At 37.5% G+C, this 72,089-nt stretch overlaps 4 protein-coding genes across 5 annotated transcripts; all 4 read left to right on the top strand.

Annotated features, from left to right (window-relative positions):
• The first annotated feature begins 16,564 nt into the window (after positions 1-16,564).
• LOC107801534 (uncharacterized) lies at positions 16,565-34,067 on the top strand. Of its 2 annotated transcripts, XM_075226431.1 has the most exons (17): positions 16,565-16,704; positions 17,487-17,575; positions 17,662-17,741; positions 19,153-19,247; positions 19,956-20,113; positions 20,539-20,690; positions 26,367-26,485; positions 26,906-27,066; positions 27,143-27,217; positions 28,304-28,375; positions 29,836-29,973; positions 32,092-32,247; positions 32,908-32,960; positions 33,053-33,231; positions 33,440-33,518; positions 33,612-33,727; positions 33,817-34,067. In XM_075226431.1, the coding sequence occupies exons 5-15, from the start codon at positions 20,005-20,007 to the stop codon at positions 33,498-33,500; spliced, it is 1,275 nt and encodes a 424-aa protein (XP_075082532.1). In that variant the 5' UTR covers positions 16,565-16,704; positions 17,487-17,575; positions 17,662-17,741; positions 19,153-19,247; positions 19,956-20,004; the 3' UTR covers positions 33,501-33,518; positions 33,612-33,727; positions 33,817-34,067. The 2 variants fall into 2 exon arrangements, with proteins under 2 accessions (XP_075082532.1, XP_075082533.1); XM_075226432.1 differs by lacking the exon at positions 19,956-20,113.
• Positions 34,068-41,201: 7,134 nt separating this feature from the next.
• LOC142167133 (uncharacterized) lies at positions 41,202-41,549 on the top strand. Its single transcript, XM_075227290.1, has one exon. The coding sequence runs from the start codon at positions 41,202-41,204 to the stop codon at positions 41,547-41,549; it is 348 nt and encodes a 115-aa protein (XP_075083391.1).
• A 2,264-nt stretch (positions 41,550-43,813) lies between these two features.
• Positions 43,814-48,029, top strand: LOC107801533 (uncharacterized). Its single transcript, XM_075227289.1, has 4 exons — positions 43,814-44,042; positions 44,130-44,318; positions 46,951-47,192; positions 47,778-48,029. Exons 1-4 carry the CDS (start codon positions 43,814-43,816, stop codon positions 48,027-48,029), a joined length of 912 nt encoding a protein of 303 aa, XP_075083390.1.
• A 19-nt stretch (positions 48,030-48,048) lies between these two features.
• LOC142167131 (secreted RxLR effector protein 161-like) lies at positions 48,049-48,765 on the top strand. Its single transcript, XM_075227288.1, has one exon. It carries the CDS (start codon positions 48,049-48,051, stop codon positions 48,763-48,765), a length of 717 nt encoding a protein of 238 aa, XP_075083389.1.
• Positions 48,766-72,089: the final 23,324 nt, after the last annotated feature.

The following is a 72,089-nucleotide window of genomic DNA, read 5'->3' as shown; positions in this document are numbered from 1 at the left end:
TTCCTTACCCGGTCTTATGTATTTGCAGACTTTAAACAGAGTCAAATTTTCTCGATTTGGGATTTAAAATAATCCGGTGACTTGAGACACCATAAATTATTCCAAGTGGTGACTCTGAATAAATAAATAAATAATCTCATTTTGAATCATGTCACTTTAAATTGGAAAACAAATCCTATACCTTCAGGAAAAGGGAGGTGTACCACATGTGATTCCAGACATGGCAATAACTAGTGCTCAATATTCTACCTTAGTGCTTGACTGCGAGATAATTTTTCGCTTCAGAGAGGCCTAAGAAATCAAGTGCAAGCCAACAAGAAAAAATAGCAAATCCAACAGTGGACCTACGATCATCAACGTTACCTCCCCAATCTGAATCACTATATCCATAGAGTAATATGGATGACGCACGTTCAAAAATTAAGTCGTCATCCATAGCTCCTTTTGTCTCGCTATTAAATTGTGAACTGTGAAGAGAAGAGACAAAAAAAAATATTCAATAACTTGCTCTGATACTATTTTAAAAAAATCCTCTCTTTCATAAATTCAAACATGAAATATAACAAAATATATAAACAAAGATTTCTTGGAGTCTAAGTCTCATAATACTATAAGAATATAATTCCCGTACGTACATGGACTTCGTAACAATATTAAAGCATATCTCCTCATATCCTAATTCACGAAAGTTATCTTTTACATGTTGTATTTTTGTGTTTGTTTTGCCTTTTTGTGTTATAGAGATACAAATATTTGAGTGGAATCTTTATTTTATAGATAAATTTTGGATTTTGATAATCATAAAATGAAATTGTTAGAGATTCTCATCTCATGATACAGTATTAGAAGCAGACTAAACTTATTGAGTTTCATTGTAGTCTTTTTTACTATATAAAATTATGATGTTATATAACCATGATTTATTCTGTAACTGTGCAAATCCATATTAGAAAGCTGGGAAATTACAGTGTGGAACGAGATAAATTTTATGAAGCGCATCATCAAAATCAACAAATTGATATTTATAAAAAGATATGACAAGAGTGTGTTGCTCTAGTAGTGAGCACCCTCCACTTTCAACCAAGAGGTTGTGAGTTCGAGTCACCCCAAGAGCAAGGTGGGTAGTTCTTGGAGGGAGGGAGCCGAGGGTCTATCGAAAACAGCCTCTCTACCCCAAGGTAGGGGTAAGGTCTGCGTACACAATACCCTCCCCAGACCCCACTAGTGGGATTATACTGGGTTATTGTTATTGTTGTTGTTGTTGTTGTTGTTGATATTTATTAAAAGAAGGTAGCTCTAAAAGCTTCTCCATCTACGATCCCTCTAGAATCATACACTAGTATGTTTTATTCTCGATCCCTTTACTGCATGAGCTTCAGTTTTTCTCCTTTAACATTTTTTGAACTTATTTGACCGTTTTGTATTCTCTTTTGTGTTAAGGGGAGGAGGAGACATTTAAGTGAACTTGCATAGTTATGAAAAGCCACAATAGTTATTCTATCATATTAACCTCTCTCAATCTATTGAGGTCTTTTACAATAAAAAATCTATAGCTAATGATATTTGGTGTTGATATCATGTTTTCATAATTTTTTAAATATTTTTTCACAACTTTATAGATAATTATATTTACGTTATAATTATTTTGTCAAGTTATTGTGCACCTACTAGATAGGGTATTAATTGATGATTAAATTTAGACCTTATCTCTTTATTTAAATGTAACGACCTGACCGGTCGTTTTGAGCATTTACATTCCGTTTAAAAGTTTTGAGTTGGAAGAGTTGACTAAGTTTGACTTTTATATATTTGATCCCTGATCGGAGTTTTGACAGTTCTATTAGATCTGGACGGTGATTTTGGACTTGGGCGTATTCACGAATTTGCATTTGGATGTTTCTTGAAGGTTTTGATGTTAATTGACGAAAGTTGGCAATTTGGAGTTTTGGAATATTCATAAGTTTGACCGGAAGTTGACTTTAGTGATATTGGGATCAAATTTTGGTTCCGAGAGTTGGAATAGCTTCGTTATGTCATTTGGAACTTGTGTGCAAAAATTTGAGGTCAACCCGAGTTGATTTGGTATGATGCGGCACGAGATTTAGAAGTTGAAAGTTAAAAGTTTATTAAGTTCGATTTAAGGTGCGATTTTGTAGTTTTGATGTTGTTAGGCATGAGTAAGTCTATGTTATGTTATGGGACTTGTTGGTATGTTTGGACGGGGTCACGAGGGGCTCAGGTGCGTTTCGGGTTGATTTCGGACCATTTTGGAGTTTTCATGCATTGACGGTTTCTGCTGTTATCTGATGCCCCTAGTGTTCTTCATGATTGCGAAGGTCCAGTCGCGATCGCGAAGAGTAATTTGGTCTACTGGTGGATTTTTTCATCACGGACACGATAAATGTTATGCGATCGCGAAGGGTTAGATTGGTTACAGTTCACGTTCGTGCATGGGGTATCGCGGACGCGTAGGGTTGAGCGGGAGCAGGAGCTGGAGAATTCTTCATCGCATTTGCGCAAGTCAGTTCGCGTTCGTAGAGATTTAGCGCATGTGGTCATCGCGTCCGCGTGGCCAGTATCGCGAACGCGTAGAGTATTTTGATGGTAGTAGCATTTGTTCTTCGTGATCGCAAAGGATGTCCTGCGATCGCGATGTGTATTGCTGCCCAGTTATTATAAAGTACTATATTTTCAAACTCTGAGTTATTTCATAACATTTTGAGTTGGGGAGCTCGGATTTAGGTGATTTCCAACACATAGATTGGGGTAAGTATTCTCTACTTGGTTTTGATTATATTTCATGATTCCATCTTTATTTTTAGCAATTGATTGATGATTTCAAAAGAGAAATTGGGGGTTTTGTCTAAATTTTTCTAAAGTGAATTTTTGAGTTTTGAACATTGATTCGTAGTCGGAATTGAGTGAAATTAGTATGGTTGGACTCGTAATTAAATAGGTTATCAAATTTTATGAGTTTTGTCGGGTTCTGAGGTGTGGTCCCCAGTTTGAATTTTTTGTTGACTTTGAGTAAATATGTAAATATTCGACCTTTATTGATTGGGTTTGCTTCCTATGGCATTATTTGATGATTTTGAGTTGCTTTTAGCTAGTTTCGAGTCGTTCAGGGGATGATTTGAGCGGGATGGCGCTTCTAGTGTAACGATTGGGCTTGTTTGATGTAAGTGTCTGGCCTATCTTTGTAAAGGGAATGATGAGCGCAAAATCGGTGTATAAAATTTAGGCTCACTAGTCAAAGATAGTATAGTATTAAATCGTCTCCACATGGATTGGTTTAAATAATGTTCTAATAAATCTTCAGCTCAACACTATTCGAGATAATAAATCTTTGATTTGTGTTATTATCGACTACTAATAAAACTAAAGTTATTGATTGTAAGAAACTAATGGCAATCTAATGACTAAGTAGCAACGATTGAATATCAAGGTGAGAAGTAAGGGCTGTGACAAGATATGTGATCAACTATTATTCCGGGTAACTTTGTGTTAAGTTCACTCTTAACTTCTATTGACTCATTCGATTTCAACAGACGATTAGGCTACCTTAGGGATTCAAATTCTTCTTCTGAATGAACGAGAGTTCCCTTAATCAACCTAATAGCAGTTGCTATGAACATATGCACAAATACAGTGAATGAATGATCTTTCGAAGAATGCCTCTCGACTATTCTTCTAACATGGGTTAATTTATAACTCTCTAAGCTCTTTCGATTACCTATGAGAGGCGTAAAATCAACCCAAACAATATGCCACAAAGCGAATTGCAGCAACACTTCTCTTTCGATTAAAGTAAAACCATAATTAGCCTTACAATTCAATTAATAACTCATTCAATGAATTCGGGCAATGAAGAGAGAGTAAAACCCAAAATAATAGTCAAATCACGACATCCGTAAATAACCCTAAGAAAGATTACTCCATAATGGAGAAGTTATTCATCACAAGGGTATTAGAAGAACAAGAAGACATTACAATTCCCAAAATCAAATAAACTTCTGTATTGAATGAATTGGATCGAGTATTTTGTGTTCCCGTTGTTTCCTTTCTTCTTCTCTTCCAAAAGTTGCTCTAAAATTCCAAGATAACCTGTTTTTAGATGAGCTAGGATTCATATAGGTCGAAAGGAGGCGCCTCAGAGATTACAAAAATAGGCTTGGGAAAAGTTTCCGGAACTGGACGTGCGCGGCCGCGCACCTGTAGGTGTGATCGCATATATGGACACGCACCTCTGGCAGTGCACTGCTTTAGTTGTGCGCTCAAGTGCGCGTTGGAAGGGTCTCATGCGCGGTCGCGCATCTGGGTGAGCCTCCTGCTCAACTCTTCGTTTCTCCCTTTAAGTGCACTATTGTCCGTTGATCCCCGAACACGATTCCAACTTAATCCTTTAGCTTTTACTCAGACTTCAAAGCTCCACAATAGCTCGAATTAGCTCCACAACCTCATCGTAACTCAAAATCGCTCCTACAAGGTATAAAACACATACGTAATGCCAAATAATATCATTTAAAGCTCAAACACTAGTAAAGTGCAGCGAATTAGAAGTCAATTAATGGCCAAAAATACGCAATTGTAGCCTACCATCAACACCCCATACTTAAACCATTGCTCGTCCTCGAGCAATCAAACTACACTTCACCTAAAATACGACCTTTTTCAACAACTCTCATGACTCATCATACCAAGACTCTTTAAAATAGATTAAGTACAATATCGTACATCTTAACCTCAAGATTTGACTCAAAAGCACCACACATTATTTATAACTCACTCACTTACTCTAACACAGAGGTCAAGCATTACCTTTCCTTCGTGAATCCAGTGCCCTCCCACAAAAATAGAGAGTAGTTCCACACAATAAACATTACAAATAATTAAGAACTCAAGATAGAAAGAATTCACTCACTCTCAGAAACAACATTCATATGCCACAAAAGATGAACTATAGGCTTGCCCTTAGTGTACTACTCTACTAATCGAGTTCATTCAGTCAAGGATCAAGTAGGACTTTAATTGGTTGTAATGTAAGCTATGGGATGGATATGATACATTTAGATATAAGAGTGACTACACCTCTCTAAGCACTTTAATACATACAATTTACCTTCCAAAACCCCACACTTATTTCAAACCATTACTCCACTTTCACGTCAATATACATTAACTCCCTATTTCTTTAAGCACAATTACATCAAGAGATACCACTATCAAGGAATATTTACACACCCATACAATATATATTTTTATTTCGATTCAAGTGGCTCTTACTTTTTCAAACTAGTGCACCTTTCTTCTTATTTCATTAGTTCCACACAAAAGCCAATCCAACCACCCCACACTTCAACTTCTACAAAGTTCATAACAAATTCAAGTGCTCATGAGAGGTAAAAGGTACAAATAGATGGTCAATTCAAATAACTGGGCAAGACTTGTAATGTGGTTGCCAAATAAACTAGATTACATGCTCAAAGAGGTTAACTAACATACATAACAGTTAGGTGGGTAGAACATATAACTGGCTTTATGTTCTATCTCAACATGTAGGTGACATAATTTTTCATACACTAGTTTGAACGGTGAAGTCCCTATGGTTGTTTTGAACGCAGTTCTGTACGCCCATAGAGCTTCTTCCAACTTTACAGAAAAATCCTTATGAGAAGCACTAACCATCTTTTCAAGAATTCGTTTAAGTTCACGGTTAGCCACTTCAACTTGCCCACTAGTTTGGGCATGGCACGGGGTTCCTGTTTTATGTGTGACCGCATACTTAGACAATAGTGTAGCAAACTGCTTGTTCACAAAGTGTGACCCACTATCACTGATAATCACTCGAGGTGTCCCAAAGTGGGTAAAGATGTTTTTTCTTAAGAACTCACACACCATCGGAGCATCATTGGTCCTAGTAAGGATTGCTTCGACCCACTTAGAGACATAGTCAACGACTACTAGGATATACTCATAAGAATGGGACGATGGGAATGGACCCATGAAGTCAATGCCCCACAAATAAAAAATTTCACATACTAGAATTGAGTTGAGAGGCATTTCGTCCCTCTTGCTAATATTACTGTCCTTTGACACTTGTCACATGCAGCTACATACGCTCTTGCGTATTTGTACAAAGTAGGCCAAAAGAAACATGCTTCCATGACCTTTGCTGCAGTGCGATTTCCACCATAGTGTCCTCCAGCTGCTCCATCATGGTAATGAGACAGAACGCTTGCCATCTCTCCTTCAGGCACACATCTTCAAATCATACCATCTATACACAGTTTAAACAAGAAAGGGTCATTCAAAAAATAAATTTTTACCTCATCTTGAAGCTTCCTTCTTTGATCACGAGAGAGGTCATGAGGTAATCATCCACCAGCCAAAAAGCTGGCTACATCAGCATACCAAGGTGGCCTTTCGGAGACCGCAACAATTGAGAAAATATGCTCATCAGGGAATTCTTCCCTTATTTAACTGTTTCAACTGGAGGTCTCTCAAGTCGAGATAGATGATCGGCAACTTGATTTTCTGCGCCTTTCCTATCTTTAATCTCCAAGTCAAACTCTTGGAGCAATAACACTCACCGCATCAGACACGACTTGGACTCCTTCTTGCTCAAAAGATATTTCAAAGCTGAGTGATCCGTGTGTACAATCACTTTGCTCCCCACCAGGTATGATCTAAACTTGTCAAGAAGAAAGACCACAACAAAGAACTCTTTTTCAGTAGTGGCATAGTTGACTTGAGCATCATTTAATGTCTTGCTTGCATAGTAGATTGGCCTAAAAATTCTATCTTTTCTTTACCCCAGAACTTCCCCTACAACTACATCACTAGCATCACACATTATCTCAAATGGCTGGATCTAATCAGGTGTCACCATAATAAGAGCACTTACAAGCTTTTCCTTTATCAATTCAAAAGCTCTTAAGCACTCCACATTGAAAACAAACTTGACATCTTTTGCTAGCAATACAATTGATGGTTTGGTAATGCTAGAAAAGTTTTTGATGAACCTCCTATAGAACCCACCATGTCCCAAGAAACTCCTTATGCTCTTCATAAAAGTTGGTGGAGGGAGCCTAGCAATCACATCAACCTTCGCTCTATCAACTTCAATTCCTTGTGCAGTCATTTTGTGGCCTAAGACCATTCCCTCCTTCACCATGAAGTGACACTTCTCCCAGTTAAGGACCAAGTGTATGGCTTCACAACGTTCAAGCACGAGCTCTAAATTCTTCAAGCAGTCCTCAAAGTCATCACCAAAGAGGCTGAAATCATCCATGAATACTTCTAAACACTTTTCGTTTAAATCAGAGAATATAGACATCATGCACCTCTAAAAAGTGGCAGGTGCATTACATAGCCCAAACGACATCCTTCTATAAGCAAAAATACCTGACGGGCAAGTAAATGTGGTCTTCTTAACATCTTCTGGAGCAATGGGTATCTGATTGTAACCTGAGTACCCATCCAAGAAGCAGTAGCATCCATGTCCAGCCACTTTCTCGAGCATTTGATCAAAAAAAGGGGAGTGGGAAGTGGTCCTTCATTATTGCATCATTCAACCTTCTATAATCAATACACATTCTCTACCCAGTGACTGTTCTTATGGGGATCAATTCATTATCTTCATTTTTCACTACTGTCATGCCCCCCTTCTTAGGTATAACTTTTACTGGACTAATCCACTTGGTATCAGAGATGGGAAAAATTACTCCTGCATCTAGCAATTTGATGATCTCCTTGTGCACTACCTCCTCCAAATTTTTGTTCAGCTTGTGTTGAGGCTGCATCACTGGCTTGCTATTTTCTTCCAACAGAATTTTGTGCATGCAAATGGCCGGACTGATTCCGTGAATATCAGCTATACTCCATCCCATGGCCTTCCTGTGCTTTTTCAGTAGCTCCACCAGCTTTCGCTCCTATGTACCTGTCAAGTCAGCAGAAATAATCACAGGAAAATTGTTATTTTCAAGAAAAGCATATTTTAAGTGAGTGGGGAGGACTTGCAATTCCACATTAGGCTTAGCATCCTCCTCTTTTAGTTCATCCTCATCAACCACTTGATCCTTAGTCTCAAGAGCTTCAACCTCTTTCTTTATTTCAAGATCTTCATCCTCCACTGTGCTAGACTGAGTAATACACCTCTCTAGGGTATCCCCCACAAGCTTGTCAAAATTATATTTTTCGGTCAATTCTCCAACAATGTCTAACTTGAAACACAAGTAGGCGGATGCCTCATCACTAGGGTATTTCATCACCCTCTTCATCTGAAACACCACATTTTCATTGCCCACTCTGAGCATAAGCTGCCTTTCATAGATATTAAGGATAGCTCTACCTGTACATAAGAACGACCTCCCTAGAATTAGAGGTACCTCCTTGTTCACCTCCATATCCACCACAATAAAATCTATGGGGAACATAAACTTGTCCACCCGTACTAAAATATCCTCGATGATTCCCTCAGGTATAATGATAGTTTGGTCAGCCAGTTGTAGGGACACTGATATTGATTTGATCACTCCAAGCTCACCTTCCAGTTTTATGAATATAGATAGAGACATTAGATTTATAGACGCACCAGAATCGTAGAGGGCCTTGTAGAATTTTTCACTCCCCAATGAGCATGGTATGGTGAAGCTTCCTGGGTCCCCACACTTTTAGGGAATTTTATTTTGCAAGATGGCACTGCAGTGGGTGTTTAGCTTAACCACAATTGTTTCCTCTAATTTTCTCTTGCTCGACAGGATATCCTTTAAGAACTTGACATAAGCAGGCATCTGAGTGAGTACCTCTGTGAAAGGAATGTTTACATAAAGTTGCTTGAGCATCTCCAGGAATCACCCAAAACATTTGTCAAGTTTCTCCCGCTTCATCTTTTAAGGGAATGGTAGAGCTAGCATATGTCTACTTTCTTCAATCTCCTTTTGTACCCTGCTACTCTGGCCATTTTGCTCTTCACTCTCTTTTTCTTCTATCTCTGAATATGCAATTGTTCTGAATGGTCTGGATGACTCCCTGTTTGAGTTCAAAATTATTGGCATCAATGGGTGGGGGCCTCACGCTAGACTATTGTTGGTTGTACACCGGTCAGGCATAATCTCCTAGTGACCTCCCAGGCCAAGGGGATGCATTTTCAAATTTATCTTCGATCATGGTTCGGTTGAGATTGAACCTTCTATCCCCGTCGATTGTTTCATCCACAACTCTACGGGCTGCTTCAACTACTAACCGTGCTTCCTGTCACTGAGCTACCTCTCTCGCAGCTAGGTCCACCTCCTCTTCGTTGTTCACCATTTTATTCTCAGTTGAAGGCTGACCCAACAACAATCTGCTCGATTCTCTCTCCCTTCTCAAATGCCGCAAGTGCTTGTCTAATTTTGGATCGTATGGCACCAATTCCTTAGAAGAGGATCGAGTCATACACCGCAAAACTTAACCTGTTGCCTGCACACAGATAAAAGAGTAGCGTAAAAAAACAAAACAAAATAAAATAACTCCTGAATTAGCACCGAAAGTTAATTCAAACACTATTAATCGCCAATCTCTGGCAATGACGCCAAAATTTAACGAGTGCAAAATCGGCGTATAAAACTTAGGCTCGCTAGTCAAAGATGGTATAGTATTAAATCGTCTCCATAGGGATTGGTTTAAATAATATTCTAATAAATCTTCAGCTCAACACTATTCGAGATAATAAATCTTTGATTTATGTTATTATCGACTACTAATAAAACTAAGATTATTGATTGTAAGAAACTAATGGCAATCTAATGACTAAGTAGAAATGATTGAATATCAAGGTGAGAAGTAAGGGTTGTGACAAGATATTGGATCAACTATTATTCCGGGTAACTCTATGTTAAGTTCACTTTTAACTTCTATTGACTCATTCGATTTCAACAGACGATTAGGCTACCTTGGGGATTCAAATTCTTCTTCTGAATGAATGAGAGTTCCCTTAATCAACCTAAAAGCACGTCCTATGAACATATGCACAAATATAGTGAATGAATGATCTTTCGAAGAATGCCTCTCGACTATTCTTCTAACCTAGGTTAATTGATAACTCTCTAAGCTCTTTCGATTACCTATGAGAGGCGTAAAATCAACCCAAACAATATGGCACAATGCGAATTGCACCAACACTTCTCTTTGGATTAAAGTAAAACCACAATTAGACTTGCAATTCAATTAATAACTCATTCAATGAATTCAGGCAATGAACAGAGAGTAAAATCCAAAACAATAGTCAAATCACGACATTCGTCAATAACCCTAAGAAAGATTACTCTATAGTGGAGAAGTTATTCATCACAAGAGTATTAGAAGAACAAGAAGACATTACAATTCCCAAAATCAAACAAACTTCCGTATTGAATGAATTGGATCAAGTATTTTGCGTTCCCGTTGCTTCCTTTCTTCTTCTCTCCCAAAAGTTGCTCTAAAATTCCAAGATACCCTATTTTTAGATGAGCTAGGCTTCATATAGGTCAAAAGGAGGCGCCTCCAAAATTACAAAAATAGGCTTGGGATAAGTTTCCGGAACTGGACGTGCGTGGCCGCGCACCTAAAGGTGTGATCGCTCATATGGCCGCGCACCTCTGGCGGTGCACTGCTTTACTTGCGCGCTCAAGGGCCTGCTGGAGGGGTCTCATATGCGGTCGTACATCTTGGTGAGCCTCCCGTTCAACTCTTCATTTCTCTCGTTAAGTGCACTATTGTCTGTTGATCCCCAAACACGATTCCAACTTAATCCTTAGGCTTTTACTCAGACTTCAAAGCTCCACAATAGCTCGAATTAGCTCCACAATAGCTCGAATTAGCTCCACAAACTCATCGTAACTCGGAATCGTTCCTATAAGGCATAAAACACATACTTAGTGCCAAATAATACCATTTAAAACTCAAACACTAGTAAAGTGCAGTGAATTAGAGGGCAATTAATGACCAAAAATACGCAATTATAGCCTACCATCAGGGAATTTTCCTACTAATTGACATTGTTTGCTACATGCAGGGGTGATGCATATATGAGGTGACGAGCGTATATGCATGTGCCTAGGTTAATCATGCTCGGGGGTATGTTATACGATTAATTGAGCCTTATAGAAGTATGTGACCTTCTTGCTTCATGTCTCACTTGACTTCTAGATTACTAAGAATATGAAATTAAATGTTAGAAACCAAGATTTAGCTTATTATAATTTGATTAAAATTTGACGGATTTTTGTGAAACTATTGATATGTTAAATTTGGTCATCACCCTTTTTTAATCATTAATACGTCGCTACGACCGTTATTCTTGAGATATTGGATTCTATACTTGAGTTGAAGATCATTTTTGAGACTTACTGAAATACTTGAGCAATAAAGTACTTAAGGTTTATTGAATTGTTATTGGCTTGAAAGTTGTGATTGATGTTCATTTGGAATATTCGCTTAAACACCCTCTTGATGTTATTTATGTTTTCTACCTTGCTTGTTATTGATATACATGTGCTTGGTGAGGAATAGTGTAAAGCACGAAGGGTGATGTCGTGCCATTGCATAAACATTATCATGTGAGGAAGAGGTTAAAGCACGAAGGGTGATGCCGTGCCATTTCATTTACATTATCATGTGAGGATGAGAGTAAAAGCACGAAGGGTGATGCCGTGCCATTTCATTTATATTATCATGCTATCATTTACATTATCATGTGAGGATGATAGTAAAAGAACGAAGGGTGATATTGTGTAATTTTATTTATATTATCATGCTATCATTTACACTATCATGTGAGGATGAGAGTAAAAGTACGAAGGGTGATGCCGTACCATTTCATTTATATTATCATGTGAGGATGAGAGTAAAAGCACGAAGGGTGATACCGTGCCACTTCATTTACATTATCATATTTTTATATTATCATGTATTCATGGCACAAAGGTTGTTTCCGTATAGGCGAGGACGAGGGACATGCATTATGTTGTGATATATTTTCCTTGTGTATATATTCATGCCTTTACCTTGAGTTGTTACTGTTGTACCTATGTTTTCTATGTGGTTGTCATTGTTGTTCTGTCTTTGTCCTCTATCTCAATTGCCGTTATGTTGTCCATGCCTTCTATCTGTTTTAACTTGCAAATATCATGCTTTCCTTCTTGTTATCATATCTACATCCATGCCGTTTCTTATTTGTTGCACTTTCGTATAAGCCTTTTACCATGTTAGTTATTCATGCCTCTTATTTGTTAGCTCATAAAGACCATGTTTTACCTCTTTTTTGTTATATCTATATATAGGCCTTTTACCATGTTAGTTAGTGAAATTTATGTTCTTCTTTCCTAATTGTTGTCATTACTCCCATGCCTTCTACCTAGTCTATTACTGTTGTCCATATGTACTGCCTTGATAGTTATTGCTACTTGTGTATTTTCCACTTTGTCATTACTGATTGGTATTTTTTTTTCATCTGGTTGGTACTGTTATACGTATATTTGGTGAGAAAGAGATAAATGCATGAAGGGTGTTGTTGTGCCATTGATTTGATATCTTGAGTATATTTCTCACACTATGAAAGTTATGAATTTACTACCGTGGTTTGTTGGTTATCGCTCTAAGGAAAGGATTGGTCGTGATATTGAGGAATATTAATCGTGATTTCTTCTAGTAATCATTTACTGCTTCGCATATTTGTTTCTTGTATTCTTTTCTGTTATGTTCTAGTATTGTTCTATTGTTAGTCTACTGCACAGATTATATCAGTGAGTATCATTTAACTAAAAAGCTTCGTCACTATTTCACTGAGGTTAGTCAAGATACCTATTTAGTACATAGGATCGGTTGTACTCATACTATACTTCTGCACCTTGCTTAAGCTTAAAAAAGGCCTGCCTACACTCAAATACTAATATTATTATTTACAAACCGAAAGGTGTTAAGTAGAAGTTCCAAAGAGAACTCAATAAAAACTTATGGTGTATTTATACTCTATAATTCCCATATTTTTACATCAAATGGTAAAAAAATGGTCCTAACATATTGAATTTGGCTTAAAAATACCATCCTTCCATATTATTTTTTTGTCTTAAAAATGATCCTAACCTATTTGTAACGACCCGACCAGTCGTTTTGAGAATTTACATTCCGTTCAGCTATTTTAACTTGAGTAGCTTCATATGATGTATTATGATGTGTGTGAATCATCGGCGTTGATATTCAGGTGTTTCAGAATTAGTTTGGAAGAATGAATTTCATAGTTGAAGCTTTAAGTTGATAGAGTTGACCAAGTTTGACTTTTTAGTATTCGACCTCAGATCCAAGTTTTGATGATTCTGTTAGGTCCGGATGGTGATTTTGGACTCGGGCATATGCCCGGATTTGTATTTGGATAATTCTAGAGGGTTTCAGCACTAATTGGCGAAAGTTAGAAATTTGAAGGTTTAGAAATGTTCATAGGTTTGACTTTACTGATATCAGGGTCGGATTTTGATTTTAGAAGTTATAGTAGGTCCGTTATGTCATTTATGACTTGTGTTCCAAATTTGAGATCAATCTGAGGTGTTTAGGCTTGTTCGCCGTTAGTTTTGAATTTTGAAAGTTCATTAACTTCATTAAGTCGATTTGAGATGCAATTTGTGATTTTGATGTTGTTAAGTGAGATTTGAAACATCGAGTAGGTCTGCTTTATGATTTGGAACTTGCTTGCAAAATTTGGGGTCGTTCAGAGTCGGTTTGATAGCATTCAGACGCTTGGTTGCAATTCTAGAAGTTCTTGAGTTCTCCCTTCAAATTTCATGCGTGTTGATGTCCGATTCATGGTTTCAGGTATTATTTTGGTGATTTGATCGCGCGAGCAAGTTCGCATGATATTTCTAGACTTGTGTTTATGTTTGGCGTGGAACCCCGAGGGTTCGGGTGAGTTTCAGGGTAGTTTCAGACCATTTTTAATTGCTGATTTTTGGCAACAGAGGTGTGCATCGCGATCGCGAACATTTAGTCGCGTTCGCGAAGAGAAAACTGCAGTTTAGGGCCTTGTGAATCGCGATTACGTAAACCTTTTCGCGATCGCATAGGAGAAATTTATGTTGCACAGGGCTAACTTTGGAAGTTTATATCTTGCAATCTATAAGAAACTTGGAGATGATCTAAAAATAAAAGTTGTAGCCCTTGATGTCTAGTTTTCATAAAGTCAAACCATTTATTATTTGGAGGTTTGTACAAAAAGTTATGATTATTATACTAGAGGTTGTCTAGGAAGAGTTTGGAAATTGTTGTTGAAGAATTTGTTCATCGCGATCGCGAAGGGATGTCCGCGATCGCGAAGAAGGAAGCCTGGGCAGTGGATTTAATGTCCAATTTCGGACCGTTGAGCCATTTATCCATATTTTAAGTTGGGGACCTCTGGATTTAGCGATTTTTGAAGCGATTTTCACCATGTGGATTGGGGTAAATGTTCTCTACTCATTTTTTATTTTATATCATGAATCTATCTTCGTTTTTTGCATTTGATTGAGGGTTTCAAGAGAGAATTTGGGGGATTTTGTCTAAAGTTTCATAGAGTGAATTTTTGAGTTTTGAACATCGATTCAGAGTCGAATTTGAGTGAAAATAGTATGGTTAGACTCGTAATCGAATAGGTTGTTGGATTTTGTAAGCTTTGGCGGGTTCCGAGGTGCGGGCCCGGATTTGAATTTTTGGTTGACTTTGGGCTTTTGATTAAAGATTCGACCTTTATCATATAGAATTATTTCCTTAGGTATTATTTGATGTATTTGAGTTGCTTTTAGCTAGTTTCGAGCCGTTCGGAGGTCGGTACGCGCGAAATGGCATTTTAGGAGTATCGTTTGGCTTGCTCGGTATTGGATTTGGCTTGTTCGATGTAAGTAACACTTCTAAACTTGATGCTGAGGTATGAACCCCTGAATATGCGTGATATGTGTTTGGTGCTGAGGTGACGCACATGCTAGGTGACGGGCGAGTGGGCGTGCGCCGTGTGAATTGTGATTAAGTTATTTCTGTAGTACTGCATAGTTACCTAATCTTATTTGTAACCATGAAATCTCTACGTGCTAGAGTAATTGAGCTGTGATCCATGTTAGAAATTATGCTTAAGCCACATGTTGGCACTGTTTGGACCCGTAGAGGCCGTGTTACATTTTGAATTAATTGCTTAATTTGAAATTTATACTTAGTCACAGCTATTATTTACTTATCATATCTCAGTCTTTATTGTCCTTTATTTATAAATCATATCATCACTGTTTGGTCTGATTATCTTGATTCTTGTGAGCCCCAGAGACTGGAGAGATTGATGACTGAGTGAGGCTGAGGGCCTGTTTGTGAGGATATTTATGGGATCGGACTGTACGCCGCAACATGTTTATTTGATTCATGCCATGATTGGCTTATTATAATGATTGGACTGGAATTGCCCTCCGGAGTCTGCACATTCACAGTGGGCGCAAGTACCTCTTGAGTGCGAATGTAAGTGCGAGTGCGAGTGCCGAGCGATTGGGAGGATTGAGTGACTGTGGGGAGTGAGTGATTGGGAGGACCGAGTGACTGGGAGGACTGAGTGGATTGATACTCTGAGAATATGCATATGGTTATTCGCTATGTTGTATTGCATTCGATATGCACACTTGACATATATGCATAGAGATGCATTTTTCTCATGTTGTATGGTATCACGTCATCCATGACTGCTCATACACATTGACATATAGGCATAGAGATGTACTTTCTTCGTACCATTTGATAATGAAACATTTACTTGTTGAAAAGTTTTGGAAAGAAAATCACGATTTTACAAACTTACTCATATTTTGGTGCTTTCAGTAAAAGATTTGGGTTTTACTATTTTATTTGAAAAACATACCTATTTTCCCGTAACTGTGAGCGAGTTGAGCATCATACTTCTGGGTTATCTTCTGGCACTATTTTTATTATGATTATTATGAACTGTTGCTGGTTATTGGAGTTGGACTCTGACCCTTGCCCCAACTCGTCACTACTTTCAACCTAAGGTTAGGTTTGTTACTTATTGAGCACATGAAATCGGTTGTACTCATACTACACTTCTGCACCTTACGTGGATGTTGGATACTGATGTTGCTTCGTACGGCGGGAGTTGGATTTGAAGATGTACTTGCGTTCCAGTTATGGCTATCACTTGTCCTTGGTAGCATTAGATTCGAATTCTGTTCGTTTACATTTCAAACGGATGTTGTAATAATTTCAATTCAGTTTTATAAAAATCTAAATCTTAAAAGCTCATGATTTATACTACCAGTCCTTGGAAAATGTATTAAAGTTCAGTTATTTTATCATTTATTTATCTCAATAAATCTTATTAAATTGGATAGTTATTAATTGACTTACCTAGCGGATTGAGTTAAATGTCATCACGACTAATTGAATTTTGGGTAGCGATACTATTGAATCGTAAATGCCCTCAATATTATTTTTTTGTCTTAGCCCCTGCCGCTAACAGTTGACTAGGTGGGGCTTTATGAAGAGCCACTTTGCGTTGTTCTATTGATACACGACCAACCCACTAATACCTGCTCCATATAATTAACCCGCCCCATTTCACGACCAAAACAAATCAGAAACACACACATACAAAAATACAGACACAAAACGCTAAGACAAGATGGGAATATTTGATTCTAAACTGAAAGAATTTCTTCATTGACGCTGTAGGTATATTTCAGCTCTCTGTGTACTGTAGTACTTTCTTCTTGAATAGAGTAGTTGAACCTTTTATTAGTTATGATGTTGTATGCATAAAATCCAATTGTTAGTTAATTTTAAGCTTTTATTTATGCTTTGCATATGGGCTTTTTCCTCTGTGAATTTGAGACATGTATTCCAGCTTGATACTCATGTTATAACAATTGGAGTTTGAGTTTGATTATGATTCAATTGGTTTGTAAAATAATGCTTCGTATCTTTGCTTTTAGAGGATAAAATTCAAGAAGCTTGTTTCGTATATTTGATAAAAAGTCACACAGAGATATCGAGTGAAAACAAACGAAAAAAAACTTTTATATGTATAGGGATGTACAAATTAAGGCTTAATAACTTTTTTATCAGTTTTGAATATTCTTACATATTTGTGTATGTTTTAACTAGTCAACTGTTAGTCAACCATTAGTGTTGGGGGTATTTTTAAGATAAAAAGTAACATTTAGGACATTTAAGGTCCCATAAGTGAAAAGAGGATATTTTAAAGCCAAATTCAATGGTTTAGAGGCATTATTTGGTACTTTTAAGTAAATGAATATTTTTACCTTAATTCGTTAGTAGTAAATTAATATAAATTGACGCAAACAACACTAAACATCTATCGGAAGACTCCAAGGGCATTGCGGCTGACTCCATCTCTCCAAGGTTAAAAGAGGTTGTTTAGCTACACCGGTTCAACTAAACACTATATATGTCACATCGAGCCGTTCAACAAACCAAATTGCATTTTTCGACAGAGAGAAGGCAATGTCAAAATCTTCTTCTCAATCAACTGAAAATGGAGATCGCTCGGCGAATTTATCTCACACATTCAAGTACTTGCTAGGTCAGTTATTTACCTTCTCACCTTATATTTATTCAATTTCATATTTTTTTAGCATTGTTTGTTCAGTAATGTGTTCATATTTGTAGCAACTCAATTTTTATCAAGGGGAATACCATTCATATTCAACTCTTGGATCGTTCGGCACCTCACTGAAGAAGACTATGCGGTATTATTCTATTTTAACCATTGTTTTATATCATATCCGCCTTCTTTTTTCAACCTTATTTTTGTAGAGTATGTGATCCAATTAGAAGGTGTTTTGCAAATTTAAAAGACAATTTAGCGAGCATTGGAATGAATGCGCCCAAATAAAGTAAATTTTTTTTCTAGAAATATAAAGTAGCATTAATTTAGAAGATTCAGCATCCAAGGTTGTGGCATAGCGGTCAATAAAGTGGGTGCACCTTGGTCCTTGATAGATGACAAATGCTATGTGATTTATTCTCATCCAATGGAATAGTCTAGGTGCACTCAAGCTAGCCCGACACCACCTTTATAAAAAATGAGTATGGAGGATTCTTATAGGCGAGCCCAACTACTTCGTGATTGAAGCTTTGTGGTTTTTGTTGTTTTATGTATATGACTATATTTAGAATCTTGGTCCTTGAAGACCAGTGTTCAAATCCGGTGGACACAAAAACCAAGTGATTTCTTCTCTTCTGTCTAAGACTTGGTAGACAGAGTTACTTGGTACATGTGCTGATAGGTGGTGAGAGATTGCAGGTACCAAATGGAATAGTTGAGGTGCCCTCAAGCTGGCCCCGCCATCACCTTTTAAAAATATGAATATTTGAAGATTCTTATCAGCGACACCAACTAGTTAGAGATTGAAGCTTTGTTGTTTTTTTTGTTTCATGTATATGTCAATGTATTTGTAGGTGCAATTTTGTTAATAAGTTGGTTTCCAGTTGTTTCTTCTTACTTTGTACTCTTCTTGGGGTGAGAATACAACACTTGGAAAGATTACTATATGTAAAAGTTAGAAAAGGGAAATTGTTATTCGTTTCTTGGTATTTCATATTATATTATACTGAATAGAAGTTTGTGAGCCCGAACAGGTGATCAAACTTGAACAAACGAAAGTATGAATTGGTCATTCTATTAGAGTTAGTATTTCGGGTATGTTATGAATAGTAGTTGAAGTATGTAATATTTTTCTGGAGAGGTTCCTTACTAACTTTATTTAGGTATTGGTGCTACTAGGTTGATTTTAATTTGAATTACAAAAGATGGCAGCCTCTCCATGGAATGATGGAAAGGCGAGAACAGGGAGAAGTCAACTAAATTAGGTGGATTAAAGAATGAGAAGAACTCTCTCACTTGTTCTTGCTATAAGCTTTAAGTTGTTTTTCTTTTCTTTTTCTGGTATAAACTTTTGTGGCTGACTGGTTGTGAACTAGACAATACAGCATCTATGTTGACATGTACCATATCGATTCACCATAATTTTGAATGATGTTTGTGGTGATGTGAGTTCAACATGTTATCAATTAACTCGTATGTTTTATTGTACTTTTCAACCTGACTTTTGGTTTTATGTACAGGAAATGTCTAACACTTCTTTGTGCATCATGCAGTTGTATGCTGTACAATTTCACTTGTTCATTACTTGTGTGCTTTTTCTTAGTCGAGAGGGCTTCAGGCGAGCATGCATGAGGGCCGACATTTATTGGTACTATTGGATGTTTTCTTTCATGCTTCTTTTAGTTTTGTTCTTTGTATTTCATTTCAGAATTTCTTTTAGTTTCAATAAATAAAATTATCAAATCAATAGAAGCCTGTTGCAACTCTTTCTCTCTCTTTATATTGAAATTAAAGAGTTCAGTACTCATCTCGTGTAGTAAGCATATATTTTGTGTCAAGCTGTTATGGTCAGTCAATAAAATGTTCTTTTATACTTTTGCTGTGAGATTTTGAAAATCTGTTTTATGTGATCCACATTAAACCTAATTATGCTTGTTATTTACCAATTGGAATAGGAGTGAAACTAATCTCCAGATTATAACTTCTTTAAAAAATCATTACTTTATTTTGTACTATACAAGCACCAGGTAGGTGAATCGCCAAAGATTTCCATTTAATTTGCAAAGAGCTCAAAAAGCCTGAAAAATCATCCACTTGCTTTTACATTTTCCTGTTGCTTTTTCTCAGCATCGACTCAAACAACGTAAAAGTCCTTTCTAGAGAAGGACTTCCATTGTTTGTGACAATGTGGATAAGCATGTGAAACTTTCTAGAGGTCTTTGACAAAGACGAGAACTAATAGGTGGCTAAGGTTTTGAATTCTCAGATTAAATATGTGAGATGAGACAGGGCAAGAGGATACATACATATGGATCTGCTTTTGAAGTTTAAGGAAGTTACTGTCTTTAAATTGCAGTGGCGGATCACTGAGAGAAAATGCAGCAAAACTGTTGAAAGTAGCATGAATGGCCCTCCCTTTGGGAATAATTGTCACATTTGCAGGATGCCTTTTTGTTTTATGGTGGCAAGAACTAAGTTATTCTAGTCAATATGCACAGGCTATATGGATAAATGGTGAGCTTAAACTTTGATATACAGTCTTTTAAAGAATTGTGCTGTGTGCCTATTGTACGAGCTGGTTATCAATGTGAGCTAGGAAAACTAAACTTTCCATGGTTACTTATCAAAAAACAAAAAAAAGAATTATGTTTCCATGATTGCTTCTGTTTTCGGCTTTTGAACTGTTACTTGTGAGGGTTTGTATGTATGCCCTTCTGAAATTGTTATTCATGTGCTGTATGTCTTTGGCTTCAATGTGAGTTTAACATAATCCTGACCTGCTTAGAACCGTTTTTTTTCCTACTTACATCTGGTTGGATGTTCGAGACTTGAATATATCATGTATTGGACTGTCCCTGAAGTTGATTTTGTGAAATTTTCTGGAAAAATTCTCGTCTGACTTTTTCATTTTTATTGGAAATTTTATTTCCATCGAGCAGGTTTTGCATGTATATTGGAGCTACTAGCCGAACCCTTTTACATCTTATCTCAGAATTTGCTTCTCCTTAAGTTGCGTTTGATAGTTGAAAGTGCAGCTACCCTTTCACGTTGTATAGCTACCTACATGCTCATTGTAAAGCTACCTGGCATGGTAAACAACTATTGATCATCTTCATTATTTATCTTTTGTAGTTTTCAGATTTAAATTTTATCTTTACTTACAGTTTAAGTGAGTTTACTGTTAGTCAATCGTGTTCATTGCCTTAAATTATTTATGCAAAGATGGAATTGTTGCTCAATGGCATAATATACCTCTTGAGGATTGAATTATATTATGAATAGTAATTATATTGCCTTAATTTATGAAATTTAGTCCTAAAAAGTGGCTTTGATGAAACACCAATTTGACCGTTGAAAGTGTGCAGAAACAATATTTTGAAGGAGTCTCAAACGTCTGCATAGTTTGAAGACTAATGTTTAGTTAATCTAGTTTTTGGTGTAGTCTTAAACATGTAAGTGATGTAAATCTCTGATAGGGAGAAAATATATTATTGATATTAGATACTCAATACAATACAAGAGGTCCTTATTTATAGCTATACTCTGCAAGGACATATTACTCCTATTCCAATGTGGGACAAGACTACATTATGTACATATCTGTAAACTAACACTCCCCCTCAAGCCGGTGCATACAAATCATATGTACCGAGCTTGTTACATATATAACCAATACGAGGACCAGTGAGGAACTTGGTGAAAATATCTGCAAGCTGATCATTCGACCTCACAAACTTTGTAGCAATCTCTCCTGAAAGTATCTTTTCTCTGACGAAGTGACAATTAATCTCAATGTGTTTAGTTCTCTCATGGAACACTGGATTTGATGCAATATGAAGGGCAGCTTGATTATCGCATACAAGTTCCATCCGACCGATTTCACCAAATTTCAACTCCTTGAGCAATTGTTTGGTCCAGACTAGCTCACATGTTGCCATAGCCATTGCTCGATATTTTGCCTCTGCACTAGACCGAGCAACGACGTTCTGTTTCTTGCTCTTCCAAGACACCAAATTTCCTCCTACTAAAACACAATATCCAGACGTAGAACGTCTATCAGAAGGTGATCCTGCACAATCAGCATCTGAGTATCCAACGATCTGCTCATGACCTTGATCCTCAAACAGTAACCCGTTGCCTGGAGCCGATTTTATACCGAATAATGCGGACAACTGCATCCCAATGACTATAACAGGGAGAATTCATAAACCGACTTATAACACTCGCAAGATAAGAAATGTCGGGTCTAGTCACTGTGAGATAATTTAATTTACCAACCAGCCGCCTATAGCTTGCAAGATCGCTAAACGGCTCCCCCTGTCCTGGAAGAGATGCTGCTTCAGATTGGTAATACCATCCTGATCATTGCCAGTAATAACAATATCATCAACATAGACTACCAGATAAATACAGAGACTTGAAGCAGAGTGCCGATAAAACACAGAGTGATCAGCTTCACTACGAGTCATGCCAAACTCCTGGATAACCGTGCTGAACTTACCAAACCAGGCTCGAGGAGACTGCTTTAGACCATAAAGTAACCGACGCAAGCGACATACAAGGTCACGAGACTCCCCCTGAGCAATAAAACCAGGTGGTTGCTCCATATAAACCTCATCCTCAAGATCACCGTGAATAAATGCATTCTTAATGTCCAGCTGATAGAGAGGCCAATGACGAACCGCAGCCATGAATAGAAAAAGGCGGGCTGATGCGACTTTAGCCACGGGAGAGAAGGTATCACTATAATCGTGCCCAAATATCTGAGTATACCCTTTGGCAACAAGACGGGCCTTAAGTCGATCAACCTGGCCATCGGGACCAACTTTGACTGCATAAACCCAACGGCAACCAACAGTAGATTTACCTGAAGGAAGGGGAACAAGCTCCCAAGCACCACTTGTATGTAAAGCAGACAACTCGTCACTCATAGCCTGTCGCCATCCTGGATGAGACAACGCTTCATCTGTAGACTTAGGGATGAAAACCAAGGACAAAGAAGATATAAAAGCATAATGGGGAGATGACAGACGATGATAGCTTAAACCGACATAATGGGGATTAGATTAAGTGTGGTCCGTATATCTTTCCGAAGTGCAATCGGTGTACTAGGAAGAGACAAGTCCGCAGTAGGAGTAGGGTCAGGTGCAGGACGAGAACCAGTTGGGCCTGATGTAGGGCGTGGACGATGATGATAAGTCAAGAGTGGTGTTCCTGTGGCTGGGGATCTAGGAGGAACAACACTAGACTTCTCAACGTTGGTATGGGTGAAACTTCTGTGGTCGAAGGTGGAGGAAGAGCTATAGTAAACTCCTCAAAGGTATGTATAGGTAAGACCTCAGATATATCATGGCGGTCAGCAGAGGTAAATAAAGAAAGGTTTAGACTCAAAAAATGTGACATCAGCTGACATAAGGTACCTATGAAGATCAGGGGAATAATAACGATATCCCTTCTGAACACGAAAATAACCAAGGAAGACACACTTGAGAGCACGTGGAGCTAACTTATCTTTCCCAAGGGCTAAGTTATGAACAAAACACGTGTTCCCCAAAACACGAGTTGGAAGAGAGTATAAGGGTGACTGGGGAAACAATACTGAATGCGGATCTGATCCTTGATAGGAGATGAAGGCATCCGATTAATCAAATAACAAGCTGTGAGAACTGCATCGCCCAAAAAACGCAATGGAACATGAGATTCAATTAGAAGTGTGCGAGCAGTCTCAATAAGGTGCCTATTCTTTCTCTCTGCAACCCCATTTTGCTGAGGGGTATAAGGACAAGATGTCTGATGAATAATTCCTTGAGAAATCATAAACTACTGAAACTGAGAAGATAAATATTCTAAGGCATTATCACTGCGAAAAATGCGAATAGAAACACCAAATTGGTTTTTGATTTCAGCACAGAAACTCTGGAATATAGAAAATAACTCAGAACGATCTTTCATTAAGAAAAGCCAAGTACGTCTTGAATAATCATCAATAAAACTAACAAAATAACGAAATCCCAAGGTTGAACTGACTCTACTAGGACCCCATATATCATAATGAACTAAGGAGAAAACAGACTCTGCATGACTCTCAACACTATGCGTAAAGGAGGCTCTGGTATATTTCCCAAGCTGACACTACTCACAATCTAATATAGACAAACTAGATAAACTAGGAACCATCTTTTGAAGTTTGGATAAACTCGGATGTCCTAAACGTCTGTGGATTAAGTCTGGAAGATCTGTAACTAGACATGTTATGGAAGGACTAAGTGAGTTAAGGTAGTAAAGGCCTTTTGATTCACGTCCTGTACCAATTGTCTGTCCCGTACTGCGGTCCTGCATAATAAAAGAATCGTCAATAAAATATATACCACAATGGAGGGCACGAGTCAAATGACTAACAGATGCAAGACTAAAAGGACAGCCAGGGACATAAAGAACGGAATCTAGGGTGATAGAAGACAAGGGATTAGCTTGTCCAACTCCTTTTGCCTTAGTTTGACATCCATTGACTAAAGTAACAGTGGGAAGAGACTGTGAATATACAATATTCGATAAAAGTGATATATTACCCGAGATGTGATCAGAAGCGCCTGAGTCCATGACCCATGGTCCAAGAGTACTAGACTGGGAAACACAAGCAAAAGAATTACCAGCAACAGAAGTATCAGTCTGAGCAACCGAGGCTACTTGTGGAGATGTCTGCTTACTTGCTCGATACTGAAGGAGCTCATTATATTCTTCTTTAGATAAAGAAAATCCCTGGTTACCTGTAGTCTCGGTTTGAGCAATGTAAGCATTTTTGACGAGTGTGTCCAAGTTTGTGACAATAAGAACACTTGGGTCTAGATCTTCCAAAACGACCTCCTCCTCGTCTATTCTCCATAGTTTGAGACACCCGAACATCCATTATCTGGGATGCGAGAACAGAGGAATCAAGTATCTGTGATGAGATCATTGGGTGACTTGGTGCTGCAGCAAGGCGGAGTAATCGAGAGAATAATTCATCAATTGTGGGGACAGTCGGACTAGCCAAAATCTGGTCGCGTACTGAATCAAGATCATTAGGAAGTCCAGCGAGGGTAAGAACTAGAAACATCTTCTGTCGCTGTTCTTGTTGTTTTTCAACACTAGCAGAAACTGGCATCAACTTCTCAAATTCCTCCATGACTGCCTGTACTTGACCCAGGTAAGTAGACATATCTAATTCCTGCTTCTTTATGTTTGTCATCCGCTATATCACATCATAGAAGCGATATATGTCATTAGTGTATAAGGTACGAGCCTTTGCCCAAACCAAATAACATGTCTGGAGTGAACGAAACAAGGGCATCAATTTGGAATCAATAGATCGCCACAAGATGCTACATAACTGAGCATCGATCTTTGCCCGAAGTGCTATCGCCTTTTCATCTCCTTTGCTAGACTGTTTGATTAGATGATCTTGAACACCTTGACCTTTACACCACAACTCGATAGATGAAGCCCAAGCTAAGTAGTTGGAACTTCCCATTAAAGGTTTCGAGGTAATCATAACACTAGAGCTTCCAGAACTCATGTTTCTAGACCCAAAAACATCAAATCCCAAAGACATCGTTGCAAATTATTACCAAATAAGAGAAAGAATCAATTGTAATCTACTGAAACAGAGTAAGGAAACACTGAAACAGAATAAGGGAATACTATAGTCGGAATCTTACTGTAGCTGCCGGAAAAAACTCAAAGTGGTCGGAATTTGTTGGGGATAGCACTGGTCGACTCGGAATTGCTGTGCGAGTAAGCCTTCCTGAAGGAAGTTCGTCGGAAAATGGCTATAAGGGGTCTCACGCGCCCGGCGCGTGCACAGATCTCGCCGAAAAATTTGGACTCTGCCCGGCGCGTGAGAGCTCGTGGCTATGAGTTTTCCGGTGGAATTTTCTGGGGTTTGGTCGCGGGACTACGTCGAACCTTGTGGTGGTGTTGGTTTGTTCACAACGCTGATAAATAGTGGCTTTGACGCAAACTGTCACTTAGGTCACCGGAAAATTGCACGGTGACTGAGTTCTTTCTTCCCGGATGTCGCTGGAATGATGCACAACGATCTTTTCTTTTCTCAACCGAAGCTCTGATACCATGTGAGAAAGCACGGGAGAAAATATATTATTGATATTAGATACTCAATACAATAAAAGAGGTCCTTATTTATAGCTATACTCTACAAGGACATATTACTCATATTCCTAACGTGGGACAAGACTACATTATGTACATATCTGTAAACTAACAGACTTTATTAGAAAAGGACCCTACTTTTGTACTTAATTGCATCTCCGTGATGCTTCTGTTAATTTCAATAACAAGGAGCTTCCAGTACAGTAAATATTTGGTGGCTTTCAGTAATGTACCCCCCTCATGCCTTATTTTACGCATTCTTCCTTTGATAATTGAAATTTGAAAGACATGATTCCTTTGATTGGTACATCTGCGGGCATGTATTTGCTGCCTGACTGAATAGTGTCGACCTTAAACTTTGATATAGAAGTATTCTGGTCCACCATTTCTGGTGGATGAATGAGTTTTATCTTCTGTAGTCCCTCGTCTTATTTAATCTGATGATTTTTCATAAAACTCTGCGCATAACTGTTCCATGTCCTTGCATGAGTTGTGTACTTGCAGGGACGCCAGAACTTAATTCAGTTTAGTTGTGGTGACAAACATTGAAAATTAAAATTTCAAACCTTCGGGAGAAAGCAATATACAAAAATTTAAGATTAGGATTTCTTACTTTCAGGAGAAAGCAATTGTATTTGCCTTGTCGCAAGTCGCATTTGGAGCGTGTGTGTTCTTTGGCTACTGGGGCTACTTTCTTCTTTTTCACATGTATAGCAGTTCTGATCTCTTTCCTTTTGGGTAAGAATTCTAATGTTTACTCATCTTCTGTTGTTTCACATGCATGTTATACGTTCCATATTTTCTTTGATAAGTGATATGTAAAGTAAGGCACAAGCTGATGCTTATAGCAGATTTACAGACAAAACACAAAAACATCTATCTATCTATATATATATATGGGAGGGAGGGAGGGAGTGATCCTAAAGAAAACAAGTCAATCTTTTATGAGAATGGAGCTTTTTCCTTCTTTTGGAAGTGGGGGTGGCTGGGGACTTGGCTACAAGAAATACAAAGGAATGAATGGAAGCCTACCTTTGGTTTGGTTATATCAATTTTTCAACTTTGTTCACAATATCTCTCTGCCTCTTCTCTTATGCTGACAGTTCTTTTCTTCTTGTGATTGGAATTTAATTTATTTAACAGTCAATACCTTTCTAGTGTAGGAAATGGAGGCATTGATGAGCAGCTTTCAAAAATGTGTATGTTGTTTACCTTTCAATCTTTCCGAAAGTTGCTTCTTCAAGAAGGAGAAAAGATGGTTCTTGTGTGGTTGGACACACCATATAACCAAGCAGTATATGGGCTTGTAGATAAACTAGGTATGATTTCTTAACAAAGCAGCATATTGCTTAAACAGGTCGTACTTTTTACCAGAACATATAATTGATTTTTCAGGCAGCTTAGTGGTTAGACTGGTGTTTCTCCCATTTGAAGAAAGTTCATATGCTACATTTGCAAGGTCTGCATCAGGTTTATCTCGCCTTCCTCTTATAGGACTCTTCTTGGTTATAGGACTTCACCTATTTTTATTTTTTTTTCAATTTGTATGTTCTTCTAAATCTTGCCTAGTTGTTATCGTGGTGAGTAATGTCAATTTGGTTTCACAAGGGGGAGGGGAAGGGCGAGAAGAGAGAAATTCATGAAGTTAATTCCTTTAGTTGGATTATTGTTCATATATTGTGACACACAACTATAAGGGACGTAAAAGATATAAGAATTCCTCCTTTTCAGTCTAGATTTGGGAGGTTAGATGACCCATTTTTACTTACTTACCAAACAGGGAAATGACAAATAATCATCCTTCTACCTACCTCTTTTCGCCCTTACAGATCCCATTCTTAACATGATTTATTGACTGGCTCCTATGGAAGTTTTTCATGCCTTATTGAAAGACAAGACACAGAGAGAATGGTGGTTCCTCAAGTGATGCCACGCCTATTAAGAAATACTTTTGAACCAAAGGTTATACTGGGTTTTACTAGTTGTTGGCATGTCTTATATTTCTGGTTTGACTTTTCAGGATTTTGCGCAGAAGCTATGAAATAGATAAATGAGCTTATCTTTTTATTTAACCTTAACAACCAACATGAACTATTGCTTTTGCCTTTTTTTTTTTCTGATGCTACTTGATGTATTTATTTCTTTAACAGAATTTTGCTTGGTTCATTACTTCAATGAACCCGGTTATCCTATAGCATGAATGTGTACTGTGCACTTGTCAGACTTAACCTCTTCCAGGATCTCAATTTCTAGGCCATTTTGGTTTCCTTAAAAAGCTTCTTTGACTTGATGACAGAAATTGATGCTGTATTCTCCAAGAATTCTGGTTTAGTGCACCAAAACACAATGAACGGCTATATTTCAGCCATGACTTACAGTCTTCTCCAAACTTGCTAGCGTTTACTTAAACTTAGCTCTGATATTGCATTATTGGTGTTTTTAGCCACCACAAAGCTATAAACCAAAATTTTAACTTAATGCTGACTGTCTTTCTTCTGTTCATTCAATTGGAAGTGGCAATTTGCTGATGCCTCAGCTGTTTCACTAATTTGACAGGTGAACACACACAGAAGCAAAAGAAACTGGGAAAAAGTTTATCTGAGGCTTTGAAACTTGTTTTACTAATAGGTAACTATGACATCTTTCATAATTGCTCTAATTTATTTGTACAATAGACCCTTGTGGTCCGTCCCTTCCCCGGACCCCGCGCATAGCGGGAGCTTAGTGCACCGGGCTGCCCTTTTTTTTTTTACTTATTTGTTTGTTTATTTATTGCATCTGTTTTGGAAATCGTTGTAGCTATATAGCTGGACTCATGGTTACCTACCTTTACTTATCTTACTGGCTCATGAATTTAGAAGCTTGTTACTAAATGAGTAAAAAAGGTGATGGACAATGTTCAACATCTTCAGTAGTTTTAGCCAAGTCTTAATTTTTCCGGACCTGTTATCTTAGCAAACATTGACAAAAATTCTCAAATCCAGTTTTACAAATTATTGACATCAGCGTACAAATGATGTCATGCTTTTTTGAAAATGATTCTACTGTTAAACATTCTGGGTGCTAGTCATTGACCTTCTCACAACTTATACGGTATGTCAGATTCGCATTAGGTATCGATGTATTTTCTTACAGAAATTCAACCTAGTCTTTCGAATATGAGTGCTGCTTCGAAATAAGTGTAAGGATCCTCTCTGTCATTGTTAATTACTCTTTATACCATCCTGTATAATATGGCAGAAAAATGTGGGACGTTTCTCCTTGCATCATATGGGTTATCTGGAAAGAGAAATACGAGGTGTTTGAAGGACACGCTATACAGAGTAAAACATTGTTATTTAAGCATTTTTTTTATGCAAACAGGAAAATTTAGGTTGCTTAGACACTTATGAATTTTTTTGGGAGCTCTAAAGATGAAATTTTTTGTAAAGTTAAATTAGCACCTTGTTGGTGCCATTATGATAATTTGAAACAAAAAACTCTTTCTGCATTAGCCCCCAAAAAAGCTCTCTCCGCCACTCTTTAGTTTTCGAAACTCAATCATCTGCTTTGCAAATCTTTATTGCAGAAAGGGCCTTTCTCGTGAGTGGAATGGACTGCTGAATCTTGAATCTAAAAAGAACCTGAATTAAAACATCTACTTTCGGGCACACGACTATTGTGGTGACAAATTCACAGTCTACCTAAGAGAAAAAGAACACTTGAAAGCTTCAAAAGATAGAGGCCGATGTACATCACTCAGCATTTGGGATGTTATGACTTAACTAAGACTCTAAAATGTGTAGTAGACTGCTTTCTGGCTGCCACTGAAATAGGAAGCTTCCAGAATATGTTCTCTAGACTTGCTCTTGCTCAGGCATTTTGCTTGGTTTATCAGCATCATTACCATATGCTTCAAACTAATTCCTTTCCTTTTTGATAAATATGCTTCGAACAATAAATTGACACACGATATGTCTCACTTGCTGCTTGTACTTATTACATTGAAAAACTTGGTAAGCTTTTATTTCATTTTGGTTCTTAGGTTTTTTAAAACGAATTAGACTCCAATTAGCTTATCTTCATTTCCAAAACTGCTTGTCTTGTAGGTTTGGTGGTCATGGCCTTTGGCCCTAGCTATTCCTACTCTCTCATCAGATTGCTGTATGGTCGCAAGTGGAGTGATGGAGAAGCTTCAACAGCTCTACGATACTATTGCCTCTATGTGATTCTTTTGGCTATGAATGGTAAGGGCGTGCTTGGTTTTCATAATAGAAATTGATTATAATATCTGAACTAAGCGATTATTGAATAATTAATTAGAAAATAATGACTTCCGTGAAAATCTTATGCAGTTATCATTTCTAACAGTGATTCTCATCTAATAACTAAAACCAATTAGAGTTAATGAAACAAATTGATAGGAATACCGATTAAATAGGATAATAAACCGTGCCATCCTTGTCTAGAGTGATCCATGTGAAAAATTCTATTTAAGACTTTTGACAGAAAAGGAAACACTGACAGTTTGAGTAGGTTCTCCTTTGTTTTTGTATGATTCATTTGTATTATCATGAGATAATTTCACTACGACCTGATGGGGCTACTGACCATGATCTAGACTCAAAGGACCTTCTCTCCATATTTTATGTGAATAAGGCCAAGTGAGCGCAAAAGAAATTCCATGCTGAAACCTTTCTGTAATACTGAAAGTTGAGGGACCCCCTCAACAACTGTCAAATATTTTTGGAAGGTCCAGAACTATTCCTATTTCTATCTTCCTTTTCATTAATTATTTTGGGTGCTTAAGATTTAATTTAATTAGTTACCTTGATGATATACTATAGGTTTTCTAGTTCGTCCTCCCATAACCTGATGTTATGACTTGAAACGAAACACTTTTGATCATGAAATATTATGGGGTTTTGACTTTTTCTTAACTCTGTTGATTTCAAGTTTCGGCAGCTCATATCTATTGGTTCTTCTGTGGTTCCTGTGTATTTATAACCGGGCCACAGCACATGAATTGGAGCTGATTTACTTCCATACGCTCAAATGTGATACTTGGCACCTAATCAACCTATAGCTCTCAGTAAATAAGGGCGGAGAATGTCGAAAACTTTGCAAACAAACTACTTTTAGCAACGGGATTATCTTATGAAGTTGGCATGATATGAGTTTAAATAGATTACCGTGGTAAATGAAATTAATATAACCGATCCAAACTTATTTGGGACCGAGGTGTAATTTTAGTAGTTGTTGAGGATCATTTTATGAAGCAAGCAGCAGTTTATGATGATAATTAAGCAGGTCCACTGAAACGTCAATTTTAGTAAATTATGATGTGGAGACAGCTGTTTATATATGGAAAAAAGGTTGTGAAGAACTGAAGATTGCATTTCCCAACTTTGGCTTCTATTTTAATCAGTAATGTGTTTGATTTTGTAATTAACTTTACTGCTGCAGCCTCCACGGCCAAAGTTTTTTAGATAAGAGTACTTTTCATGTTTGAAATTTCTGCGAGTGATGCAGTTCTTGAGCTTTCTGATAAATTTTGGCAAAGCAGTACTGAAGCTCTTAACTGGAGTCGGGCCAAGTTTATCCACCAGTCATTTTTGTTGTTCAGTATTGTTGAAGTGATACAACCTTGAAGCATGCTTTTGAAATTGGTGACTTTTATCTGGCTTCTTACGTAGGGATGAAACTATTGGCAAGTTTCTTTTGGAATATGCCATCTTTTGTGCTTTGTCACTATGAGGACAGGGCACTGTCTTCTTGCTCATGGAGGATAACCCGGACGTTCCAATTAAAATGCAGCTAATACCTGTATGACCAGAATCGAAAGATCCCAATATCCCTAATCTTTTTAATTCGTGGATTATAAATCCTTGACATTCCAGAAACTACCTAGAAATCCTTGTAGTGATGTATTGCAGCTATGTATGCTAATGCAACGTCGCTAACCCACTGCCTTTATGAATTATTATTGGAGGTTTTAGATCATTTTTTCATTCAAAAAAATCTGATTTTAATAATTTGATCATTTATGAATCCGTTTATTCCTTTTACATTTTTCTGATAAGGCTGCTTATTGCTTTTTATATAACTGATGGAAAGCTTATATATTCTGTTTCAAGTAGCTGAGATCTACAATCAAGTGTGTTCTCTTCTCGTTTTGCAACCTGCAATATTAATTGCAATGATGTGCTCAAAAGATTGTACATCTGATTTGTCTGTATTTGCTTTCACCTTGTGAAGATGATATGTTGAATTTACCGACCAACTGAAGTTTTCTTTAGCTTTACCAGCCTTAAGGTCTACAGATACTATTATGAAATTGTCAAATTTTTCTGTCTTTGGTGCAGGAATATCTGAAGCATTTTTGCATGCGGTCGCAGATGAGATTCAACTCAAGCGCTCAAATGATTCCTTGCTTGTGTTCTCATTGATTTACCTGGTGTTGAATGTTTCTCTTATACGCTCAGCTGGTGCAATTGGGTTGATTTTAGCAAATTCTTTGAGTATCCTTTCATGATGCATTAAAGTTTCTTTTCCTGGAATTTCGACAGTGTTTGCTTCTTTATTTTAAAAAAAGAAAATTGATGATCAGTGTTCGCACTGCAGATCTTGGTTCAGAAATAAGGCAAGGTCTTACAGTTTGGTGGTGTGTTCTGATTAGGTTGTTGGGGATGGTGAATATCATGTACCATACATCATAGGGTTGCATATTTCAGTTGTCAGCATCTTTCACGTTGCAATTTCACAATCTATCATTTTCAGATTAAAGAACTATTTTCAGGAACACTTCTAATAGGTAGAACTGTAGAAGAACTAGGCCAATTAGAGCTTGGTTTTTCACTTTTCACTTTGGTGATGATAGTCTGGAAGCCATATTGCATGAGAAGGTAAGTGTTTAACTGATGATTGCTATTGAGTTTTTGCAGTTAGTAGCAAAGTTACAGCAGTAGTAGTGTGCAAGCATCTTTAACATTTTGTTGTTGCTGGCTGCTAAAACTGAAACGGCTATCTGCTAAATATGAAAGGCAACAAGCACTTGTAGTCGTCTGTGTCCAGAGTTGGAAGTGTATGAGTGGTTCACTAGATCATTGGAACTGTGTGAACCAAGTTGTCCTTGAGGATATCTAAAACTTGTAGCCGCTAGTTCCTTGACTTTTTGAAAGATATGGCTTTAAGGATCACTTACTCAGCAGTATTCATCAGGAACTATTTTCAGGTATTTGCTAAGCTTGTGAAATTATTTTGCTTTTTATCATCAAAACCAATAATTTTCCTGATGCTTTACTATTCTTTGGATTTTTTTCTCAGGGTTCATCCTCATTTTCCTTCGGTAGCTGCCTGCCCTCTGGTTGGACGTTTCTGCTTCTTTCTGGAGTAGTCACTCTAATTTCAGAAAAGATATTTCTGGATCGGGATGACTTCTGGAAAACATTTAGCGGTCACTTCTTAGTGGGAATCACCAGTTTCATGCTAGCAGCCTTTATCATGTAAGTTTGTAGGGAGCTTATGAAGATGACCTTTGCAGAGCTAACATTTTTGCTGTCCAATGCACTCTATGGACTAGAATTGTAGGAGACTAGGCTCAAAGACAGAACATCAAAACTGAACTGCTATAATTTTGAAGTCCTATAACTAAATTGTATTCTGAAAAGCATGACGTGTGTATTTGTGTGTCTTATCTATCTTAATCTTCAGCTATCGTCGCGAGAGGAGCTTTATCAACAATATCATACGTTTCCGGGAGCATGCTGACTGAGAAGAAAATCCCACTGCAGTAAGGGTTCATTTTCCCCCATATTTAATACTCACAATTCTTTTATGTTTCTTTATTTTGATGTTCACCTGGACATGATGCCTCCCAATGCAGGTCAAAGCAAGAACCTTAGTCATCAGTTATTTTATGGACAGAAGATGGCATTTAGCTCTTTGATGCATATCGGCAATTATTTGTTGCATTTCAAAGTGAAAGTCATAGTTTACTAGGTATGACGGAACTCTGGTTTGATGTTTTAATGAACTGGTTCGTGTTCCTTTTTATTTTGGCCATAATATTTGCTTAATGCTCCAAGCAGGTGTATTCACTTGTCGGGTTTCCACATCAAATCCAAGTGGTCTTGGCATCTCAGAAGTGTCATTGTTGAAATCAATTTCTTTTTGATAAGGAATTGTTGTAATCAATCATCTGAATTTTCCAATTGTAAAAGAATGCGTGCTTTCAGATAATGTTCAGTGAAGGATGAGAAATTAACATTTTTACCTATTAAAAGACAACGAAATTATAAGCAATTTATGAAGACCACTGATTAATTTGTTTGGTTTACAATGTTCTTATTCTGCTTATTTTCAATTCCAGAGGTGGGTTGTTGTTTGATTCTGGTCTTTGCTTTGGATTTTACTTTGCAAGAATTTCCTAGATCAACCAGGATCAAGAACAGATGATATTATAAAGTGATAAATCATTGTATTGCCAAGTACATGATGCATTGACAGGGTAATAATTTCCACATTTTCTTCCACATATTAGTGGTTTTATTTTTCTCCTACATTTGACGCTCATGTCACTTTAGAGGTATCATTCTTTCACTGCTTTGGCCTTTATTCCTTCTTTCAAGCATTATTTGATTGAATTGGAGAACTGATGCAGTGGCAGTAAGAATGGTGTCATTACTATGAGTTGTGCACCTGTAGCAATATTGCACTATCTTTTCAGGGTAAAAATTATGCAGTGGCATCTAAGAGGTATAGTGTGGGTTTTTGGGTCTGAAATAAATCTGTTCAGGTGATTTACTGTAACATGACATGCTATCTAAATTGATTCGTTTATGCCGATAGGTACTCCGTACTTGCATGTACATACATATATGTTCATCTTGATTAATAGAGGGATTCATTTATTCATTATATCAATTCTCTTATCCAGTGCTCGGATTGCCTCCAGCTGCAGTAAAGATTTTATTTTTCTTAGTTTGGTTCCTCTTATAGGATGAAATTTCATTCCTGCCTTTTGCAACCCCCGTAAGTGATCCTCGTATAGCAATCAAGAATAGTCAAATAGATGAGAGAGATGTATGCATAGGTCCTCCAAAAGAAGCAGTGTGGATTTGAAAAATAAGTGATCATAGAGAGCACTATCATGAATGTATGGGTTGTCGTCCAATATCCCTATAATGGTGAAAGTTTGGTAAGTATTAGGGTGGGTGTTCTGGCAGTTCAGATTGAATATGAATATTGTGGTTTGAATATTCGATTTTTGAATTAAATAAATGACAATCCAAATCCAATCCAAAAAAGCTCGGATTGGATTGAGTTTTTTATGTTCGGTTTTGGATTAATAGGTTTGGATATTTCGGATTTTCTGTTTTGAGAATAAGTTTAGATGTTTCTTCTTCTTACAAAAATGAACATCTAAATAAAGTATTCATGTTAAATTACCTAAAAAGTTCCTCATTCTCACTATAATCATCCAAGTATTTAACTAATGAAATCATTAAAAAAAAAATACAACAAAAGACATTGATAAGGCCAATAAGAAGTAGCAATAGTAAAACTATGTCCAAATAGAAAGTATTCTAACAATAACTTAGTAATTAGTATTAAATATATGAGATAATGTCTAATGATAGGGTATTTAACTTATTACTATTGATATATGGATAATGGACTTAATATAAGTATAAAAAATTCGAATTTTCGAATATCCAAAAATCTGAAGTATCAAATCAAATATCCAATCCGAAATTCAAATAAATATAAAACTAAATCTGAAATCCATTCCGTAATTCGAAAATTCAAACAAAAAATCCAAAAAATTAGAATTTCGATTTGAATTTCGGATTTGCACAAACCCATCCTTAGTTATAAGCATTTAAAGCTTGGGGTGAAAAGGTTGCCAAAGTGGGGTAATTATAAGCATTGATAGCCTATCACCATAATTGATTTGCAAATAGCCTAGCAATGGTCATAATTGGTCACAAATTCTAAGCATCTTCATAATTGATTTGCAAAAATCCTAGCAAATCATCGTAATAGGCTACACATTTAGACCATTGCCATAATTGTTATGCAGAAATTTCACCATCATGTTTTGCTTCAAAATTGATCTTAATCAACATCAAATGAATTCAAATTTGATAAACCTTTTAAATATCAATTTCAACAAATTTTAATGGTTAGATTCAACTTAAACCTTTAAAAATCAATAGATTTACTTTGTCTATTTCAACATGCTTTTTTTCAACGCCAGATATTTTATTATTTTTTATTTTTAGTTGTGTGCTCATAATTTATTGGAAGAAGAAAAAGAAGAAGAAAGGAGAAAAAGAAGATGCAGAATGATGAAGCAGGACAAGGAGAAAATGCATAAGAAAGAGGAAGAGGGAGAAGAAGAAAATTTGACATAAGGCTAAGAAAGCTAAGATTTTCTTAGTGAGATCAAAATATAACTGGTGGTTTTAAAGATATCCACCCAGTATAATTTATGTGACTTTCACGTTGACTTGAGTTCTAAACAAAAGTATAATATATCAATCCAATCTATAATTACAACGTATTTCTTACTCTGAAATATTTTAAAATATTTGACATAATTATACTAATAATATTAATATACAATTTTAAAAAATTCAAAAAATTAATTTTATTTGTCATGAGGAGTACACATTTTTTTATTTTTTTCAAACTTTAAAGTAGTGTTTTTATACGACTAACTTAGATTATTAGATACATAACAAATAGTTCGAGGGATCTTCAATATATCACTTTAATTTTAGTGTTATTGACGCTTGCGTGTTTGTTTTTACTCGCATTTAGCTAAACGAAAGACGCGAAAATCACCATTAGTAAGAGAAACTCGCTCAATTCGTAAATTGATTCAGCTTGTAATTCACTTTTGACCATGTTTTCTGTAGTTCCAGCTGTAATGATATTATTATTAATTGTGCTTGCATTTATAAGTAACAAGTCTATTTTTCTACCATCTGAACTTGAATCCTACTGAAGGGGGTAAAACACTCTTTAACATAATTTGGTATTTTACCATCACAACAGTTACTTATATTTTTATCAAGGTTAATTTATTTTTAATTACCTTTGAGGAATGAGGGGTGCTTGTATCGGACTGTTCAAATCAAAGTAACTTCTTAGGATCTTGAGTGCATGACATTGTACTGATTTATTTGATCTTGTTATTACTTGAAGAGAATAGTCCTACGATTGTGTAGGAGTCACTCGTATCTGTAAATCTGTAATCTTGTTTCTTTTATTCTTTTCTAAAATTCATTTAAAAAGTTTTTTTTTTGAAAATAGACGACAGCTGGTAGGGCATTGAATGCAGTTGCGTGGATAGGAATCGGACTAGATGGTTTCTACATATATTTGAAAATGAAAAACTTTTTTTATCCCCTTCAATTCCTCAATTTAGTAGTGATAAGTTATGTGTGCCTTTTCATATTTTGATGATCTAACAAACTTTATGATAAGAACCAGATGGAAACTTGTTACACATCTTCAAGGTGCCAAAGCACAACAAATCTCAAATCAGGCACAAGTTCCAACAACTAGAGTCAAAGAGACGATAAAGAGAACATATGAACATTAGTTCCCTTATTGACTGTACCAGTCAACTTCTCACAACTGTAAAGTCGCTGCAACTGTTCCTCTGCACACACGCAACAGTATGAACAGTGCATCAGTCACTTTATGGGGAGTGCCTTGTACCGGATATTTGCTTGCATCATCCAAGTGACATAACTTTGATATTATTAACATGAAGCAATGAAGAAAACATACACTTGCACATCCGAGAATTAATCAAGTTTCCTCTCCAGTCTGTTGACATCTTGCAAGTTACGTCCGGGCTTCAAGAACAAAGAACAACATAACGAAGGACCAGTTTCCAGCATTGTATTATTATATGTCCTTAGTTGTGTTGCACCTTTGTTAGAGTGATTTACTTATAATTCCTACTTATCTTAGCTAGAAACATTGTGTAGGAAACCATTTGTAAAACCATAAATCTTGTGTTTGAGTCTTGGCTAGAGTTAGTGTCACGACCCAAAATCTCACCCGTCGTGATGGCGCCTATCTCAATACTAGGCAAACCGAAAATCTCAACAAACCATAATTTCTCTCAAGATTGAAAATATAATATATAAATACAATACAAACACTTCCCAAAACCTGGTGTCACTGAGTACATGAGCATCTAATATGAATACAAGTCTGAAAAATACTCATACTATAATAGTCTGAGACCAAATACGGTAAACAAAGAGATAGAGAAGGAGAGACAAGGTCTGCGGAACACGGCAGCTACCTCAAAATCTCCTGAAAATCAACTGCGCGAAAGGATCAACACCCGCTATGTCCGGGAACACCTGGATCTGCACACGAAGTGCAGGGTATAGTATGAGTACAACTAACTCAGCAAGTAATAATAATAAATAAGGAACTGAAGATAGTAACGAGCTACACAATTATGGTTCATTTCCAGTAATCCCAACAAAGAATAGACATGCTATTAAATCTGGCAGTTTAATATCAAATCAATTTTTATACAGTTCATGTTCATGTAATTTATATATCAACAATCTTTTAGAAATTTCACAATAATGATAGATAGCAACTAAGTGCAACAACAAATGAAATTCAAGTACAACCTCTCAGAACAACAATCATTCACTGGGCTCCCAGCCCTCATCACTCCCTCGGCTCCCAGCCCTCATCACTCACTCAATGGGTACCCGTACTCACTGGGGGTGTACAGACTCCGGAGGGGCTCGTACAACCCAAGCGCTATAATCTGCACGGATAACTCATGTGCCATAATATAAATATTTGAATTCGCATGGCTAACTCACGTGCTGCACGGCCAACTCACGTGCTATAGTATAATATAAGGATCTGCACGGCCAACTCACGTGCTGCACGGATAAATCACGTACTATAGTATCAATATCTCACAATCAGGCCATCGGCCTCACTCAGTCATAAATCTCTCCAGTCTTTCGGGCTCTCAATAATCATGAAATCATCCCAAACAACAATGATATGATTTATCAATAATAATAATAGAGACTGAGATAAAATATGCAAGTAAAAATTAAGACTGAGTACATATAGTATTTAGCAGGCAATTCAATAAGTACGCGACCTTTGTGGGTCACAACAGTACTATCACATAGCCTAAGCATGATTTCTAACATGATTTACACTCAAATTTTATCAGCACATAGAGAGCATATAACCAACAACAAATTATTCAACTTTACAGTTTTTCGGGACGGACCAAGTCACAATCCCCTCGGTGCACGCCCACACGCCCGTCACCTAGCATGTGCGTCACCTCCAAAATAATCGCATGATACCAAAATTCGGGGTTTCATATCCTCAGAACAAGATTTAAAACTGTTACTTACATCAAGCCCTGAAATTCTTATTCTGCAATGTCCTTTCCTCGTGCATTGGTCTCCAAATACCTCGAATCTGGTCATAAATCATTCTTTTCAGTCAATAAAATTCATTGAAATTAATTCCATAAGAAAATAATAATTTTTCATAAAAATCCGAAAATTAGCTCAAAAATAGCCCGTGGGGCCCACATATCAAAACTCGACAAAAGTTACAAAATCCGGAAGCCCATTCAACCACGAGTCTAACCATACCAATTTTACCAAAATCCGACCCCAACTCGACCCTCAAATCTTCAATTTAAACCAAGAGGGTTTTCAAATTTTCCCAACTCAATTCACCAATTAAATGATAAAAATAACCATGAATTCGGGTAATTTAACCAATATTGAGTTAAGAACACTTACCCCGTTATTTTCTCTGAAAATCACCCAAAATCGCCTCAAATCCGAGCTCCAAATTTTCAGAACTTAAACTTTCTGCCTAGACATTTGCTCTACGCGATCGCGAACATTCCTACGCGATCACGAAGAACAATTTTCCATTGCCCAGATTTTCCTCTACGCGATCGCGGACTTTCCCACACGATCTCGATGCACAACATCACAGACATACATGATCGCGGACTAGTCCACGCGATCGCGAAGCACAAAACGCGTGACTTCTACTCCGCTCCACTTACTCTACGCGAACGCGACCTTCGTCACGCGTTCGCGAGTCAAACAATTCCAGAGCTATGCGATCGCATCCCGCTTCACGCGATCGCGAAGCACAAAATGCCACTGCCTCACATTAACCTTACGCGATCGTAGATATCCTCACACGATCGCGTAGAACAAAAACCCCACTGACCAAATAAGCCTATGCGATCGCAAACGCATTCACGCGATCGCGTAGAAGGAAAACATTAACAGATATCAGAAAATTCCAACAACTATTCAAGTCCAAATGTTTGATCCGTTAACCATCCAAAACTCACCCGAGCCCCTCGGGACCTCGACCAAATATACCAACAAATTTTAAAATATCATACGGACTTAGTCGAACCCTCAAATGACCTCAAACAGCGCTAAAATCATGAATTACACCCCAATTCAAGCCTAATGAACTTTGAAATTTATAATTTCTACAAACGACTCCGGAACCTATCAAATCACGTTCGATTGACCTAAAATTTTGTACACAAGTCATAAATGATATAACAGAGGTATTCCAATATTCAGAATCGGATTCCGACCCCGATATCAAAAAGTCAACCCCCCAATCAAACTTCTCAAAAATTAAACTTTCGACATTTCAAGCCAAATTCCTCTACGGACTTCCAAATAATATTCCGGACATGCTTCTAAGCCCAAAATTACCATACAGAGCTATTGGAATCATCAAAATTCTAATACAAGGTCGTTTACACATAGGTCCATATCCGGTCCACTTTTCTAACTTAAATTTTCAATTATGAGACTAAGTGTCTCATTTCACTCTGAGTTCCTTCCGGACCCAAACCAACTGACCCGATAAGTCATAAATCAATTGCAAGACATAAATTGAGCAGTAAATGGGGCAACGAGGTTATAATATTCAAAACGACCGGCCGGGTCGTAACAGTTAGTCGAGTTGTAAGCTTTGTAATAGAGTTATTACAAAGAGGCTTGTAATAGAGTTATTACAAGTGAGTGATGGATTAAGATTTTAATTCCTAGGTTACAATAGGTTGTAATCTAAAAGTTGCTCGGTTAGTGAAGTTAAAATCCTACGAGTGTAGGTTATGATTTTTAATCCCATGAGCTGGGAGTTTTCCACGTTAAACTCTGTTGTGTCATTTACTTATCTCTTATTGTGTGTATTCTGTGAAAACTGATAGAGAACTAGGTTCTCTATACAGTTTGGTGGACCCTAAGTTTCTATCAATTGGTATCAGAGCAGGTTCTTTCTATCAGGCTAACACCTAGAAAGGATCCAAATGGTTGCTCCACCAAACTTTGAAGAAGGTCAATCAACCTACAGATCACCAAGATTCAATGGACAGTACTATGGATGGTGTAAGACAAGGATGCATGATTTTATCTTGGCTGAAGATTCAGAGTTATGGGATATTATCTGCGATGGACTTTTCATCCCTATGAAGACCATTGGTGAACCAGCAGTGACAGTTCCCAAGACAAGGAAGGAGTACAACGATACTGATCGCAAAGCTATAGAGAAGAACTTCCGAGCAAAAAAGATCCCCGTCTGTGGTATTAGACCAGACGAATACAACATGATCTCTGCATGTCAATCACCCAAGGAGATCTGGGAAGCTCTCCAAATGGCACACGAAGGAACAACTCAAATCAAGCAGTCGAAGATCGACATGCTCACTACTGAGTATGAACTCTTCAAGATGAAGGATGAAGGATGATGAATCCATTCGAAACATGAACACTGGATTCACCTATATCATCAACGAGCTCCACTCTCTAAGAGAGATCATTCCAAGGAACAAACTTGTCAAGAAAATACTCAGTGTATTACCTAGTTCTTGGGAAAGCAAAGTAAATGTTATCACTGAGGCAAAGGATTTGCAAAGTTGACCATTGATGAACTCATTGGAAATCTGAAGACCTACGAAATGAAGAAGAAGAAGGACCATGAAAGAAGAGATCCCAAAAAGGAGAAGAACCTGGTCCTCAAGGCAGACAATAATGATTCAAGTGGTGAGGATGCTGACATGGCCTACTTGACGAAGCGATTTTAGAAAATGGTTCGTAGGAATTGAGGCATTCCAAAAAAGGGGGCAGCTTCAGCAAGCCAAGAGGTTATGACTTGTGTCATAAATGTGGTAAGCCAGGACACTTCATCAAAGAATGTCCTCTCCTCAAGCAAGACTATTACAAGCACAATACAGATAAAGCAGTCAAGAGGAACTCGGTTCCTGACAAAAGATTCAAGAGAAAAGAAGTCGCTCACAATGTTGTGAAATAAGCTCTTGCTGCATGGGGAGATTCTTCCAATAAATCTAGAGAAGATGATGAACAAGGTGATACCTCCATGATGGCAGTTGAAAGTGAAGCAGTTGAATATGACTCTATCTTTGCCCTGATGGCAAAATCTGACGATGATGAAGATGATAATGATGATGATGATGAGGTAAACTTTCAAGACGTTCAAAGAAATTTGAAGTATTACTCTCAAAAGAAGCTTATATCTTTGGCAAATATTTTATTTGATACTTATCATAGTCTTATAAATGATAAAAATGCATTAATTGTGGAACTAGGAGAGGTAGAACATGAGATAGATGATCTGGTAGTCGTAGTGGTTGACCTAAAAGAAACCATCGAGGTTGTAAAGAAAGAAACGGATGTTCTGACTAAAAAAATTAAAAACGTAAAAAATGAGAGAGATGACCTGTTGGTAGTTGTTATGGATTGAAAAGAAACAATAGAGGAACTAAAAAGGGGAAACAATTCTGGGAACATCCAAAAGGGAAAGGAAGTTGCAAGTGAGGCACACATTAAGCTTGAAAATGAACTCAAATATGTGAAATCTAGTATGTGTGATGAACTTGAGAGAAACAGACAACTTCAGGAAGATCTAGGCAAAGTTAAGAATGACCTAGAAAATCTCTTAAGTAGACCTGGTCCTCTGATGCAATCACCGCTATGTATAAGAACAATGGGGGGAACATGCAGGGAATCGGGTTCTAAAAGGAAATAACTCCTTAAAATCCTCATAGCAAGTACGTTATTGTCCCTGATAACTGGCTTTGCACTCATTGTGGTAACACTGTGTATTTTAAAGAAACCTGTAAAGCTCGATTTTAGTCCCAACAGAAAAATAAAGTTTTTGCTAAAAAAGTAACTACTGATATAGAACCTGGTCCCTCAAATAAAAAACGTGTGATGCCTGCTTGGACAAGAATAAGTTTGATTCACCCTTTTCCTCATTACAAGGGACCCAAACTTGTTTGGGTTCCTAAGTCTAATCCTTGATTTCCTCGTACAGGGAGCAGTGAAAGGAAGCAACCAAAGATGGTATATGGATAGTAGCTACTCTAAGCATATGACTGGAAGCACTAATGATTTCCTTTCACTCAAAGCCGTGCAAGGAGGGAGTGTATCCTTCGGCAATGGCAAAAAGGGATACATTCTGGGAGTAGGAAGAGTTGGGAAGACACTCACTCATTCAATTGAAAATATGTACTATGTGAATGGTTTGAAATACAGCCTACTGAGTGTCTCTCAAATCTGCGACAAAGGAAACAAAGTGGAATCCTTATCAAAAACTTGCACAGTTACAAATCTTGTAACTGGTGAAGTGATTCTATTGGCAAAAAGATTCAAGAATATGTATGTTGCTAATTTTGAATCTTTGAAAAATGGGAATCTTACATGCTTGAGTGTTATTGATGACAATGCTGAACTGTGGCACAAAATATTGGGACATAGAAATTTTACGTTGCTAAACAAATTGGTCAAGAAGGACCTGGTTCGTGGGCTGCCTAAGTCAAGTTTCAAAGATCACAAAGTGTGTGATGCATTTGTAAAAGGAAAGCAAGTTAGGTCCTCCTTCAAGCCAAGAAAGGAAGTAAGCACCTCAAGGCCACTTGATCTCCTCTATATGGATCTGTGTGGACCTATAAGGGTGCTAAGTAGAGGAGGAAAGAAGTACATTTTCGTCATAATGGATGACTACTCCATATTCACCTGGACTTTGTTCCTTAGAACCAAGGATGAAACTTTTCCAGTGTTTGCTGCTTTTGTGAAGAAGATCCAACTGAAGATGAGCCATAATGTTGTGAGTATAAGATCTGATCACGGCATAGAGTTTGACAACGTAAAATTCGACGAATTCTGTGCTGAAAATGGTATAAGTCATAATTTTTCAGCTCCAAGAACACCCCAACAAAATGGTATTGTGGAGAGGAAAAATAGGACTCTTGAAGACATGGAAAGGACAATGCTGATTGATAGTGGTGTTGCAAAACATTTCTGGGCAGAGGCAGTTAATACTGCATGCTACTTGGTGAACAAGTGCATGATCAGGTCCCTCTTAAACAAAACCCCGTATGAACTGCTGAATGGGAGAAAACCCAAGCTAACACATTTGAGGACATTTGGTTGCAAATGTTTCGTTCTCAATAATGGGAAGGAAGCATCGGGAAAATTTGATGCCAAAAGTGATGAAGGTATCTTTCTTGGCTATTCATCACAAAGCAATGCCTACAAGGTCTACAACAAAAGAACTCAATGTGTTTGTCACGCCCCAAAACCGTGGAGCGCGACCGGCGCTCAACCGAGTGAACCCGACCGAGCAAGCCTGTTAGATTTCATTCTACCCAAACTCATCCATGAATGAAGATAATACATATTTTCATTAATTAGGCGGAAATGTATTCATGTCTACAATACCAATTCATTTCCAATAGTTTCATCATTTTTTAAAGTCTCAAATGGACAAATAATACAACCACAATATAACATAGTTTGTCTTTCCCAGCACCAATACACAACCCACACTATGTCTACGGAGCCTCTATAGATAAAGAAGAGTACAATGATAATGCCGGCAATAAGGCCCCGGTTATACCTCAAACTGAATACACAAAGTACAAAAGATACATGACCCCGGGATGAAGTGGGGCTCACCAAGTCAGCTGGGAAGAAGGTGTACTGCTATCACTGATCAATATCTCCTGTTGTGGAACCACCTACATCCATTTAAATATCCAGCGCCCCCGGAAAAAAAAGGGACGTTAGTACTGTCGAATAACACTAGTATGTATAACTAAACACCCTCTCAATAGAATGACAAATAATACAAACAAGATTATCAGAATATCAATGAAAGCCTTAATCAACATCAAACCTCAATTTAGGATCAAGACAATGTTCAAATTAATTTCTATATCTCACTTTGGGAGATTTTTAGTATCGATTTATCATTGTCCACAATACCATTATTCATAAAACAAGTACCACCGTACTCTCAGCACGGAGTCCGATCACGACTCAATCAGCTAGGCTATCTCATTAGAGACATCAACCACAATTACTCTCAATATCAATACCACCATCTTTAACACGGAGTCCGATCACGACCCGATCGGCTAGGCTATCCATTAGGGACATCGACCACAATCATAATTTCAATTACAATTTTCAGCACAATCGCCACCATGTGTGTGGCATAGTGTCCGATCACGACCCGACAGATTAGGCTGTCTTATTCGAGACATCAACCTTTTTATATCAATCATCGCATTTCATATTACTTTCACATCTTTTCATTTCATTGGCACTAATGGCCATAATTATAAGATCATTCTTGGCACGTTGGCCATATTTAGTATTTCATGCTCACCTTTTCAATTTCAATTATCATCATCATCATCAACAACAAACACAATTCAAATCAAGGTGTGTAGTACACATGTGATCAATTTAGAGTCTAAGGCACATAGAGATTCTTCACAAACTTTGGCATAATAGCCTTCGTTTGAATTTATCTTAAAATCGAACATTTTTAATGCACATCCCATATTTTAACACATCCTCAATTGATAACATAACATGAATAAAGCATTTGGGTTACTTGTTGAATATATATCTTTCAACCCAATCTTACTCGGAATAGCTAATTTTATAATGAACCACTCGAGACTTACATAATTCACATGAATATCGTGGGATCCAATTCTAAGAGAAGAGTTTAGCCAACATATCTCAATTGAGCTTTCTTAAACTCTAAAATATTTTGGTTCAATCTATTGTACAAATATAACAAATTGAATCAAAATTAGGAAGATGATTATGGTTCTAGCTCATTTGAGCATTTTATCAAACACTAGGTGTGCATTAAGGTTTCAAGGTCCTTTTATGGAGGATTCCATCATCCTACAACCCAATCTTTACCATTCTTAGCTCAACAATCTTCCTACACCCTTTGATAATACATGCATATAAAATAAATAACTCTCATGCCCAAAAATTATCTTGTTAATTACCCATTTTCAGATAATTCCAAAATTGAGGGTTAGGGTGTACAATCTTACCTCTAGGGTGAAGACCTAGTGAGTTTCCCTTCTTAATCTTTCAAAATTTGAGCAATAATTGAAGAACACCTTCTCACTCTAGGGCACTCTCTCTCATTCTAAAATATCAGATTATATCTCAAAAATAGCCCAAAGAGTGTATTTAACGAAGTAGGGTCGGATTTTAAAAACCCAAAAATAAAGCTCCGGAATAAGTTCTGCGGTCGCATATGCGACCGCATAATGATTATGTGAACCGCATATCGGTCGCATAATTGGTGTCCAAAATGACCAAAAATCTGCCTGAGTCTACGGTCACTATGCGGTCTGCATAACTGTTCTGCGGTCGCATAGTGCACCGCGTAACAGTTATGTGGTCGCATAGTCGACCGCATAATTGCTTCCAACTGATCCAATTAATTGCCTTAATTTGCGGCCATTATGCGGTCTGCATAGTGATTCTCCGATCGCATAATGGACCGCAGAAATGCACCTTTTCGCCAAAAAAATTTCTTTACTTTTCGGTGCATTGTTCAACCTAAAAAGTTCGAGCCGCGGCTCGCTTATAAAATCCTCAAACACGTAAACCCAATTCGGCACCACGAAACATTATTTTATTTTGCAAATTTTACCGGGCTTTACACTTAAGTACTTCAAAATTTTTCGGGGTGTTACAGTGTTAAGGAAAGCATATATGTAATCTTTAATGAATCACACCACCTATGTGGGAAAGATCCACATGATAAGTTTGATCAAGACGGAGAGTAGTCAAAGGTTCCTGGTGAAGTCATTGATATGGCAAATGGAAAGGCTGACATGATGAGTCAGGTCAAAGAATCAAATGAAGATGGTGCAGCTGAGTCTCCAACTGATACAGAGGAACATGTTCCCTCAATCACAACAACTGAAGCAGAGAACAGAGTTATTGATGCCGTGCAAGGAACTCTTGATGCTGAGTTGAGAAGTGGCACTTATGTCAACAATGGATCTCATTCAGAGGAACCTGGATCCTCTCGCAATGAGATTCAGGTGTCTAACTGGAAACACAAAATTTCACACCCTCTTCAAAATGTAATCACTCCTCTTGACTCAGGGATTCAAACCAGATAAAAGTCAAGAAACTCACTTGCCTTCTCAGCCTTCCTCTCTCAAATTGAGCCCAAAAATATTAAGGAAGTATTGAAAGATGCTGACTGGATCACTGCTATGCAAGATGAACTCTATCAATTTGAGAAGAACAACGTATGGCACCTGGTTCCTCGACCCTCAGACAGAACTGTTATAGGAACTAGGTGGGTGTTCAAAAACAAACTTGATGAGTTTGGGAACATAACAAGGAACAAGGCAAGGTTAGTAGTTCAAGGCTACAATTAAGAAGAAGGGATCGACTATGATGAAACTTTTGCCCCAGTTGCTCGAATGGAAGCCATCAGAATCCTCATTGACTTTGCATCTCATATGGAATTCAAATTGTTCCAAATGGATGTCAAAAGTGCATTTCTGAATAGATATCTAAAGGAAGAAGTCTTCGTCAAACAACCACCTGGTTTTGAATGTCATGAGCATCCTGAGCATGTCTTCAAACTTGACAAGGCATTATATGAACTGAAGCAGGCCCCTCATGCATGGTATGAAAGGTTGTCCAAGTTTCTTCTTGAAAATGGCTTTACAAGAGGAAAAATTGACAACACCTTATTTCTGAAGAAACGGGGAAGGAACCTGCTCATTGTGCAAGTTTATGTTGACGATATTATTTTTAGTGCAACAAATGATTCCCTGTGTGCAGAGTTTGCAAAGCTCAACGGAAGTGAGGTTGAAATGAGTATGATGGGGGAATTGAATTTTTTTCTTGGGGCTGCAAGTTAAGCAAACTCCTAAGGGCACAATGATAAGTCAGCATAAGTACATTAAAGAGCTCCTAAAGAGATTTGAGATGGAAATTTCAAAGATCATTGATACTCCTATTGCCACTGCCACTCGTTTGGACATGGATGAACCTGGTTCTCCTATGAACGAAACTATGTATAGAGGTATCATTGGTTCAATTTTGTATCTCACAGCTATTAGACCTGATATCGTATTCAGTGTGGGATTATGTGCTAGATTTCAATCTAGTCCAAAGGAATCTCATCTGAAGACTGCCAAGAAAATTCTAAGGTATCTCAAAGGAACACAGGACCTGGTTCTCTACTATCCTTCAGGAGACAATTTCGATTTAATTGGGTATGCTAATGCCGATTATGCTGGTTATCAGGTGGATAGAAAGAGCACATCTGGCATGGCACATTTTCTAGGATCGTGTCTGATTTCATGGGGTACCAGGAAACAAAACTTTGTGGCTCTTTCAACTGTAGAAGCTGAATATGTGGCAACTGCCTCTTGCTGCGCTCAACTACTATGGATCAAGCAGCACCTGGAGGACTTTGGTGTGTTTTCTGATTGCGTGCCATTACTATGTGATAATACCAGTGCTCTCAATATGGCAAAGAACCCGGTTCAGCATAAGAGAATAAAGCATATTGATGTGCAACATCATTTTCTCAAAGACAATGTTGAAAAGGGTCTTATCTGCATGAAGTTATGCAAGCAGAAGACCAAGTAGCAGATATCTTCACCAAAGCACTAAGTAAAGAGCACTTTGAAAAGAATCGATTGGCATTGGTGTTGATAAAATTGAACTAAGCACCAGGTCCCTCAATAATTGGTTATGAAAGAATGAACAGGTATAAACAGCTACAACGTATTTTTTGGCAAGTTCTAACTCGTCTCTATACCGTTACAGGTAGACACTCATGGAAACTACATAGCAAAAAAGTAGCTAATGACATTGCATCTTGGTAAAAGGATGAGGCTCAACATTTACAAAACTAAATGAGGGAACCGGGTTCCCTTGACACATGTTAGTAGTTCCTTTGTATTCTCATGCACATTTTTAAACGGCTATAAAAGTGCCATGTCATTAAAAGTTCTAGTCTCTCTCTCTATCTCATCTCTTAGAACTCAAATGTCTCACCCATTACTAAATGACTCGGGTACCCGTTGATTCGTACCCATTTTCCACCGGTCCCCCACGTCCCCTAAATAACCCCAAAAACGGTCTCTTTCCTCACTATCCATATCAAAGACAAAAATTCCCTTTTCTCTCTCAAAGGAAATACTTTTCTTCTCGTGTCCTCACTACAAATATCCACTATGTCTCAAAATGCAGAGGTTTCAAACGTCTCTAGTGTAGTCCCTACTGTGTATTCGTTTCATGAAGCACATGAACGATAATCGGAGTCACCTCTGTCACCCAGTCCAAACCCCATACCAGATCAATAACTACATGTTACTTCCTCTACAACCCAATTGAGTTCTAGTTCTCACTGCAGTCGCAAGACTCAGAACCCTAAATGATTCGTTGTTACAACCTCTCCTTCTGCCTCGCCAGAAAAAATGGCAGAAGGTGAAATAGTAGACGGAGATGAAGGTCAAGAAGTTTCTAGTCAGAAGCTTAGGGAGAGTGATGAAGCCCAACATGATGTGGTTTGTTGTAGTGAAGCCTCAACAACGCCTATTTCAAGCTTCGATTTGAATATTGCCAACCCTACAGGTAATATTCCTCTTGTACCATCTAACTCTACTTTGGGGGTAAATGAACAAGAAGTCATTGAGAACATGTTATTAATCGATGTAGAAGGAGGTTTGGTTGGTGGTTATGAGGGTGTTAATGTGACCATTGGGTCTTAGGGGGAAGGTGAAGATCATCAGGAAGAGGGTAGGGAACTGGTGCCCCTTGAAAATCTGGCACCTGATAGTACTACTGGGGAAACAAATGAGGGACATGTTCCCTCAGCCCAAGAGGAGCCCTCTTCTCCTAATTGGGATGAAACTCCTTGCTCTTCAAAAGAGCCCCAGGTCAGTACTGATCCTTCTCCCTCTTCTCACTTTGATGTTGAGCTGTTAAACATCGTCTTTTCTGAGATGAGATCTCTTCCTGAGGAAGAAAATGAGAACAGTGAGGAGGATTATGACAATGTGTATGTTGCAAGCTTTATTGCGGCTAGGAGTAGAATGGCAACTCCCAAAGAGCCCACTCTTAAAAGACCTACTACTAGACTGCAAAGGAAGGAATCCCTTGAGTCAGTTCTAAAGAAAAACAAAGAAGAGAAGAAGAAGAAGAGGTTAGTAAAGGGTGGAAAGCTGGTGAATGAAGAGAAAGTGCCTCCAGCACTTGTTGTTGATATTGACGATGAAGAGGTGAATGAGGAACCTACTTCCTTAATTCATAGGTCCTCTAAGAAACCTGTGATTCTAAAACCCAGGAGAGAGCCATATGTGAAAGCTGTGGAAGTAAAAAATATTGAGGTAGACAAGTCTAGTGAAAATGTGTATGAAAAGTCTGGTGAAAAGGTGTATGAAAAGTCTGGTGAAAATTTGTCTGAGAAATCTGGTGAGAAATTGTGTGAGAAGTCTGCAAAGAAAGAGAAAAGTGTTAGAAAGTTTGTGAAAAAGAAGGCTGGTAACAATGAAGGACCTAGTTCCTCCAAGAAGGCCAAGGTGGGTGTGACCAAGGATGAAGGAATAAAAAACCTGAGAAAAAAGAGGGTGGTGTGGGGTAGAACATTTGCTCCTGATATTCTTGACATGACAGGGATGCGCCAACTGGTTGATATTTGTGAGTTTTAACAGTCGACATACTTGTTCATCAATGAGAGCCCTAAGGTGTATAAGGAATATGTACGTAGTTTCTACGCAGACATGTTCACAGTGGAAGAGGATAACATCTGTTTGAAGGTCAACAATGTAGACCTTGTGACAGAAGAGGCTGTGTTGGGAAATATTTTGGGAGTACCTACTGGAGGAATATCATCCATTGAGGGGACTTGTTCTCCCAATTTCAGAAGTTCCATTCTGAAGGATGACGTAGTGCAGCAAGGGGAACGGGTACACAAGAAGGCCCTCCTTCCAGCGTATCAACTATTGTTCGAGATGGTGAACAAGGTTTTGCTTCCACTGGAAAAAAGGCATTCCATTACGTCAAGAGCAGACATGTTCCTAATAGAAGAACTGGATGCCTACACCACTATCAATCTATGAGGTCTCATGATTGAGCACATGAAGAAAGTGGCAGACTTTAAGGATGGTAATCATGGGTTGCCCTACGGGTTCTTGCTCACTAAGGTGTTCAACTTCTTCAAAGTCCCTTTGGGAAACAGCAACAGTGAGAACTCGCAAGCAAACCTTCTCCAAAACCACCTTAGAAGAGTGTGAGTGCATTGATAAGAAAGGAGGGGTTGGCAGCAATTCCACTATTTCTCAATTGATTGATGCTCAGAATGCTGCCAATGAAGAAATAAGGAAGTTGAAGGCATACAACGTTATTCTTGAAGGGCAGCTTAGTCAGGCCCGGGAGGCACCTGGTTCGAGCAATGCACAAAGCACAGAAGTTGCCCGTCTGACTAAGGAAAATGCATATCTCAGGAAATATGTCGAGGACCTGAAGGAGCGGCTGCTTAAGGAGCAAGTGTCTGCAAATGCCCAAATGGATATTCTCCTTAGAACCCTTGCCTCTTCATCCCTGCCCCCCTTCAAGTGCTCTCTAAAACAATTCCCTTCCCAGTGTCAAGTGAAAAGCAGTATGTCCTACCTTGGTCCCTGTTTTGTTTTGATATTTTTGTGGCTGGTACTTTTAAGTTGTTTTTATTTGTGAATGATTGTGTAACAATGGTACTACTATTTCTGTTCTCTTTTCCTTAAAATTACTGAGTATTTCGTCCTTTTACTATGCATATTATACTTTTCTGCTATGTTTTTAGTCATGTTTATGTGCACACATATGGCATGAGTTAACTATGATGGACTTATTTTTGCTTATTATTTGTGGATATTTTTTTATGATGCCAAAAGGGGAAAATTAGTTGAGAGGGGGAACAAGTTCAGGGGGAAGTACAAGAAATATTGTATGGCATTCTGGTTCTCGGGAAAAACTTCAATTATATGTTTGTCATCATCAAAAAGGAGGAAATTGATAAGTTATGTGTGCTTTTTCATATTTTGATGATCTAACAAACTTTATGATAAGAACCAGATCGGGAACCTTTTACACATCCTCAAGGTGCCAAAGCACAACAAATCTCAAATCGGGCACAAGTTCCAATAGCTAGAGTCAAAGAGACGATATAGGGAACAAATGGATATTAGTTCCCTTGCTGACTGTACCAGTCAACTTTTCACAGTTGTAAAGTCGTTGCAGTTGTTCCTCTGCACACACGCAATAGTGTGAACAGTGCAGCAGTTACTTTATGGGGAATGCCTTGTACCGGATATTTGCTTGCATCATCCAAGTGATATCACTTGGATATTATTAACATGAAGCAATGAAGAAAACATACACTTGCACATCCGAGAATTAATCAAGTTTCCTCTCAAGTGTGTTGCCATCTTGCAAGTGACATCAGGCTTCAAGAACAAAGAAGAACATAGCGAAGGACCAGTTTTCAGCATTGTGTTATTATATATCCTTAGTTGTGTTGCACCTCTGTGAGAGTGATTTACTTATAATTCCTACTTAGCTTAGCTAGAAGCATTGTGTAGGAAACCATTTGTAAAACCATAAACCTTGTATTTGGGTCTTGGCTAGAGTTAGTCGAGTTGTGAGCTTTGTAATATAGTTATTACAAAGAGGCTTGTAATAGAGTTATTACAAGTGAGTGAGGGATTAAGAATTTAATTCCTAGGTTACAATAGGTTGTAATCTAAAAGTTGCTCGGTTAGTGAAGTTGAAATCTTACGAGTGTAGGTCGTGGTTTTTAATCCCGTGAGTTGGGAGTTTTTCACGTAAAACTCTGCTGTGTCATTTACTTATCTCTTATTGTGTGTATTCTGTGGGAACTGTTCTCTATACAGTTTGGTGGACCCTAAGTTTCTATCAAGTAGTACAAGACTACTAGGTACTGAAGAAGGAAATAAGGATGTAGAGTCCCTTTAACCCATAAGGACACGTACGAAATGAGTGACACGAGTGAAATGAGTGACGCTATAGATATCGAATCATATCAACTTATAAGGTGAAATTAAAATTTGAACTTTATGCATTTTAAATGTTAAAACGATAACATCAATAGTTAATAACTGAATTCTAAAATTAATTTGTGTATATTTAATAAATTTTTTAATGTATATATATTATTTAAATAAAAATTACTGGATTCGGTTGAACTTGTATTTGGACTTCTACTTCCACCCTGAACTTACTATAATAAAGTAATTTAAGAGTTTTTTTCTTCAAAAGGTATGTAATTTTTGTGAGAAGACTAATAATATGCAAAATGTTATAAATAATTATCTAATGGTGGATTTCCATAACTCATAAAGGAGTAATATCCACTACTTTTCTCCATTATCTTCATAACTCATAAAGGAGTAATGCTCACTACTTTTTTCCATTATCTCCATAACTCTCACTACTCCAATATTATGGAGTTATGGTTGTAAATCCCATACCTCCATAACCTCCCCATGATCTTCCTCTATGATCTCAAATGTTTAATATCATGTTTATGACATTCTTTTGTATACCGCTATGTAATACTATAAATAGAGAAGTGATGTTGTACACACTTGAAAACACTTGAACACTTATGAAATAATAAGGTTATCTCTTCTTCTCTTATTCTACTTATCTTCTTGTTTTATATTGTTACTTTGAGCTTACATTTCTTAACATGTTATCAACACGAATTGCTATATTCTTCTAATACTTCCTAAAAGAAGTGAAAACCTTCCATGGAAGCTAGAATAACCTTTGCCTTTGCCAAGTGATAAGTTGACATTTCATGTCGTTGGTAAGTTAGGTGATATCTTCTTAATAGTATTACTATAACTCTTATTTTGGCGTGTTAACATGTTATCAGAAAACAAATGATCATCTAGTTCTAGCTTCCTTTCTTGTTAAAAGAAAAAGGGAAAATTGGGATCTTGAATCTTGCCCTCTCAGTTATATAATATATTTTTTAAATTTCATATAACTTCTATAAAAGTTTTGATTAATTCTTGAACAGTTCAAGATCTTTAAATGTAAGTCATTTTCATTCAAAAGCTGCATTATATCTATTACAGTAAGATTCTACTGATTATAATATTAAGAATAAAAATTTGAAGACGACGAATATCAGTTGTTGTTGTGGATGGTTCAACTTGTAGTTCTACAGAGAATACACATTTTAGTTTCAACGGAGAACTTGTTGGAGACAGTCTTTTCATTTTTTGCCATTTTTAATGTGTGATTGTCTTTACTCTACTATTACAGTCATGTATAGCAATAATCTTAATATTGGTGCTTCTTGTTATGCATATAGTCATGAAGTGACAATATTGTTAAAGGCTCGAGGGTGAGTCCCTAGACACTTTAGCCTATAATGCAATATGTGGAGGGTAAGACGGTGGGTTCAAGTCCCAGCGCACCATGAGGATAAAACATCGGGTTTGAGTCCTGGTGCACCATGATAATAAGAGCTGGGTTTAAGTTCCAACTCGTTATGGCCTAACATGCATTTATATGGATAAGGCATTGTGTTTGAGTCCTCATGCACCATATTGAAAATATAGTGATGACTAAAGAAAAATAATATATTTTTCATGAAAAAATATGAAACTTGTCCCACTTGATTTGCTCCATTCTTGAAGTGAATGTGAAAACGATGCATAATAAGTCTAAATGAAAACAAGTGGTTGACCAATGAACGTGGGGATGCCAAAGATCAAAATAATAATAGTCATCGTTATGATAATTATAAAAAGGAGAACAATAAGAGTTCTCAAAATAGTTCTTCAAAATGTGAAGGCAATGCTTACCATCAAATTGGTACGAAAAAATAATAAAGCACATCGCGATGATTATAGTCCATTCCTTGAAAATGTGACTTGTAATAAGCATTGTAAATGCAGACTCATTCCTGAAGGTGAATGTGGTAATATGTGATAAAAGTAATGAATAAAGACGTGCAATGCATGGTTGGATCAATACCACATAACTCACATCTACGGGAGGTTTGATTGAAATAAAGAGAATGAATTTTATTGTGTGGCTACATGAATATGTCATTTGTCACGTAGTTGCGGTACCTCAAAAATATTTTAACATGCCTTATAAAAAATTATTAAAGGAAAAAATTAAAGCAAGAAATAATTTTGCTTATGATGATTTTGACCATGATAATTATTATTATATAATTTTCTCCGTGAAGGAGATATTCACCATATGGATGGTGTGACAAAAGATCTTGTAGTACAAAATCAGTTAAGAGCTCTTGAAAGAACTAATTTTTTATTACCCGGATGAATGAAATTGTTCATGATATTGATATTGTAGTAAGTCTCAAAAGAAACTTTTTGAGTTTCAAATGTATTAGCCAATGTGGTTGGCATATTGAGACTATAAATAAAAGGATGATTGAATATCTTTATATTACTATAAACATACCGGGTAAATATAAAATGTTACCTGACTTTCCTTTTATTTGTAATACACAAGTATAAGCATGATGATGGAATCACATGCAATAAGTAAACTAGAGGTTTACTAGAACAAATATTAGTTAGCATGACCGGTTGGCCATCCCGTTTCAATTATGATACGAAAATTAATTGAGAATTCACATTGGCATATATTAAAGAAATAAAAGATTCTTCAAGAATTCTCTTGGGCTGCTTATTCTCATGATAAACCAGTTAAGGTTGGGATTGAATCCCTTGATTTCTGGAACGAATAAAAGGTGATATATATATGGGCTCAATCACCTGCCATGTGGACCGTTTACTATTATATGATTTTAATAGATGCATCTATTGTATGGTCACATGTGCGTTTGTTATCAACTTGCAATTTTGCTTTTGCAAGGTTGCTTGCTCAAATTATTAGAGCACAGTTCCAGAATATAAATTATGATGATTTATCTTGATAATGATGGTTTAAATCCAAGTTAGTTTAGCAGAAATTGTATAGCTCCAATTATAGTTAAACCATTGGTTATGAGGACAAAACTCCCAAAAATAAATTTGGTATGAGGTATATTATTTAATATACAACAACACTTGTACACATCTAGCCAACAAGTTATGATAAATTCTCCCTATCAGAATTGGTTTAGGGTTAGGAACCAAATAATTTTCATCTATAAATATGGATGTGCTATATGATTTAATTGTTCCACCATAATGCACAAAAATATGTCCTCAAAGAAGGTTGGGGATATGTGTTGGTGATCCCATCATTAGGGGGAGAAAATGGGTAGCTGAAAAAGTAATACATGGAATGAATTATTATGAGTACATCTAGATCCTCATAGAAGAAGATGTAAACTTGAAGTTCAAGTGATAATTCATTTGTAAAATATTGTGCGGTGCATTTGCTGACCAAAGCTAAATGTCAAATTTTATCTGCTAATGCTCAAAATAGAATAAAGTCCATGATGGACTGAGCCTATAGCACACATAAAGTGTAACAGACTAATCGGTTCCAAAGATAAAACTCCTTGAAGAATAAGAGAAGCAAATGATCAAGATAGTCATAATAAGGAGGCAAGTGCTCTAGAAGAACACCACGATATAACACGTCATAAGACCTCATGGGAGAGGCTCAGGTACCTGAAAATAATAAGATAAAGATATCTCAATAAGTTATGTCTTTATTGGGTAACAATGGAACCGATGTAAAAAGATCATCGACGATGTTGTTAATATAATGTATCGCTCAATATTATTAATATTGACGTGGATCTCGAGCTCAAATCTGTCATAAAATTTGGACAGATAAATAATTGTCCAAATAAAAAATACGCAATGAAAATTGACTTCATCTGAAAAATGTAAAGTTGGACGGATAGTCCCAACATCTGAAAGTATAAAGCCTATGTGGAGATATTGAAATACGATTAGTGTTATATTGCAAAAGGAGTCCTTGATATAGATTTGTTTGTTCTAACAAATACTGTCAAGATTTTGTTTGTTTTGCAAATGAAAGCATTTCTTGAAGTTCGTTCTTCAAACAATCTATTTGCGCGTGAGGGTACTACTATATTATAATATTCGACAAAACAGTCAATTACCGATACTTATTCAAGTAATGTCAAGATATTAACAACTGATAAAGCAAGTATCTCAACACAGAATAAATGTGTGATTTTTCTTTGAAAAGGACGATTTCAATAATATTGAAGATAGTGTTACTTGTTTATCTCAATTGGAAGAAGGATATATAGAAGGCGACAAAATAAAGCACATTTTACCAAAGTTCTTTTAGACATGATTTTCGACAGATTGGTGATATATATGTTCAGCAAATTTATTCGATTGTTAATTTGGTGGATCTGTTCAATGAATCATTACCAACCTCAGCATTTGAGAAGCTGGTATACGGGAGTGGAATGCGTCATTTTCGAAAAGTAAGTGATGCTTTCATCAGGGGGAGTAAGATACGCGTTGCACTCTTTTTTTCTTAGTTGAGGTTTTATCCCACTGAGTTTTCCTAGCAAGGTTTTTAACGAGGCAGCAAACAATGTGTATTACAAGATATGTGTACTCTTTTTCCTTCACTAAAATTTATTCCCACGGAGTTTTTTCTTAGTAAGGTTTTAGTGAGGCACATTATCTATTGACATCCAATGGGGAGTGTTATAAATAATTATCTAATGGTGGATGTCCATAACTCATAAAGGAGTAATACCCACTACTCTTCTCCATTATCTCCATAATTCCCACTACTCCAATATTTCTGGAGTTATGGTTGTAACTCCCATACCTCCATAACCTTCCCATGATCTTCTTCCATGATCTCAAATGTTTAATGTCATGTTTATGGCATTCTTTTGTATACCTCTATATAATACTATAAATAGAGGATGAGAAGTGATGTTATACACACTTGAACACTTGATGAAATAAGAAAGTTATCTCTTATTCTCTTATTCTACTTATCTTCTTGTTTTATATTGTTTCTTTAAGCTTACGTTTCTTAACACAAAAAGTATAGAATTGCGATTTACATGTCTTTCTAAGTTAAGTGAAGCTAACAGACGGCCTAGGAGATGAGCACTTTAGAAATGTGACTTATCACTTATGGGACTTATGCTGAGTTGCCACTTAAATCTAAATTGCTGACTTGTAAATTGCATTTAATATTACTAGATATAAATATTTTTTTCGATCCATTTTAATTAAGTTTTTGGCTATTTTCACACATATTAAGAAATTTATCTTTTAGCGTTAATTAATAATAACATTGACCATATTAATCTTAATTTGTTTATTGAAAATACTGTGGTGGCTCCATGGAGTGAGAGGCCTAAAGCCGAATCATTATTAGAGGGCTTTGTAGGCAAGATGTTAATTATATTTTACACTCAACTTCTTGTAATATTTTCTCCCTAATTGATAATATAGCCAATTTATTTAATGATTCTTGAGATATTATGTAATTTTTTATTAATTTCACTTTCGAAAAACACTTCCCCAGTGGGGGGAATGTCTTCATTTTTCTATGAACAATATGTATAGGCATGTCAAAGAAGAATCATTTTTTTATATTTCATTGAGTATATTAATTAGAGTATTATCTTGAGCAAAAATAATCTGTAGACACTCGATGAAACTAATGACAACTGGTAGCATAAAATAAGGCATACAATTCATAGCATAAAACCAATTATAAAGGCTAGCAAGTGAAACTCAAAAAACTAGCAAGAGACTCTGGCTCCTCAATGCAACCATAATAGCTGCTAGCCAAACCTTTGATAGTCATCTAACTTTCTTTTACACTTAATATTAGTAGTAAAAAAATTCAAATCCAGCCAAATCACCCCAAAAATCCTTCAAACCTAGTGAAATCCTAGTCAAAATCCACCTTTTCAGACCAAAAATTCCACTAAACCCTATCGTCTTCTCCATAACCACCAAACTTCTTCCTATTATACACAAATTACAATCCTCTGTTTTATCTTTTACAAAATAAATAAATAAATTTTTAGTGATCCAATCTAGAAAAATATAATATTGCATAAGTAAAAATACCCATGATATAAGAAGAAGAGGAAGAAGGTGATAGGTTTTACATGTACTATACACATTATACACTAGTATAACACACACACACACACACACACACACACACACACACATATATATATATATATATATATATATATATATATATATATATACACTATAATGACCCAACCGGTCATTTTAACTTTTAAAACCCCGTTTCTTAAAATAAAATTTTCCGTATGTGCTTTTAATGATTTATGACTTGCGGGAATGGTTGAATCGGGATTTGAAAGTGTTTGGGTTGAAATCAGAACACTTGGTTCCTTAAGTTGGCTTTAAAAGGTCAAGTTTGACTTCAGTCAATATTTTTTTTAGAAAATGACCCCGGAATAGAATTTTGACGATTTCAACAGCTCAGTATGATGATTTTGGACTTAGGAGCGTGTTCAGAATTTTATTTGGAAGTCCGTAGTTAAATTAGGCTTGAAATGGCTTAGATAAGAATTTAAAGTTTGGAAGTTTGACCGGAAAGTTGACTTTTTGATATCGGGGTCAGAATCCAGTTCCAAATTTTTTTTTAGTTCCGTTATGTCATTTATGACTTGTGTGCAAAATTTGAGATCAATCGGACTTGATTTGATAGGTTTCGACATCGAATGTAGAAGTTGGAAATTCTAAGTTTCATTAAGCTTGAATTGGAGCATGATTCGTGATTTTAGCGTCATTTTATGTGATTTGAGATTTCAAATAAGTTTGTATGATGTTTTAGGACATGTTGGTATATTTGGTTGAGATCCCGAGGGTCTCGGGTGAGTTTTGGATGGATAACGAATCAAAAGTTGGACTTAAAAAACTGCTGCAATTGTTCCTCTTATGTTGCACATTCTAGGTTGTGATTGAGCCCTGATATCGAGCCCAGGGTTTACGAGGCTCAGGCCCGAGCTTGTGTATTGAGGGCCATGATCGAAGGTCCAGCTCGAGGGCCATGATCGAAGGTCCAGCTCGAGGGCCATGATCGAAGGTCCAGATCGAGGGCCATGATCGAAGGCACAAGCTCGAGGCCATGATCGAGGCCATCACCGAGTCCCAGGATCGAGGCCATGACCGAAGCCCAGGCTCGAGGGCCACGATTGAAGCCACAATCGAGGCCCAATTCCGAAGGCTGCCTTGGCAGTTTATAAAAGAAGGCATTCGTCCCATTTGCCATTTTTGACGAACTTGAGCTTGAGCAGAGGCGACTTTTGACAGATATTCAAGGGAAAAATATTGGGGTAAGTGATTCTAACTCGAATTTGGTCTACATATACAAGTATATCATTGTTTTCACCATAAATTAGTGTTTTGAGATTGAAAGTTTGAAATTTTTTAGAAATCCCATAGAAACGGATTTTAGAGATTTCAGTATCGATTCGCAGTCGGATTTGAGTGAAATTGGTATGGTTGGACTCGTAATTGAATGGGTTGTCAGATTTCATAATTTTTGCCGGATTCCGAGATGTGGGTCCCACATACGAATTTTTAATTAATTTCGGGATTTTATTGAAAATATTGTATTTTCTTATAGAATTGATTCCTATAAATTTTAGTGATTGTATCGAATTATTTTTTGGTTAGATTCGAGCCAATCAAAGTTGGATAATCGAGGAAAAGGCTTACTAGTGGATTAAATTGGAGCATGACGAGATAAGTCTCTTGTCTAATCTTGTGAGGGGAAAATTACCCCTTAGGTGATTAAATTAAATAACTGTTGCTAATTATGGGGGCTACGCACGCACGAGGTGACGAGAGTCTGTGCGTAGCTACTATTAATACTAATGTCCGGGTAGTTTAGGACTCAAAAACATGAATTACTTGTATAAATGGTAGTTTTTACTTATGTAAATAGTCGTCTTTACCTAATTAAATTATTTGATATATTTATATATATATATGTTGTGAATTGTTAGATAAAAATATTAAAGGATGGAAATCTCATATGCTTGAATTTCTGTTTAAATTGATTAATTGTTAAGAGAATTGTTCTTCCTCCTGAATTTATCTTATAATAAATATACTCTCATTCCGGAGATACATCAGAAAATGTACTCATTTCTTGTGAAGCGGGCCGAACGCCTCGGCAGGATAAATGCATCTATGGATCGTGCCGCACGTTCCTCAGCATTGTACACGAAACTCTGGATCGGGTCGTACAACCTCGGTAGAAATCGTGCTTGATAATAATAATAATTACGCGATTTTTGGACAGTTGAATTGTAGCTTGTAAAGACATTTGATAAATTGGAAATTTATTGAAATTGAATTACAGCTTGTAAAGTTATTTGATAAACTGGGAGTTTTATTGAAATTGAAGGATTTAATTAATAGATTGGAAATTGTTACATTTGAAGGATTTTTATTATCTCTGCTAATTAAATAAATTATTGTTAACTCTGTGAATTATTCTGATTTGAATAATTATAATTTATTCCATTTATTATTGTTGACCCTTAGTGAGTGTCAAAGTCGGTCATCTCGTCTCTACCACTTCGAGATTAGGCTTGATACTTACTGGGTACAAGTTGTTTACGTACTCATGCTACACTTGCTGCACTTTTTGTGCAGGATCTGAGGCAGATACTAGTGGAAGACCTATCATCGCACATCACCGTTATCCAGGGGCGTAGTGGTGAGCTGCCTTTCTGAGCCATCCTGCAGCTATCAGTGCCTCTTCTTGTATTTTTAATTCTGTCTATTTTCATTTCAGACAGTACTTGGAGTTTTGTATAATCTAATAGATGCTCATACACTTGTGACACCAAGTTTTGGCACACACATTGGTAGAATTTGATGTCTTATTATTTTCTTTCTTGGATTTAAATTTTATCGATATATGTTTAATGTATTAGTTGGCTTGCCTAGCTATAGTATTGGGCGCCATCACGACCTATAGGTAAAATTGGGTCATGACAACATGGTATCAGAGCACTAGGTTCACGTAAGTCTCACAAGTTATGAGCGGACCTAATAGAGTCTTGCGGATCGGTACAGAGACGTCTATACTTATCTTCGAGAGGCTATAGGGTGTTAGGAAACTACCTTTCTTCATATTCCATCGTGCAATTAATGTAGTACTAAATATCCTTCTTTTATTCTCTCACAGATGGTGAGAACGCGCTCTAATAAGGTTCCAGACCAAGGAAGAGCTACTCCCCCAGTTGCTAGAGGCCGAGGCAGAGGCCGAGGGAGGGCTCCAGCCCGTGGTAGAGGGCAAGGACGTCCCAGGACTATTTCAGTTATGCCGCCAGTGGGTCTAGCAGAGAACCCCATTGTTGAGGAACATGATGAGGTGCCTGTAGCAGAGCCAGCTCCGATGGATTTCACATTTGCACCGGGATTTCAGGATGTCATGAGTCGTATGATGCGGTTCATGGACAATATGACTCAGGCCGATTTATTTTCGGTAGACCCAGCCACATCTCAGGCGGGCGGGGGAGCACAGACCCCTACTGCACAGGCTCATGGACATGCAATTGCTGTATATCAGACCCAGGGTGCACTACCCGTGGGTAGAGCCCAGCCAGTGGCAGCAGCTATACCTGAGCCCAGGCCAGCTGTAGCCGTTGATCCGCAGAAACTATTGGACATATGGACTAGACTACATCCTCCTATTTTTGGGGGTGAGCGACATGAGGATCCCAAGGATTTCATTGATCGGTGCAAGGATAGACTGTAGAACATGAGGATATTGGAGTCTCATGGGGTAGACTTTGTTACTTTTCAGCTAGAGGGCAGAGCCCGTAGATGGTGGTAGTCTTATGTTCTTAGTAGACCAGCAGATTCTCCTCCCGTAACTTGGGACATGTTCACTCGTATCTTCCTGGACAGGTATATTCCACCCTTCCAGAGGGAAGAGTTGAGGTTTCAGTTTGAGCAGCTCCAGCAGGGTCAGATGTTAGTGACCGATTATGAGGTGAGGTTTTCTGAATTATCTCGCCATGCACTTATGATACTCCCTACTGAGGCGGAGAGAGTGCGGAGGTTTGTTGCGGGATTACAAACTGGCATTCAGGCCACTATGGCTCGAGAGATTGAGATGGGTACTTCTTATGAGCTAGTCGTGGAGATAGCCCGCAGGATTGAGAGTGTACGTCAGCAGAGCCGAGAGCAGGTTAAGAGAGATAAGCAGTTCAAGTATTCTAGAGAGTTCAGAGGTGCTCCGTTTGGGGGCATAGGTCAGTTCGTGAGAGGGTAGTCCAACATGCCCTCATATCCAGCACCACCGCCTCATTGGGGTGCTTCAGTGCGACCTTATTTCAGTGCTATACTAGAGAGTTCTTATCGCCCACCAGCTATTCAAGGTCCTCCCGGTGGGTATTCGGTTCCCCAGGGCCAGACTCTTAGTCAACAGCCCATCGCACTGAAGAGTTGTTATGAGTGCGGGGACCCCAGTCATATATGGAGATTCTGCCCCAGGCTGCAGGGTAGACCAGTGCAGCAGGGTCAGCAGCCTATGCTTATCGGACCAGTTGCTCCACCAGTAGTCCGACCGCCAAGAAGTGGAGGACAGGTGGGTAGGGGCCGTCCTAGAGGTAGAGGTCAGCCAGGCAGAGGCCAACCAGTTGCCTCTCCAGCTCGGTTCTATGCTTTTCTGGCCAGACCAGATGCAGAGGCCTCAGATGCCGTGATTACAGGTATTATTTCTTTTTGCGGCAAAGATGCCTCAGTATTATTTGATCCGGGATCTACGTATTCATATGTGTCATCTCTATTTGCTCCATTCCTAGGTGTTTCTCGTGAGTCCTTGAGTACTCCTGTTTATGTGTCCACTCCTGTAGGCGATTCTGTTATTGTGAATCGGATCTACCGATCCTGTATTATTACATTCTGTGGTTATGAAACTAGAGCAGATCTCTTATTGCTTGAGATGACCGATTTTGAAATTATTCTGGGCATGGACTGGTTATCTCCATATCATGATATTCTGGATTGTCATGCCAAGACTGTTACCTTGGCTATTCCAGCATTGCCTAAGCTGGAGTGGAAGGGTTCGTCTGTTAGTTCATTTAATCGAGTTATTTCTTTTATAAAGGCTCAACACATGGTTGAGAAGGGTTGCTTGGCTTATCTAGCCTATGTTCGGGATACTACTGCAGAGACTCCGGCTATTGGTTCAGTGCCTGTAGTTTGGGAGTTCTCCGATGTATTTCCTTCAGATCTTCCAGGTATGCCACCTGATCGTGATATTGATTTCTGTATTGACTTGGCTCCAGATACCCAGCCTATATCTATCCCACCGTACCGCATGGCTCCGAAAGAATTGAAAGAATTAAAAGAACATCTTGAAGAGTTACTAGCCAAAGGGTTTGTCAGACCGAGTGTATCGCCTTGGGGTGCACCGGTATTATTTGTGAAGAAGAAGGATGGAACAATGCGGATGTGTATTGATTATCGTCAACTAAACAGAGTCATTATTAAGAACAAGTACCCATTGCCGCGTATTGATGATCTATTTGACCAGTGTCAGGGTGCTAGGGTGTTCTCTAAGATCGACTTGAGGTCAGGGTACCATCAGTTGAAGATTCGGTATTCGGATGTTCCGAAGACTGCTTTCCGGACTAGATATGGTCATTATGAGTTTCTGATGATGTCCTTCGGTTTAACTAATGCCCCGACAGCTTTTATGGATTTGATGAACAGGGTATTCATGCCATATATTGATTCGTTTGTCATTGTCTTTATTGATGACATTTTGATCTACTCGCGCAGTAAGGAGGAGCATGAACAACATATGAGAGTAGTGCTTCAGACGTTGCGGGAACAAAAGCTATATGCTAAGTTCTCTAAATGTGAGTTCTGGCTTGAGTGTGTAGTATTTTTGGGGCATATTGTATCGGGCGAGGGCATTAAAGTTGATCCCAAAAAGATTGAGGCAGTTCAGAATTGGTATTGTCTCACTTCGGCGACTGAGATCAGGAGTTTTCTGTGTTTGGCAGGTTATTATCGTCGGTTCGTAGAGGGTTTTTCGTCTATTGTAACACCTTTGACCAAATTAACCCAGAAGGATGCTCCGTTCCGATGGTCCGATGATTGTGAGGTGAGCTTTTAGAAGCTCAAAACAGTATTGACTATAACACCAGTGTTAGTGTTGCCTTCCGGTTCGGGGATGTATACAGTGTATTGTGATGCTTTACGCGTTGGCATGGGTTGTGTATTGATGCAGGAAGGGCGAGTTATTGCATATGCTTTACGCCAGCTGAAGCCCCACGAGAAGAATTATCCAGTACATGATTTGGAGTTAGCTGCGAATGTTCACGCTCTTAAGATTTGGAGGCATTATCTTTATGGGGTGTCTTGCGAGGTTTACACTGACCATCGCAGCTTGCAGCATTTGTTCAAGTAGAGGGACCTAAATTTGAGACAGCGTAGATGGCTTGAGTTACTAAAAGACTATGATATTACTATACTGTATTATCCGGGCAGAGCAAATGTGGTTGCAGATACCTTGAGTTGAAAGGCAGAGAATATGGGTAGTTTGGCTTTTATTTTAGCAGAGGAAAGGCCATTGGCTTCAGATATTCAGTCCTTGGCCAATAGACTTGTGCGGCTAGATATTTCAGAGCCCAGCCGAGTTCTTACATGTGTTGTAGCTCGGTCTTCACTATTTGAACAGATCAAGACTCGCCAGTATGATGATCCGCACTTAATGGTTCTTCAAGAAACAGTACTACGAGGTAGTCCCAAGGAAGTTACTATTGGCGCGGATGGTGTTCTACGACTCCAGGATCGTCTATGTGTTCCTAATGTGGATGGACTAAGGAAAACGATCCTAGAGGAAGCACACAGTTCCCGGTATTCTATTCATCCAGGTGCTACGAAGATATATCGTGATTTGAGGCAGTATTATTGGTGGAGACAAATGAAAAAGGACATAGTTGAGTATGTATCTAGGTGTCTAAATTGTCAGCAAGTTAAATATGAGCACCAGAGGCCAGGCAGCTTACTTCAACAGATGACTATACCACAATGGAAATGGGAACACATCACTATGGACTTTGTAGTCGGGTTGCCGCGGACCTTGCGGAAGTTTGATGCAGTTTGGGTCATTGTCGACAGGTTGACCAAGTCGGCACACTTTATTCCTGTTGTGACTACGTATACTTTAGAGAGGTTGGCCCAGATATATATTCAGGAAATAGGTCGGTTGCACGGCGTGCCAATTTCCATCATATCAGATAGAGGCCCTTAGTTTACTTCACATTTCTGGAGAGCAGTACAGGGTGAGTTGGGGACCCGTGTAGAGCTCAGCATAACCTTTCATCCGTAGACCGACGGGCAATCAAAGCGGACAATTCAGATTTTGGAGGATATGCTCAGGGCATGCGTGATTGACTTTGGAGGTCAGTGGGATCATTTTTTGCCTTTGGCCGAGTTTGCTTATAATAACAGTTACCAATCCAGCATCGAGATTGCTCCATTTGAGGCTTTATATGGTCAGCGATGTCGTTCGCCCATCGGATGGTTTGAGCCCGGTGAGGCTAAGTTATATGGTACTGATTTGGTAAAGGATGCCTTGGAAAAGGTAAAGTTGATTCAGGAGCGACTTCGTACAGCGCAGTCCAGACAGAAGACTTACGCAGATTAGAAAGCGCGTGATTTATCATTTATGATGGGTGAAAAAGTTCTCTTGAAAGTTTTGCCGATGAAGGGAATCATGAGATTCGGGAAGAAGGGCAAGTTGAGCCCAAGGTTTATAGGCCCATTTGAGGTGTTGAGACAAGTTGGGGAGGTTGCTTATGAGCTTGCATTGCCTCCCAGTCTATCGGGAGTTCATCCGATTTTCCATGTATCTATGCTTCGGAAGTATCATGCCGACCTATCACATGTGTTAGACTTCAGCACAGTTCAGCTAGATAATGTCTTGGGTTATGAAGAGGAGCCAATTGCCATTGTTGATAAACAGGTTCACCAGTTGAGGTCCAAGAGGATTTCTGCAGTAAAAGTCTAGTAGAGGGGCCAACCAGTCGAGGAAGCGACTTGAGAGACCGAGAAAAACATGCGGAGCAGATATCCACACTTATTCGGCACTCCAGGTAAAATTCTAAACCCGTTAGAGGACGAACGTTTATTTAAGAGGTGGAGAATGTAATGATCCAACTGGTCATTTTAACTTTTAGAACCCCGTTCCTTAAAATAAAATATCCCGTATGTGCTTTTAATGATTTATGATTTGCGGGGATGGTTGGTCCGGGATTTGGAAGTGTTTTGGTTGAAATCAGAATACTTGGTTCCTTAAGTTGGCTTTAAAAGGCCAAGTTTGACTTCGGTCAATATTGTTTTTTAGAAAACGACCCCGAAATAGAATTTTGACGATTTAACCAGCTCCGTATGGTGATTTTGGACTAAGAAGCGTGTTAAGAATTTTACTTGGAAGTCTGTAGTTAAATTAGGCTTGAAATGGCTTAGATAGGAATTTAAAGTTTGAAAGTTTAACTGGGGAGTTGACTTTTTGATATCGGGGTCGGAATCCAGTTCCGAAAAATTTCATAGCTCCGTTATGTCATTTATGACTTGTGTGCAAAATTTGAGATCAATCAGACTTGATTTGATAGGTTTCGACATCGAATGTAGAAGTTGGAAATTCTAAGTTTTATTAAGCTTATATTGGAGCATGATTCGTGATTTTAGCATCGTTTTATGTGATTTGAGATTTCAAATAAGTTTGTATGATGTTTTAGGACTTGTTGGTATATTTGGTTGAGGTCCCGAGGGCCTCGGATGAGTTTCGGATGGTTAATGGATTAAAAGGTGGACTTAAAAAGCTGCTGCAATATTTCCTCTTCTGTTGGACATTTTGTTTTGTGATCGAGCCCAGGGTTTACGAGGCTCAGGCTCGAGCTTGTGTATCGAGGGCCATGATCGAAGGTCCAGCTCGAGGGCCATGATCGAAGGTCCAGCTCGAGGGCCATGATCGAAGGTCCAACTCGAGGGCCATGATCGAAGGAACATGCTCGAGGCCATGCCCGAGTCCTAGGCTTGAGGCCATGACCGAAGCCCAGGCTCGAGGGCCACGATCGAAGCCACGATCGAGACCCAATTCCGAAGGCTGCCTGGGCAGTTTATAAAAGAAGGCATTCATTCCATTTGCCATTTTTGACGAACTTGAGCTTGAACATAGGCGCCTTTTGACAGATTTTCAAGGGAAAAATATTGGGGTAAGTGATTCTAACTCGGATTTGATCTACATATATAAGTATATCATTGTTTTCACCATAAATTAGTGTTTTGAGATTGAAAGTTTGAATTTTTTTAGAAATCTCATAGAAACGGATTTTTGAGATTTCAGTATTGATTCAGAGTCGGATTTGAGTGAAACTGGTATGGTTGGACTTGTAATTGAATGGATTGTCGGATTTTATAATTTTTATCGGATTTTGAGATGTGGGCCCCACGAACGAATTTTTAATTAATTTCGGGATTTTTATTGAAAATGTAGTATTTTCTTATAGAATTGATTCTTATAAATTTTAGTGATTGTATTGAATTATTTTTAGTTAGATTCGAGCCAATCGAAGTTGGATAATCGGGGAAAAGGCCTACTAGTGGATTAAATTGGAGCAAGACGAGGTAAGTCTCTTGTCTAATCTTGTGAGGGGGAAATTACCCCATAGGTGATTAAATTAAATAATTATTGCTAATTGTGGGGTCTACGTACACACGAGCCAAACGCCTCGGCAGGATAGATGCATCTATGGATCGTGTCGCACGTCTCTCGGCAGTGTACATGGAACTATGGATTGGGTCGTACGACCTCGACAGAAATCGTGCTTGATAATAATAATAATTACGCGATTTTTGGACAGTTGAATTGTAGCTTGTATAGCTATTTGATAAATTAGAAATTTATTGAAATTGAATTACAGCTTGTAAAGTTATTTGATAAATTGGGAGTTTTATTAAAATTGAAGGATTTAATTAATAGATTAGAAATTGTTGCATTTGAAGGATTTTTATTATCTCTGCTAATTTTATTGTTAACTCTGTGAATCATTCTGATTTGAATAATTATAATTTATTTTATTTATTATTGTTGACCCTTAGTGAGTGTCAAAGTCGCCCATCTCATCTCTACCACTTCGAGATTAAGCTTGATACTTATTGGGTACACGTTGTTTACGTACTCATGCTACACTTGCTGCACTTTTTGTGCAGGATCTGAGACAGATACTAGTGGAGGACCTATCATCGCACATCCTCGTTATCCGGGGGCATAGTGGTGAGCTGCCTTTCTGAGCCGTCCTGCAGCTACCAGTGCCTCTTCTTGTATTTTTAATTCTGTCTATTTTTATTTCAGACAGTACTTGGAGTTTTGTATAATCTAATAGATGTTCATACACTTGTGACACCAGGTCTTGACACACACATTGGTAGAATTTGGTATCTTATTTTTTTTCTTCTTGGATTTAAATTTTATCGACATATGTTTAATATATTAGTTGGCTTGCCTAGCTATAGTGTTGGGAGCCATCACGACCTATAGGTGAAATTCGCTCGTGACATACACTTTTCATACATCATTGAACAATATATATACTATTATACACTTTATATACAAAATTATATGAACATTGAATTTGTATAAAAAGTGTATATGCATTATATAAGTGTAGATACACCTTTCATATAAATGCATACATAATATATACATGTTATATACAATATTTTCAACACTCACCATAGCCACCGTAATCTTTCACGTCCAGTTTTATATAATATGTGTATAATAAATATATCATTAGTGTATAATGTATACACACTGATTATACAATTATTATACACTGATTACACAATGTATAAATAAAGGAGCAATCTATAATGGAGGACAGTGAACTTGGCCGGAAAAAAACTTTTCGCTGTCAGCGACTATTTTATTTTCTTCATTTTTCATCTTCTTGCAAAATTCATCCGAAAATTATCATGCAATACTATATCTGAAAGTGGACAGAAAGCGAAGAAAGCGGCAACCACCGCCAGATATTACTCAAAGAAGATAGATATTTTTGCATCTAAGTAAAAGAAGAGGAGGTCTCAAAGAAAAAATATAAAATTAAAAAAAGACGAGTGTTGGTGTCGCTATAGGAGAAGAAAAGAACAAAAGAAAAAAGGAGGAAGTGAAGAAGGAAAAAGATAGGAAGAGAGGGTGGAAGAAAGTGGTAGATTGAAGATTGGGGAGAGAGAGAGAGAAAGGAGAAGTAGGCGTTAGAAAGAGGACAGAAGTGCATTGGGAATAGTGGCTATAACTTGTCAATAAATTGGCTATAGTGAAAAACATGGGCTAATAAAATTTTGAAGGGCTTGTTTCCTCTGTATCTTTTGCTTGTACAACTTTTCGTAGTACCTTTGTTACAAAATAAGTCCAAAAATCAATATGGAGCTAATTACAAAAGCTATTGTAAAGTAAAAATTAATTCAAGTTGAAGAGAATTAAGAGAAATGAAGAAGAAAGTCATTTAAGTGTATTTCATTTATATATTATAGCTCAACCAAATTCTCCCTTAAGAAGAGCATATTGTTTGGAACTATGCCGTAAGGATTATTGACATAGCAAATGATTGATCAAAGGATTACTTACCATTATAACGAACTAGTTAATTTTGCCGCGCTTCGCGCGGCCGCAGAAAATATTATAAAGTTTTTGAAATGATCTCTTCGTAAATATAGCTGAAATAGAAATATAAACTTTTTTAGAAATAAGGTAATGTGGTAATTGTTTCCATGGAAAATATGGCATCAACTTCGGAACAACTTCTTATTGTTTTAGTTTATTCTAATTTTTAATAATTTCATTTGACAATGAAATAGGATGGAAACAAATAAAGATGTCGAGTGAACTTATTATAATAGCAAAGGGACAATATTAAAGTAGCAATAAATTTGATTAGGCTACGATACCTTTATACATAGTTTGATTTATCAAAAATTAACCAAAAAGACTCGATTTCATTAATTCTTCTCTCGAATTAAGTGACGTTAAATCTTTCAATAAAAGTAAGATGTTTGTTTTGTGAATATGTCATCTTTGTTTGGTCCATGGGTTGTGACAGCCTTTCTAGTTCAAGCACAATCTTGATTTGCTTGAGTTTTCTGCTTCCTTATTCACAAGGTAGCATTAATATACGAGGAGCCTACATGAGGAGGATTTTATATCACAATAACGTTGTGCTCTATTTTTATTTTTTATTTTGACTTTAATTGCTAAAATGTTTGCTATGACGTATTGTCAGAATTAATCCCTGAAAGTACAACCTCTATATAAGTCTTGAAAATACTACTCCCTAAATTTTTAATTTGTTCTTTACTTCATTTTTTTTACTTTTAGATCGTCCATGTCTAGAGGCACGAAAAAGAAAAGAGGGATTGCTCGACCAATTTGAACATATCCATAAATAGCTTCCATCTGTCCTGGATGAGGGAATAAATGCGAGCGCAATCGAACTGAATTACTTGATTCATGACTCTCAAACCTAACCTTTGGTGGATTTTCAGTCGAACTGAATTACTTGATTCATGACTCTCAAACCTAACCTTTGGTGGATTTTCAGTAATATGTCTTAAGTTTCTTCTATGTCAGTATATTAGAGTCAACTAAAAAGACTTGACTTTTTTGCCTCCTCTTTGCCAAAAAGGCTATAAAATATTTCAAATACATATTGACATATAGTATTACTTTTTCAAATAATTATTTGTTTTGACAGAGTTGTATGTTGAATATTTGCCTTGTCCAATTTCCGCTGCAAGAAGCATTGAAAAAGGCCAGGCAAGCAACATAGAATCTATTTTTCCTCCATCTTCAACATTAGGTATAGTATTATATCCCAACTCTCCTAATGTTTTTTGTACTCCCACACCATAATATATTTTTTGTAC

The sequence above is a fragment of the Nicotiana tabacum genome, chromosome 12 (assembly GCF_000715075.1).
Source record: "Nicotiana tabacum cultivar K326 chromosome 12, ASM71507v2, whole genome shotgun sequence".
NCBI classification, from domain to species: domain Eukaryota; kingdom Viridiplantae; phylum Streptophyta; class Magnoliopsida; order Solanales; family Solanaceae; genus Nicotiana; species Nicotiana tabacum.
The sequence above is the reverse complement of the archived record's forward strand: the minus strand, read 5'-3'. Positions and strand labels throughout refer to the sequence as shown.

Excerpts from the sequence above, each read along its gene's own strand:
- LOC107801533 (XM_075227289.1), top strand. The coding sequence starts at position 43,814 with ATGGATGACTACTCCATATTCACCTGGACTTTGTTCCTTAGAACCAAG. Across the intron at positions 44,043-44,129 it reads AAGAACACCCCAACAAAATG|AGGCAGTTAATACTGCATGC; the intron begins GTATTGTGGAGA and ends ATTTCTGGGCAG. Across the intron at positions 44,319-46,950 it reads TGATGCCAAAAGTGATGAAG|TCATTGATATGGCAAATGGA; the intron begins GTATCTTTCTTG and ends TTCCTGGTGAAG.
- LOC107801534 (XM_075226431.1), top strand. The coding sequence starts at position 20,005 with ATGGCCCTCCCTTTGGGAATAATTGTCACATTTGCAGGATGCCTTTTT. Across the intron at positions 27,218-28,303 it reads ATTTGCAAGGTCTGCATCAG|GTGAACACACACAGAAGCAA; the intron begins GTTTATCTCGCC and ends CTAATTTGACAG. Across the intron at positions 28,376-29,835 it reads GAAACTTGTTTTACTAATAG|GTTTGGTGGTCATGGCCTTT; the intron begins GTAACTATGACA and ends CTTGTCTTGTAG.
- LOC142167133 (XM_075227290.1), top strand. The coding sequence starts at position 41,202 with ATGCATGATTTTATCTTGGCTGAAGATTCAGAGTTATGGGATATTATC.
- LOC142167131 (XM_075227288.1), top strand. The coding sequence starts at position 48,049 with ATGATAAGTCAGCATAAGTACATTAAAGAGCTCCTAAAGAGATTTGAG.